The sequence below is a fragment of the Haemaphysalis longicornis genome, unplaced genomic scaffold (genome assembly GCF_048455015.1).
Source record: "Haemaphysalis longicornis isolate Haplotype H1 unplaced genomic scaffold, Haemaphysalis longicornis Haplotype H1 scaffold_1, whole genome shotgun sequence".
NCBI classification, from domain to species: Eukaryota; Metazoa; Arthropoda; class Arachnida; order Ixodida; family Ixodidae; genus Haemaphysalis; species Haemaphysalis longicornis.
In genome coordinates this window covers 212,916,259-212,987,811 of record NW_027526203.1, presented here as the reverse complement: position 1 = coordinate 212,987,811, position 71,553 = coordinate 212,916,259, and the positions used below count along the sequence as shown (strand labels likewise).

The 71,553-nt window shown below is 47.1% G+C and overlaps 1 protein-coding gene and 2 long non-coding RNA genes across 3 annotated transcripts; 2 read left to right on the top strand and 1 right to left on the bottom strand.

Moving 5' to 3' along the window:
• The first annotated feature begins 15,810 nt into the window (after nucleotides 1–15,810).
• Nucleotides 15,811–27,079, top strand: LOC144141488 (uncharacterized). The gene is made up of 3 exons (XR_013316617.1): nucleotides 15,811–16,120; nucleotides 16,820–16,939; nucleotides 23,833–27,079. It is a non-coding gene; the product is annotated as an uncharacterized LOC144141488 (long non-coding RNA).
• Nucleotides 27,080–27,165: 86 nt separating this feature from the next.
• LOC144141500 (uncharacterized) lies at nucleotides 27,166–30,622 on the bottom strand. The gene is made up of 2 exons (XR_013316622.1): nucleotides 30,418–30,622; nucleotides 27,166–29,739 (listed from the first exon to the last, which is right to left on the bottom strand). It is a non-coding gene; the product is annotated as an uncharacterized LOC144141500 (long non-coding RNA).
• Nucleotides 30,623–33,275: 2,653 nt separating this feature from the next.
• Nucleotides 33,276–62,536, top strand: LOC144141478 (casein kinase II subunit beta). Its single transcript, XM_077673037.1, has 7 exons — nucleotides 33,276–33,405; nucleotides 33,718–33,806; nucleotides 42,614–42,716; nucleotides 47,039–47,154; nucleotides 52,428–52,503; nucleotides 52,987–53,176; nucleotides 59,474–62,536. Exons 2-7 carry the CDS (start codon nucleotides 33,735–33,737, stop codon nucleotides 59,580–59,582), a joined length of 666 nt encoding a protein of 221 aa, XP_077529163.1. The 5' UTR covers nucleotides 33,276–33,405; nucleotides 33,718–33,734; the 3' UTR covers nucleotides 59,583–62,536.
• Nucleotides 62,537–71,553: the final 9,017 nt, after the last annotated feature.

Genomic DNA, 71,553 nt, shown 5'->3' with positions numbered 1-71,553 from the left:
CCTAAGAAACAGGCCGGAAAAGCAAAGGTTTAGTCTACTATACTGCATGCTAAAATATTACTCAAAAGAAGGCACGTGCTTGGATTCATGTTCACGTCTTCTGTAAATTTGCTTCTGAGAAGTTGGGCCGCCAGTTGAAATCTTGTGTTTGATCCAGAAATCTTGTTTCTTCAGCAGAGAGCGGCAGCAAACTTCGCAGCAGCGGCGGCAGAATATACATTTGAAGAAAGGGAAAAGGAACGAAATGCTAGGTACCCTTCTTGGAATGGCAGAATCTGGAGAAAACGCAGTTGTCCTGCAAGAAAATGTCGTATATCTTGGTTAGCTTCAGCTTATTGCTGACATTATGATAGTTTCTTATACTGCAGACGTTGATCAAGGGGCTGGGATGAAGTTTTTGTGATGTATTCACTGGCAGTCTCAGATGGAAAACTGGAAGAAAATACCAAGCAGTAATTTGGAGTCGCGAGTAGCATCACAATCGCAAAGAAGAAATCACAATCACAGAGATAGAAGTATACGGCCGGGTCCTTGAAGTGAAGCCGATCGGTGATCTGAGAACCGTGTGGTGCTTCGAGCAGTTCAGTACGAGACAATTGTGGTCACAACAGGCGAGCAAAGAGCGAGTGACTCGGAGTGAGCGACCGAAAAGCGCGGGAACCACGGGAACCCAGCTCCCCGTCGAAGAGGGCGAGGATGGTTTCCTCCGGTCCTCCTCCTCCTCCACCGCCGCCGCTTTTGTCAGACGATACGCCAAGCAAGTACGGAGATGCTGCGCTGGGGGGGGGGGGGGGGGGGGGAGAGTTGTGGCGAATGCACGGCACTTGCTTCGCGCCCTCTCCGGCACCCCAACATACAACCCCCCCCACCCCCCCCCCCCTCCTCGCCCACTCCATACAAGTGGAAAAAACGCGGCCGAGCTTTCTCGCGCAAACCCTGCCGTAGCCCAAAACGAAGAATCTGACGCCAAGCGCGCGCCCGCTCCCTCCTTCCCCCCGAGCACGGCTTTTGAAGCTCCTTTCATGGCGGCCGAGCTCGTGTGGGCCATTCAAAATGCAAAAAGAAAAAGTGCGCCCGGGGCTGACGGCATCACATACCAGGACATCGGAAACGTAGCCGAGAGGCAGCGCTCGCGCCATCTTGACTTTGCAACTTCCACTGGTCTTCCGGCACCCTCCCTGCTCAATTTGGCCTCCAACTTGTCTCTCCTGTCCTAAAAAAGAACAAATCTCCCAAACTTTTCTCCTCTTTTCGTCCTATTTCACTCACGAGCGCTGCCTCCAAAATTCTCGAATTAATGGCGCTCGCACGCCTCGAATTACCAGTATGTGCGAATCTGCAACTTGAACCCTGAGCAGCAGACGGGTTTTTGCCGCCAGCGCGCCATGGATTCAATTGCTGACCTTGTCTCTGCACTATATATATAACGCGAAAGCTACCAAAAACCATGGCCTTTGTCGTCCTTTTGGACATTCGCAAAGCCTTCGACTGCTTGCCCAACGAGGGTATTCACGATGCAGTAAAACGCTGCAAAATTACGCGGCCGTAACCCTTCTCCACCAATGTTAAAGACTGGACGAGGCCCGCCACTCCGTCGCGCAAGGACTAAACAAACAACACCCAGACGCGTGAGTTGCATCATGCAATGCACCTGCTCGCATCCAGAGCATCAAATTTGGGTGACAAGAGTCCTGCCTACTCAGCGGGCTCCATACTGATTCCGTACTCATGCAGGCTGCGTACCAGTGCTCGGAGAAAATGAGAAATGATAAAATCAACAGTCCCGCTTGTTGTTCATCTGCATAAATCAAGCAGCCTAAAATATAGAATGCAATCCCCGAATCAAACAGAAAGGCAACCAGATTTCGCTCAAATTCGAAATCAAAAAACTACCCGCTCTTCATTTAAAATATTAGTTAGAAACAGGCCAGAAAATTTTCGAAGCTTATGGAAAGACGGGGATGAGGGGTGATTTTAGACACACTTTGTGTAGCTGGGGCCCCATATGTACACCGCGTTATGAATGCGAATTCTCAGTGTAAGGAAAAATGTAACTTTGTGGACATCCTAGCAATATCGCGTAATGATGTTCATAGGCGTGCGCACAGGGGGGGCAGGGGGGGCGGCCGCCCCCCCTAATCATCTGAAGGGGGGCGCCAAATTGGCCCATATTTTGCCAATGTAGCACATTAAAGTACAAATTTCTGCTCAGAACTAGTTTGTATGTGTTGCCATTCCATCGCATTGAAATAAAAATTTTATAACCATCCCTCTTTGCACTGCGTTCGGACCGCTAGGCCTTCAGTGGGAAGAGGTCAGGAGTTGCTGTAAGAGGGGGGGGGGGCAGCGGTAAGACTTTGCCCCCCCTAATTGAGAACTCTGCGCACGCCTATGATGATGTTATACTAACACACCTGCAGTGATATCGCATGGATGTCCGCAAGCAGATGATCTTGGGTGAAACATTGTATGGACATCACATGAATGTCCTGAAATGACATTGGATATATTGTGACCATTTGTGGATATCCTATGGACTTTCGTGGTTTGCTGTGCAAGCAAATGATATTGTTGAATTACTGAAATACAAAATGATATGTTCAATGTATGAATCCAAAATTTTCTTACATTAAATCAATATTAAAGCATCTTTTAAATCATAAGGTAGTCAGCTACAGTGGCATAAAATGTCTTTACTATCCCATATTTTGGTACTTGACATATGTGGTCATGGGTGGCATGCATAGTACTTTGTGAGGGGAGGGTGGGGGTAGAGGGGGCAGTCATACTCCAAAAAAGGGTGAGAGTGAACGTGAAAGAAATAAAATAAAAGTACAATGCAACAAAAAAAGAGAAGCCAGAACAAGGAATCAATCAAAATATTAAAAAATAAATTTGGGATGCCATGGTGCATATTTTACACGACCTTCGCAGTCATTATGTTCATTTTTCTTTTTCGGGGGACTGCAAAATAATTGATTGCCATGGTTTTTGCAGACCTCGGATCTTTGTATACTTGGTGTGCACCATGAGACAGAATTAAAGTTATTGGTAGATATTATTTGATGACAGGCATGGTTAGCCTTGTTTTTTCATCTGGAAAATTTCAGGAAAACTTGCGAGCACCGTGAGCTGTCAAAAAAGTGGGGATAAAAATTCACAAGCCATTCTACTATGAGAAGGGGAATAATGGGTATGGACTATATGTGTGGCATCCCCATTATGATGACAGAAGAGACGTGAAATTCAAAAAGGGCAATAGCAGCTTGTCTTGACGACAGCACCACCACCCCAAGGAGCTGGATGAACCTATAGGCACGGAAGCGCTTGGAGCGTGGAGCGCCAGCAAAGGGAGTGCTGTGCGATTGTAGATTGCCGCTCCAAGGAGTGAGAGAAAGGTAGACATGCAAGTGTTTGGAACGCCGACAAAGAGAGGACAGTGGGATGGCCTACAGTAGGCCGGTGCGATTTTCACAGTGGCACCTAGGTCTTTGAGAAATCTTTTATTATCTATTTGAGAGCCTACTGACCTTGAAAATGGCACGTGTTTTTTAATTTATAACTAATCTACTCAAAACGCATATTGAAGTGATCATGAGATGCATAAGCATTTGCATAGAATCAAACGATCAATTTTGCATCGAATTCGGGATCTTAGTTATTGTACATGCAGAACGAAAATGCAAGAAACACTAAGCCATCAACAGCTCCGCTGTAAAACTGTCCATCGCTACATAGCAGTAACCACTAAGCTGAGAATGCACCCGTTTTTTAAAATTGCCCAGGCTTTGTATTTATCTGATTATTTGTCTTGCTATTAGTCTAATTTCATTTATTCTTTAGCCCACGTGGGCCATGAAGACAGAATACAACTTTGTTTAATTCGAAAGAACTATGCTTCCGCACTTCACTCACCTCTATTCCAGCAACGAAAGACATTTTTTTAACCGGAACAGGAAACGCAAGAAGTATTGCAAAATTTTGAAATTTAGTGCTCCAGCGACAAGTCATTGCTAGGAGTGATGTCAGATGAGGCATCACTAAAAACAATTTTCAGTGTGTTAACTGCACATTATCCTTCAAGTTATGGGAACAAATGGAACTAGAGACTGCAATCGCTGAGTCATGTGTCTTAGCAATTGTTTAGGTTGGCGGCCGCCAATTGCCCAAACAAGACTCTGTGACGTCATAAAAAACTTGCCAGAAAGTGGCTGGGAGTCACCACTGCTTCATCTGTTTTCCTTAATTCCTTAATGGGGCCCTGAAAGAGGTTTTGCCGATGCATGGGTGTTCGCATTTTCAGGTAAATCAATGTCCTAGTAATCACCTCCTTCAAAAATTTTATTAAAGTGATGAGCTATTACAAATCAAAACATCTCATTTTCGCCCGCACCATGATTCTCCGTTCTTTCGTCCACCTACTTCCACCGTGCGAGCGCGACTGCCCATGATGCCTTGCTTCTCAATGACGTCTGCAAGAACATCCAGGCGCGGGTGTCATCTGCTACTGCAATACTCTGCATCACAGCATCGCTCTGGTACGTGGCTGTCATGACGTTCTCCGTCCCGTTTGGGCCGTTTTTTTACATGCTTATGAATCCTGCACTCTGCTCACGGCTGGAAAAGCTGATGGAAGGAATGGGACGTCATTGCTGACATTGCGAAAACCCATGATTTGGCAGGAGAATAAAAATTTTAATCTAAATTGACTAATTTCTCGGTGAATACGGCATCATTTGCTGCCGCACAAGCGCTGGGGGCACTATAAAACGCGAAATCTTTCTAATAAAACTAACTTGTATTCTGTCTTCATGGCTCCCTTGAAGGAGCCATGAAGACAAAATACAAGTTGGGTTTATTAGAAAGAGTGCTTAGTCCCGATAACAATTATACCAATATCATCAGAATCTTCGAACAAATAACGGAGATATTAAAGAAAACGTGTGAAGCAGTCGCGACCCCCTAGCCAATTTCCCGCAACTTTTCTATGACGTCACGGAACCTTGTTTGTGCGATTGGCAGCCGCCTACCTGACCTGTCGTGACGACACATGACTATAGACGTCTGTAATGGCGCCTCTAGTTCCATTTGACCGCATCACTTGAATGCTAACGTGCAGTTAACTCACTGAAAATTTTTATTGTTGGCCCGTACGACGTCATTCTTGCTCATAACACGTCACTGTGGCGCAAAATTTGAGTTTTTAAATACTTCTTGCTTTTTTTTTTCGTTAAAAAAACATCTTTTGTGGCTGTAATGGAGCTGAGTGAGATACTGAATCCTAGTTCTTTCAAATTAAACGAAGGTGTATTTTCTCTCCATGGCTCCTTTAAGGTTTGTGCAAAGCTGCATATTTAACCCAGATTCGAAGTGTGACTTCAAGAGGCCCTAATGAGCCAGGAAAGCAGGAAAGCAGCAGGAAAGCCACCATAACGTTATGGATGACACCGCGACAGGTTTCCCTCGCGGTCGCCGCGTGTGTCTTGACGTCGTAGAGGCCCTTCTCCGTTGCTACCTTCTGGCATGCTTCTAATGTCTGGGTTGTGGTGAAGTCGTTACATGATATGAAGGCAAGGTTCTTCTTGACAGGATCGATGCTCACTGCAGCGTTAGCAGCCTTGTTGGGGGTGAGTTCAGCTGATAGGAGTGTACTTACTACACATAAAAAATAAATTTGGTCGAGATGAAATTTGAGTGCAGTTGGCCTTTAATGCAATATTCGCAGCAGCGGTGCGCTGAGGCAGCACCGCAGCACTCAAAACGTTGGCACTCACTCAACCACAAAACAGGGACTCAACTCACTCGTGAGCATCGTGAGTTCTCTACCTGACGTTCAGGAACGGTGGACGAGCACTACTGCGCATGCGCCAAATAGACATCAAAAAACAAAGAAAGCGACTTTTTTTTTTGCCGGATGTGACGTCATGGTTTAAAAAAAAAAATGGCAGCTGTTGCGCGGTCATTTGGCTGCGCTCTTCTCGTCGCGATTTTGCCTGCCGTTGCAGCGGTGCATAGGTGTTTGGCTTACGATTGTGATGAAGGCGCTCTCGAAGAACTTCTGGAGAGCACTTACGGTGGTGTGCAGCGTGTGATCGGGACGCTGAGTGTGTGCGACTGCCTAATTTTCGCGTAGAACGTTGCGACGGTGACCACGGGCGCTCTGCATCAGTTCTGCCGCCTCGATTTACGACAGTGATGAGTGCGTTCCCGTCGAACTTCTGCACTGTGTTTATTAGAGCGCCGTGTTGAGGCCGCTGGGCGTTTCACCGCCTACGTGCCGTGGCGAGAGGCAGCAACGCCGGTCAGACGAGGGCACTGGGATGGCGCATGACCACTCCCATCGTAACCAAGCTAGCCACTGCAAACGTAGACCACTTCTACGTAGACCACAGGGCTGTGTTTTTGTTCCAGTACAACGGAGTTAACCTGTGCGAAGGTATAATTGTGTGTTCGGAGTCGTGAGGCAGGCAGGTAATGTTCGCCTTTGCGAAGGTGTAGTAACTACCATAATCTGTCTGCTAATCATTTTATTGGTCTGAAACCTTAAGCCAGCTGATAATAGGACATGCAGCCCGGTGGGAGGTAGGGCTGCGCACAGGACAAAGGTTTTTTTTTTGTTGTTGTTACCAGCTGTAGGAACCAAGCCTTAATAATACACATCCAGGCTTCAAGTAGTGAATGAGAAAATATTAACTAGTTGCACTTAGCCCTGGTGCCAAGCATTTTTTTTTCGTGGGCCCTCTCAAGTTACCGTTTTTAAAATTATCCCTTCTAAGGCACGTTCAAGCTGGTATAATGCCATGCATTCAACAGATGCTGGACAGTTCACTCAATATGTCCTTGATGTGTGCTGTCACATGCCGAAGAACAATATTGTACTTCAGTTGGTACTTTTAGGAACAGATCTTATGATGTGCAATGCTTTCAAGTTCATTTCTTCTGTGTTTAGCGTGACTGAGGACTTGTCTGCAGCAATCTTACCGCAAATAAGTTATTGCTTGTCGAACAGCACAAAAGTACCACTACAACTTAAAACTGAAATTAGTCAGGGATGAGGTTTTGCTTGTCAGTTTTCTCTCTCCAGAAGTGTGGCAATGGCAGCTGAGCAGTGGCGTTGCTCGGTAAACTTGCACCCGGGGCCCAGAAAATTTGTCTCCCCCTCACATATACAAAACAATTATTAATAATAAAACTAGTGTTATTGTTATTATTGATAATATTAATGTCTTCTATTGTTAGCGTATGAAGGCTGGTTCACACTTGGGACTGGAGTTACCAAAAGCGATTACTGTCACTCTTGTCACTTGGCATTGCCCTCATCGCGCGACAAGAGCGATTGGTCTCGACAAATTTTGTGTCTTTCATTTAAATACCAATGTAAACAAAACTTTTTACAGCTACTGAATGCATGGGCTTCGAAACGTCAATGCAAGCATGCATAATATGCGACATGCGATGCGAAATGAAGCCACAGGATACTTGATCTGTAGTTATTTATAATGAACTGGCAATATATTAGAAAAGTAAGCAGCAAGATAAGAAGCCGTGTGTTAGTTAGGCAATAATAGCTACACGAGCTTGGTTTAGAGATCCCCAGACGACGGCTCTGGTGCAGATCTTGATACACAGCAGCGACCTTTTCAGTGAATTAGGCATCGATAAAAATCCTAACAGTAAGGAGCATCATGGTGTGTCATTCGTGAGCATGAAAACACCATTAGCAGCCGAGAAAGGAGTGGCCAAGAGCTACTTGCGGCAGCACAGGGTGTAATGCGCCAAACCAAAGTAGGGTAGGGGAAAAGTGAAGGCTGATATGCGGCAGTGTGAGAGTACCACATCTGCAGTCGATACCAAGCGAATGGATGCCTGCAAGAGCAATGGAGGTGTGAGAGAGTCTCTGGCCTTGTCAGAAAACGACACTATAAGGTGGTCGCCACAGGCGTTCGGAAAGCTTTGCAGCCCGCTGTGCCGACTAAATCATGCAGACGTCCCGCGGGCCTGGAGGAGGTTGGCCAGCAATGATAGGGCTGTTTAAAGGCAACACATGCAAGGCAAATAGTCGCTTCATTCGCATCAATTTTCCTGTGTCTAGGAACACACCTTGAACAAATTATGCTTGAAGGACCACAGGCGGAGCCTGGTGAAAGAAGGCTGGGGGAGAAATAGAAGTTGTCCCAGCAAATAAACAACAGCCGGACTTAAAAAAAAGCTATTTTCAAGTATTGTGCAGGAAAAGTGGTATAAAATGTGAAAGAAACGGCCACCCCATAAATTCGGGAAAACCGCCTGCGCCTGCCCGTTTGTCACTAAAGGCAGCCTCTGTGGCAGCATGCAACTGCTGGAAATTTCTCTAAGTGAGAATTTCAGTACGTTTGAAATAGATACATTGTCGGGTCTCTTTATTTCTATGGCTTGTGATTACTGAGAATGGAAGCAGATAGAAAGGGAACATTTAGCGTTGAAAGAGACGACTGGCCGTACACGAGTCGTCTAAGCGGCCAGTGCACGGCTATATACTGGCTATAAAAAGTCGTGTGGATGTTTGTCTGCGACAATGTTGTCGTTTCCTTTCGTGCGTTGTAAAAAGATTCCACCACACATTTGCAAATAAGTTAATTGACATTGGCGTCTTGGGAAAACGAACACAGTATAAAGTATAAAATGTGAGGTTCGGGCTTACCAGTGAAGCAGCCACCAGCCAATGGAGGAAATCTGAATCGAAGGAGGTTACAAAGCGATAAAGAAAGAACTCTTGAGTAAAATATCAGATTCGTACGGGCCCGAGTGTATCAGCGCCACACGCTGGCTCACAACCGTTCGGTCGCGCCTATCCCGATGTGTTGGTGACGACGATTTCATTGACGTCGTCGTACAGTCAACTAGTCCAAGACAGATCCTAGATGAAACAACCTTTTCCCAGTAGCTGAGGAAATATCGTCCTCTCCAACCAAAAGTAATAACCAAGAACAAGACGTTTGGGACCCATCTCGATTCCCTCTTCCTTCAGGGGTGACTGGGGTCGCGTTGTAGCGCCGGTCACTCACAAAGCGCCTCGCTGTGGAGCGCGGTGCCCGCATGTACACAAGTAAGAGGGTTCGGAGGGAAGGATTTATGTTCTTTGCATCTTTTCCTCCAGTTGGTCACGCTTCTGGAGCGTTTCACCGAAGTCTCTTTTGTGGTCTGATGTTTTGCAGCGGACGTCGTCGTTGTGCTGCCTGAGTCGTTCCAGTAGATTTTTCCTCCCCAATGCATGGGGAGGGGCACTCAGCTCAAAAATCTTGCATACGACACCGGGCGTCCTGTCCTTTGCCGCACAGTCTTCAACATTTTTTTTCTAGTAATGTACACAAAGCACTCGGCAGAATGCTTTCACTAACACAGAAACTGCCCCTCACTCCCACCTCAATTATCGTGGGGTCTCCCGACCATATTCCGGGATGGGAGCACTCAGCGGATCGAGTGCCTAATGATAGAAAGTGGGTGACGTAGCTGGTGTTTATCTTTTTGTTATGCACTTAATTTCGTTGTCCTGTCCTTTTTTTTCACACCCTCCACCTTGAAAGATGAACCTACCAGAGCAAAATATTTAGGTCATCCGCTTAAAAAAAAAACACGAAAGCCATGATAAAATGGAAAGAAGATGAACACACGGCTATCCGCTTTATTTATGTTCGCAACGCAGATACTCATTTATATTGCTCTTAACTTACAGGGGAATGAAATAAAAAAACGTAGATTGACCTGATTAAAAGTTAGGTAAATAAAATAAATGCCTACATAACTGTTCTATTTCTTGCATAATTTGTTCGACAAGCTACTCGTCCGTTGTTCTATTAGTTTAATTACACGGGGCCGCATGGGATACGCCCCTTTTATATAATGCCATCTTCGTACAATTGCCATGTGCTGGCTGTGTCGCTTGGCACGATGAAGGAAAGTCAACGACATAAAAAATATGAGCTATCAACACCCGATATCAGATCCTTCGCAATTGCTTAAATCGCGAATTGGTTGGTTAGTGCAAGCACTGAAGGAATCGGGTGCAACCAAGGGGAAATCGCGACAACCCATTTGTCTCACCTAATGTTGGACACCTGAGCTCCCACCTCCTCTTGAAAGCCCCCACCCCTTGAGCCCCCACCTCCTGACCTCCTCTTCCACTTGCGCCCCTCCTCCCAACACAGGCTTAATTTGTACAGTTAGCTCCCCCCATTGCATGTTTCACACTTACTTTCATTTCGTTTTAATTATCAGTCCCCGCTTCCTCAAGATTCAGTCTTCCCCATATTTATTCTTTCAGGTCATTTTCACCTTGGTTTCCTCCTGAAAATATGACAACCGGACCAGGGTACACGGTCTCCCATGCGTCACTGCGAAGACTACAGAAAATGCTAAACATTCACCATGACCCGTACACAACATCTCATGTGCATAAAAAAAGCCACATAAATAACCGCCGAGGACACATGACCAAAGTCTCGTAGGCTTGGATGCCTCCCCCTTCACTCCTCCCCCCTACTGATCTCGTCTGCCGCCCCAACAGTGGTCCTGAACGTAATGAAGGGGCTTTGTTAGGCCCCTGTCGTCCCATTGAAAAACAAGCTCGCTCGCTACACCCCTGCGAGCGTCACAGTCGTATACCGACGCACCCCCTCTCCAGGAATCGTTCCTTGTTCGCCTCCGCTCACCCTGCAGCCAATTAACTCCTCAAGCCGCACCCATCCTCGACTACCGCGACATTCCTGGATGCCAAAATTCTCCTCACTTTCTTCCATTGTACCAGGAAACAAATTTGAATAGACTGGTGGGCACGTAAATTGAACAGGCCAAAGCTGTGGTCTCGTTACAGTTGTCTTCCAGTTTTCGACGTCAGCATTACACATTGTAGGGGCCCAAGTGGCACCCCCCCCCCCCCCTTTATCGAGAGAGAGAGAGAGAGAGAAATAACTTTATTATGTTTGTTGGGTAGTTGGACGTGGTGGGTGCCCCTAGTCCAGGGCTCCAGTCTCCAGGGCGCCGGTGGCTGCTCTGGCGATCGTTCGGCACTGCTCGTCGTAGTCGGCGCTAGACAGTGCCTCACTCCACTGCTCCTCTGTTAGAACCCTTTATCGAGGGGCTGGTACCCGGGGCCCAGGGACCCCCGGCCCCCCCTTAGCGACGCCACTGCAGCTGAGTGTTTTTTGTCACTACAAATGACAACTTACCTTTTGTATATATATTAAAGGTGTGATTACTAACTTGGCATCTGTGAATTGAATACAAGTTAAACTTAGCTGTGAATTCAATAAAATATTTTTGAATAGGAATAGTAACAGCTGGCTGCGAATTGAATATTTTCAAACCACACTATCTTTGTTTTGGTGTTTCTAGAGTGTATAAAAACTACACCAAAAAAGACAGCTTAGGCAGTCAGAACTAGACACATCTCTGTTCAGGCACTTGCGCTTGACATACAAAAAATTTAATGTAGCAGAGAAAATAAAACATAGACATGCAAACCAGTGCAACAAGAATTCTGCATACATTGCCATAAAGAAATATGGGTTCCTCAAAATACTGTGAACACAGTAAGCATATTAGGTATATTTAATATGATAGGCAGCAGTCCCCCCACACTCCTCAATGATTGAAAGGAGGCTGGGCATGCTAGTTGCCGGTGGGACCTCACCAACAAACCAGCAATAATGTTTTATTTCTCACTTCTGCTATTATATTTATAGGAAACCTATTTAGATGATAAATTTTGCTTTCGTAGTGTTGCACTTAACCTAACATACACCACAGTTAGCGAACACTAGCTTGGTGCAAGGTTTCTGCATCAGGCTTTTGGCACGGCTTCGGTGTCATGCAGAAAAACCAACCCGCAAGGTCTTACCATGTAGTGAAGCTTGAAAGTTTGCACGTCTTCAGATAGAGCAAACATTCGTTCCTCTACTATTTGTAAATTTCAAATATTTGAAACAGAGCTGCAAATCGAATATCAAAAAGTACTCGCACAGTATTCTAAGTTGTGAATGTTCACACACCTTCAAATATACTGCCTGGCCACTTCAGTGTAAGTGTACAATAAGTTTATACAAATAATTTCATGAATGAAAGTTAAAAATGCCATAAGGTGTTCATTATGCAAGTTTGATGCATTTATTTGAAATCACTGATAAGCATTGGGTGCAGTTGATTGGATGGTTAACCTCTCTGTCTTCCCTGTACTATCTCCTACATCCCCTCAAACTCAACGGGCATGGCTTCATTTCTCCTACTCCCTTCTTTAGACACTGCTATGCTTTCCTTTCTTTCTCCACCGGATTTGACCTCCCTCGAAGAATACGCCATTGCTCTTGCAATAGAGCACGCTACTCTTAATGTTCCTACCACCACGCCAGTATATATCTTCTCCGACTGTCAGACAGCCCTTCGTAATTTCGCTAACCATGACACCCACCCACACACCACTGATTTCGTCACTCCGAGACTTGAATCGAATCCTCGGCCACGCTTCACACTGGTTTGGGTTCCTGGCATGTGCGGAAACGCCTTAGAAGACGCGCTCACCCGAGTACCTTTCCCAGGTTCGCCCATGTCCTGGCCAACCTTGTACCACCCGCCGACGGTTCGTACTCAACACCGCGCTTCCCGCCATTACCAATTACACGCCCAACGCCTATCACACACCCTGTACCCACCCCCCCAGTTCCCGTCTAACTCGTGAGGCTGCGTGCCTCATTCGACAGGCTCAAACCTCTTCACTCCCCTCCCATCACATTCTTCACCGCATCTATCGGTGCCCTGGCCATCCTTCCTGCCCCAGGTGTTCTTCCTACCCATCCATCCCTCATTCTAATCGGGACTTCACCCCACCATCTCTTACCCAATCCCTCACTTTCATCACTTCCTGGGAGCTCTGGCTGTCTTCCCCGCCGACAGTGAACATCCAGGCTGCCCAGGAAGCTCTCTACAAACACGTGCACCGGATCCGCACAGGCATTCAGGAGTACTGTGTGGATCCGGTGAATTGAACTTTCAAATTAGGACCAGGCATTCAGGAGTACTACGTGGATCCGGTAAATTGAACTTTCAAATTAGGACCTGGACTTAGAAATAAGTGTTTGTTCTCTCTCCTTCCTTCCTTTACAGGGTGGGCATTCATAGGGGCCTGTGTTGGGTAATATGTTGTGTTGTAGTATGTGTGGGTTTGTAGACATCTGTACAACGGCTTTGGACTTAGAGGTTGGTGAGGGAATCTGGCAGGTCTTTTCTGCTTTTCTACGAATCCGTGGCTAGTAAATTTGAGGGCAGCAGTGCGTGCCGCCTCATTCCCTTGTAGAAAGGCGTGACGTCCAGATGAGGTAGATGATCACTAGCTTTTGTATCCGTGGTAGTGTATTTGAGGTGTGATGCATCCTTTTTGATAAAGGGACATGCTTACTGGGAGTCACAGTCGAATCTGTCATGGCTGTGCTTGCATCTGTTTTTTGCAAAGTTGTGGAAGTGGTAGTGGTGAGTGTGGCGGGCATCAAGGGTTTCTTATGAGTGATTAACGGCAGACGTCCCAGGGTTTTGTGCTTAAATATGCATCAAAACAGTGAACTGAATAAAGGTGGCTACGCAAGCTAGTTGAGACTTCATCGTGGAAATTTTGGTCAAATGTCAGGCATGACTCAAGGAAAGGATAGAGACAGGAATGAGCTTCATCAACGAAGCTTCATTTCCCTCTGAGAGTGATTACAAAGTAAACAAAACCATCATGTGACACTGGTTTAACACCACATGTAAAAAGCAATCACAGCTGCTGCACACTTCACACTAATTATTCAGTATTCTGTAGTGCATCTGTCTCCCACATTTATCACATAGGCCTCAAAGATTTCTCGTTCCTGTTTTGTGCCATACAACTTCAGCACTCTCGTCGTATCAAATTCTGGCATGCAGCCACCTGGCGCGCATTGAGTCTTGGAGTGGAGCACCAAATTGGTTTCTGTTCCAGTCATCAGCGATGCGGCATGCTCCCACCACCGCCTTGTCTGCTCTATCCACCATTAAGACACATTGAAATAGGAACAACAAAGCACGTGACTTTTAGTACATTCTGTGCATCATGGTGACGGGCTGTGTAGCCACAGGAGGAACAAAGTTACAAGAATTCGTGTCCAACAGTGTTATGGAAATTGCATTTGAGAATGTTAATTTGGCCCACTGCCGCATGTCGTGCGGGGTCCCGCAACGGTTATCAAACTTTGTCACTGTGTAGGATCAAGCAGAACACGAGGAAGGCTGATAGCAGAAGCACAAACGGGCACCAAATATGGTGGTGGGCGAAATAAATATTTTCACAGACCGAACAGTGCCCTCTCGACACCCACATGCAAGTTGGTCGAACTGGAAGTACATAATACCTTAGATAAACTGCACGAAGCTTACCATCACTCCCAAACCTCCCGCCTCAACCACCTACCAGACGAGACACCCTTGAACTCCTCGTATATCCAGCGCCCCAAGAACAGCTACAAAGTGTGCCCCTCCACATCCGTCAACACATTTGTACAGCTCCCATACCGCGATATACGCATCAATACGCTCGTCAGGAAAGCAACCCTCCGGAGATCAACGAAGCTAACGTGGATAATTACAAACTTTTCATTTCTGCGCGCCAAGAGTCCTCTGCAATGATTTAACAAGAATATGCAGCAGGACCATGACCTCCTGAATATAATGTCCCGGAGAGATTACAAGACACGGGATTCGACGAACCAAAGCGACGCGCAGGAATCACCTTTGTAGGTCGCAATAGTCTTGTCTTGTTATTTCTTAGTCAACGACCGTGTGGTGAGCGACAAGAGTTTCGTGCGAACGATCGTTCGTGGCTGGCCGGTCGCAATAGTCTTGTCTTGATATTTCTTAGTCAATGACCGTGTGGTGAGCGACAAGAGTTTCGTGCGAGCGATCGTTCGCGGCTGGCCATGATAGCACCGCCGTTTGAAGTTGAAGGCATACGCGCACTCGCACGTCGGAGACGAAACGCCCAGCGGCCTCAACACGGTGCTGTAATGAAATGCAGCGCAGAAACGTGTCGCGAGCGCGCTCATCACTCTCGCAAATCGAGGCGGCACAACTGATGCAGAACGCTGCACGCCACCGCTGCACGCTGCACACGCTGCACGCCACCGTGAGTGCTCTCCAGAAGTTCTTCGAGAGCGCCCTTATCACAATCGCAAGCCGAACACCTATGCACCGCAGCAACAGCAGACAAAAATTACGGCGAGAAGATCGCAGCAAAGTAGCCGTATAACAGCCGCCATTTTTTTTAAAGTATGACGTCACGTCCGGCAAAAAAAAAGTCGCTTTCTTTGTTTTTTGATGTCTAGTTGGCGCATGCGCAGTAGGGCTCGTCCACCGTTCCTGAACGTCAGGTGAGTTCTCTTGGTTCTCTCGACGGTAGTGACGGCTCTTCGATTTACACTCTTGGACTCACCGCGGATAGTCCGCGGGTAGTCCGAGGATTCCCCGAAGCCATAGGGATACATGGGAAAATCGAATGCCGGACTGCTTCTCGGGGACTATGCTCGGGGAGTCCGCGGTGAGTCCGAGACTGTAAATCGAAGAGCCCCACTACTGCTTTCGAGCGGGTTTAGACTTGGCTATGTTTTTTTTATTTAAGACCTCTGCAACACGGGATTGGTCTGTTTACAATGAGACTGCGCCTTTTTCTAGCATCAAGTACGAGAACTCACGATTGCTCACAAAAGGCATGGTTGCGTACGAGGCGAAACAAAATCCTCCCTGTTCTGTGGCGAAACACGTCGTGACCTGCCCTTCAGGAGAGGAATTAACCAACCTTCTGGGCGGGTGAGGAGCATCGCTAGGCGGATGTGACGTCACGTTTGCTCGCAGCGTTCCCGCGCGGTATGTTTACATTTTTCCGAGTGCTGCCTACACGGCGTACGTGCCGTAGCGATTCAAGTAGTCGCGTTCGACTTATGCGGTCGACGCAAGAATTCATAAACTGGCGATGGTTGTCGCCCTGTCAGTCGTCGTTCAACAGCTCCAGCGTCTTCTGGCACTACAGCTTTGCAGTTATCTGTGGGCGTTCAACTGGTTCAACTGTCCACCATCGGCCGACCAGGTGAGTGTTTTTTGGCGGGTTTGCAATCAGTTCGCATATCTCATACTGCAAAGCTTGCTTTCTGCTCGCGGCAGTTATATTAGCGACGTTTACGAAATTCTTAACGGCGCGTTCTCCCCGTCTTGCATTATTGTCGCTGTTTATGCTGCTCGTTCGCGTCTGTCGGCGATCGCGAGCTGTTGACGGTTTGTTCGCGGAAACTCGCTCGCATTGCAAACCCGTCTCGCCCATGACGTTTCATTGTCTCTTTAATGTGGCGTCATTAACATCACTTGTTTTCCTCGTGCCTTGTGCTAACCGATCTTAATATTGTAACGAAAATGAACTTGCAGTACGATCTGTTGGTGAAGTTAGGAGCGTGACAGGTCCCTGTTGGCAAGGTTTTCGTGTGTGCGTGTGGTTCGTGAGGGCGTTAACACGCTACTTTAGCCTGTTGCACTCGTTGCTGCATTCAGCACTTTTGCTGTCAGGAGTGCCTGCCAAGGAATGCTTACGTCGTTATGTGTTTTCATCTCATCAATCGGCGTTCAATAACCGATGGAAATTCAGCGGGAACGACCCGGATAACGCAGGGCGGGCAAGAGCACTGCTTGTGTGGTCTTCGCTTTCGTTTGCCCTTCTTTTAGTCATCCTAGATTGTTTATTTACTGCTGCCTCAACGGTGCTTCATTCCTCATGTTCCATTTATTTCTCTTGCAGCATCTCCTGACTGCAGTCACGGTGCCCCTAGCCTGCCTGCAGCACTCATCCTGCCATTCTAGTTCAGGCCACTTGTCACAACCAAACGGGTTCCCGACTTTTCCTGGCTTCGATTTGATGGTATACTTTAGATCCACCAGTGCGTTCTCACTCCGTGTACATTTCAAGCGAGGGTTTACAGTAACACGGTAGTTGATAGCCATGAAGACAGCAGCGTGTGTACTAAAAATCAAGTTTAGTTATTTATGCCGATGTCAAAAAACCAACCTGGGGCGGTATTCTCGTAACTGTCCCTTTCGAAAACGTCCCTTTTGCGTCCCTTTCATCATGACGTACTTCCGGTTAAGCAGTGGGCCTTTTATTCAAATAGCGTAACTGTTCTTGCAAACACATTTTAAAGAAGTGAAACCGTATCAGAGTATCTTTTATGCGTTTATTGTTCCGTGAGCGAACTGCGACGAAAAATCGTCTGCTCCAAATCGTCTGCTCCGAGTAGCCACGGCTCATAGCTCCGCCGTGCTTGCATGGCGTCACATCCGGGTGTTCGCTTTTAGCCAATCAGGGCTCGCTCAAAAGGGACACTTTTGAAAGGGACACAAAAGGGACAAAACACGGGAATACCGCCCCTGGTCTATGCATCCATTCCAGCCTGACATTTTCAAATACAAGTCTTTCAGTAGCTAGTGAAACAATGAAGAGGTAGGGATAGCTCATGCACTGCTTAATTACTACCTTCATTTTTTTACTGTTGAAAATTTATGGATGATGCTATATGTACCACCTAGTGAAGTCCCACCAGAAATTGTTATATGCACTACCGATATAGCACAATCTATGAGGTGGGCTGGCGTGACCTTCGTGCAAACAGCACCGTACGTGGTTTCCGTCACGACAAAGTTTGCACTGTAGTCTTGGGCGTTTAATGGGTTATGGCTGACCGCAGGGCCGTTTACAGTGCTTTCCAGCTTCCAGTGGAGGCAGGAACATAAATTACGTCGTCGGCCAGGGCACAGTACATGGTGTTAGTCAACACCATAGATATACCGTGCCTCGGATGGCCGCGTCATATATATATATTTTTTTTTTAATTTTACTTTTGAGTTTTGTGTAAGCAAGGATGTATCTAGTGCCCCTATGCTGTCTATCCTTGGTTTTTGTAAACACTAATATCGCACGGTAGCTTTATTCATCGTACTGAGATTTCTCAGGTGCCAGATTGCTCAGATCTCACATGGTTTCCTATGGCTGCAGGGATGTACAATGTCTTGGGTTCGATTCTTGGCTGCCGGGGCTGCATTGAATTTATAAAGCCAAAAAAAATAACCTTCTGTACACAATGTCTTGGTTTACGCTAAAGATCCTTGAGTGAGAGGTCTACCACACTGCCCTGTGCCTCATAGTGCGAAGTGACCTCAGTTTACTCGATTATGATGCAATTACTTAATGCCTTCTCATGTAAACTCTTGAGTGCAAACGGGAGAAGATGCACCTACCTCGCCTTGAGCTGTTAGACTAAGTTGCCTTTTTCGCACGACATCTAAGCTGTGTGAGAAAGCCATACAGGGCTAAGAATGTTGTAAGAAATGCCTCTTACGTGAGGCAGCTCATACATAATGTTTAAAAAAAGCGTGTCACATTATTTTGCCGTAAGCTCTTTAAACGTTTTACACCCCTCCTACCGCCCTGCTTTTATTGTTAATAAAGGCACTTTGCATATGTAGACACAGGAAAATGAAGCAGAAAGACATATAGATATTTTTTTCAGCTGCACAGTGTCGCAGGCTATGCACCTGACGCATAGCTGTTTGTTCATCACGGTTTGCACTGTGCTTTGAAACAGTTTGTTATGAAGGTCCAAAGATTCACTTGGCTATTTCATGTCAGGAATGATACAAAGGGATCATCTGTGGAAGCAATGCCCATCTTATTCTTGTCCTTTTGTAATTTATGAGAGCTGCTGCAGCCAAGCATTCTATGGTATATTTATGAACTAGAAAATACATGGAAAAGGCAGTCTCTAAGCTGGAGGGAAACTATCGAGTAGCATATGCATTTAGTTTAAATAGTGGCGTGTTGCCCAACTGCTGGGCAACCGCATTAAGTTTATGCCGTGCTTGTGATTTGCTCAAGTATGTGAACTAGCCTTAGGCATTTACGTGTTGATAAAAGAATTCCGTGCTATCTTCATTCATTCACTGCAACTCGTTTGTGCTCATGGGGAGCATTCGGAATATGACCCTTAGCATGATAAAAATCAGAATACGCTTTACTCAGTTGGACTCAAGATATACCTGATCAGGACACGTCTACTCCTGAATGCTTAGATACCTGATCACATAAAAATTGGCCAACTTAACAAGCTGCAGGAAAAGAAGCAGCCCCATTCCTTCACCATAAAATAAAAAGAAGACAAGAAGAAACTATTTTACATTTGCAAAAGGTCCAGGCGAGGCTGTTGTTTCTTACGCTTTCAAGAATACATTAATACTGTTGTTGTTTTACAATATAAAGTGAATTTTCCTTACACTACTTAATCGACTTCAGTTGTTTTCCTTTCTGGGTGACCTATGAGACCAAAGGTGCAATGTAATTAACAGTATGGTCATGTTGGTTGTAAACATGATAGAAAAGGAGCACAAAAATATGCATGGCAAAACTCAGGACTTTTGTTGTGTTGTTTTTCATTTATAGTTAATTTTGTTTTGTCCTATGGCACAATGCAATTCTCGAAACCAGGTTTCCTCAGAAACCTATTGAGCACAATTTTTCATACTAGGCTACATTACATGCAATGGCTGCACAGCACTTTCTGCCTGAATATAAATGTGGCTAAAAAATGTCTTAGTTATTTTGAAGCAGGCAGTTTTCATTGCCAGTCAGACAAAATGGGGCCAGATGCCATCTGTGCAAAACCGCATGTGACCGCACCATGGGAGGAGGAGGACAAACATTTTATTGAGCCTTTAAAGGCCCCTTAGGGGACGTGGTGACCGGCGTACCGGTGTCCGCAGCAGCCCTCGCCGTCACCACCCGCTGGGTAGACAGGTCGAAGCTGCCCAGTGCCTCAGCCCAGTGCCCACCATCTGCTAAGAGAGGATAGGGGTTGTGGGGACAGTTCCAAAGAAGATGGTCCAGTGTTTCCACTGCTCCACAGGCCGTGCAGTTGGTGGAGGGGTAGACGGAAGGATAAATACGGTGCAGGTGGTAGCGACATGGGAGGGTATGGGTTTGCACCAGTCGCCGTAGCCGTTCTTCCCTGTTGGATAAATCCGGGTGTGCGGGGGGGAGCTGGCGGCGTGAGAGGCGGTAATGTGCCGTAATGTCTTGGAAGGTCAAGAGACTGTCAGGGCTCCGTGAAAGGGTTCGAGGCTAGGGCCTGCTTGAACGGTATGCTCTCGAGCGGCCCTATGTGCTGCCTCATTTCCCCCCATGCCCATGTGGGCCGGAGTCCAGATCAGCTTTATTTGTATGGTAGGAGGATTTTTGAGGAGAATTTTGAGCGCCAGGGGCGAGATCATGCCTCTGGCGTAATTTCGAATGGCCGTTTTCGAATCCGAGATGATAGTGATAGGGGGCAGCCTATGTGTAAGGGCTAGCGCGATAGGTGACCGGTAAAAAGTGCAAAGGCTCATGGGTACGTTGTCTGCTCCAGCCACTTTCGGTTCGAGATCTCGCCTGGCCTCCCGTACGCCGGCGGCTTTCACGCGCGTGTGTGCGTGTTGTTTATTTGTCACAGAGTGCTAACCTTTCAGAGAAGCCCCTAGTAGAATTCATTGTTGTTACGCATTGAATGTGCGATGCATGAGCGGTTTTTTTTTTCAGTGGAAACAGATAAACAACAAGCACAAGCGCGCGTGAAAGCCGTCAGCATATGGGAGGCCAGGAGAGCTCTCGAACCGGAAGTAACAGAACTCCGCGGGAGCTGACAATGCACCCATGAGCATTTGCACTTTTTACCGATCATCTATTGCCGCCTCTTCCGCCTCAGCGGTCAGTTGGTGCGGTCTGTTAGGGATTTAAGAGGAGGAGTGTTGGGATGGTTGATTACTACTGCGACAGCGTATGCATCCTGCCATCGATAGCAAGCTGCGTCCACGTAAACCGTAGTGGGGTGGACGGGGTATTTCTCTGTAAGTGCTTGTGCTCGTAGTTCCCTAGGCTGCTTGTTGAAAACAGGGTGATATTGCGCGGTAAAGGGTGGATAGTGAGGGAGCCATGAATGTCGGCTGGTACCGGGAGCCTGTCATCACAGAGGATAGGGGCTTTAAGGTTAAGAGTAACAAGGAGAGTGTGACCGGTGGGGGTGGATGAGAGCCTATTTAGCTGACCGATAAGGTGGGCTTCAATGAGTTCCTCCGCAGTATTGTAAATGCCGAGTTTCTCGAGTCTGGCAGTGGTAGTGCTCTGAGGGATTTGTAGCGCCGTTTTTTAGGTCTTTCGAATGAGGCAGTTGACTTTAGAGAGTTCGGTACGCGAGGGCAAGAGATACGGGAGGGAGTAAGTGAGAAGGCAGAGCCCAAATGCCTGTATCAGCCGGATACGCTCCGTTTCTTTGAGCCCCTTGTTGCGGGCAGCAATCCTGCGGATGAGGGCGATCGTCTGATTCACCTGAGAATTCAGCTGTGCTAGGTACTTAATGTTTGCGAAATTGCGCTGTATGCAGAGCCCAAGTATTTTCAGGACTTCCACTTGGCGAACATCCCTACCATCAATGCGGACCTCAATGGTGGGTGTCTGGGCCGGGTTGCCGGTTGATTTGGTGGGGTGGATTAAAAGCTCAGATTTTTCAGGTGAGCATCTAAGCCCAACTTGCGCGGCGGCGGTAACTAAGTCAGCTCCCTGTTAGAGAACCTCCTCGATTTGAAAGTCGCTGCCTCTGGTGGTCCACAGCGTAATATTATCGGCGTATATGCTGTGGAGTAAGTGAGGGATCGCGGCGAGCTTACTGGGAAGGTGGATTAGGGCAATGTTAAATAGGAGTGGGGATAATATTGCACCTTGAGGCGTGCCAATGGTTGGGAAATGGATAGTGTCGGATTGTAGGTCACCGAGCTGAATAACAGCCGTGCGGTTCGAAAGGAAGTTACGGATATAGTTGTATGTGCGGCGACACGGAGTGAAAGTGGCAACGTTACACAAAATAGCCTGGTGTGATACGCGATCAAAGCTTTCTAAAGATCAAGTGCCAAAATGGCTCAATTATCTACCTTTGAAGGGGCAGCGATAATTCCGTGTTTTAATTGCAGGAGTACATCTTCGGTTTCCGCACCATGGGAAGTGTTGTCCAGTTTTTTGCAAATCGCTTGTTAGCCCTACGGGAACCGCAGCACGTGTAGTGACTGCCATAATCTTTGTCTCAGCCTTATAAATTGACGTGAACCTTTTTCCTCCTTACTTAAAACAGATTTCCTTTTTTGTTGTTTGATCCTGTTTACAGCAAGCCCTTTTTTGTAGAGAAAAGGAACTGCCACCTGAAGAAAACCACCTCTGCTTCAAAAATGCACTGATCAAGATTAGTATCATACTACAATGAGAACATATAAATGTTAAAATGTAAAAAATTAGCCATATACACAAATAACTAATGAAGTGTGCCGCTGCACAAATTGGTTTTCAATACATAAACAAAGGAGTGCTTCAAAGAGAAAGGACAAGACAAAGGGCAGGGGTGTTTTCTGGTCTGCTTCACTACAACCTAAAATGATGCTTTGGCTCTCGGTAAGATTAAGTGCACTATTTATATGGTACTAGGAAGTGTCCAAGCAGCATTTCTGACTCGCCCCGTCTTTCTACGAGCATTACTGACAGTTTCTCTCTTGTGGATCGAAGAAAGGAGTGAAATGCGCTGAAAGCATCAAATCTGCATTCGCACCGTTCAGTTGCATGGCCTGGCTCATTAACAAGGAACCACACGACAAATAGACGTGCTCACACGTCAGCTCAGAGTTGCGTATCGAGAAATTCTGGGCGAGCTAGAGAAGCTTGCCAGGTCTTGCACTTAAACATCAGTAAAGCATGCATTATGCGACAAACCAACGGCGACAGAAATAGCTACCTTCATACTGGGCAAGTGTTCGAACCACTGTGGCGTGTTAACGCCGCGATCAGAAAGTTGCCACGCCAGTTTGACAGCCCTGGCGCGAATCGTGTGTGTCAGTCCGGCCCACAATTGAAGACTTCCGCGTTATTACTGTGATTTGTGGCAGCCAGATTGGTGGGATCGACCCATGGATGATCGGTCAGAAGCAGTGACAAGCAGCCATTTTGACCCTCTGAACGCTTGAAAGTACGTGTAAACATATAAAAAAGTGTTGCTGACTGCAGCTAGATAATGCTATATCGGTGGTGGGTATAGCACTTCATAGGTTGTATTCACTGGTGTGGCCCACAAGTGGGCGACCCTGTGTGTGCGCCGCCATGTATGTGCCGCAGCGTCTGTGATACGTCGGACTCCATGAGATTGCGGTAATGGACCTTTTTCTATGAGCAATCTGCACATGCGCGGGCTGGTAATCCGCCATTCTGGACAGTCGTCTCGGGCAAAACAAACAAAAGGGTGCCCCCTCCACTTGTTGCTGGGGTAGCAGCTATGCTTTCTAGTGATGCACGTTTTTATTTCTTCTTTTTCGACAGCATGTGGTGAGTTGTGCGTGCACACAAAGGATTTCAAAGGAAAGGGGTGAAGACTTGAGGTTGACCACGGTACGAGCACATGGCTACCAGCAAGGGGGTGAGCGGTGCAAGCATGGCACAACTCGGGAGATGGCATCACGTGCACTGGCTTCATTTAATATAAATATAGAATATAACTATAAATTGGCGTGTCACTGTTGGCGTATCAGCTGAATCACTGTTCCAGAGAAGGCTGGAACAACTGCGCTATTGGCTCCGCTTTTTCCCAGGCTTGGGTTGCGACATCAGTGTCCTGACAGCACCACACCTAGCTTGCTCTTTGCTCCGCCTCCTTTCCATCTTGAGGTTCGTGCTTAAATACTCTCATCATGTCTTTGCAGCACCTGCTGACTGTCTAGCCTGTGCCTGCTGGTGAAGAGAAGTTTGCTGTGAGACGAGGGTCTTGACGAGCACGTAACTCCTGTTGTTAAAGTGAAGCTTTCAGGACCTCACTGATTGCATTCAATGTGGCTACATAATGCACTGCAGGAAAGCTAACTTTACACAGTGATTTTCACAAAGCGATGAGGATGATAAGCAAAAGCACATGCACCTCAAGAAAAAACGCTTTCCATGGTCATAATGGAACCAGTGTCCCTTGCATTATGAAACCATTGTCTGTCAGACTGCGCCCTTCTGATACGGTCGAAGCAGTTTAGATTTTGGACTTTGACTCAAGTTGCAAGATGGAGAGAGAGAGAGAATAAACTTTAATTAAATGCGCAAAATGCTTCAGAGAGGTGTCCTCATTCCAGGGTGCCTTGAGCTCAAGCCGCGTTGACAGTCCTTTTGATCAGGCGCAGCTGACCTTCGAGGCCGGAGCTGGCCAGAAAACTTCGAGTTAGAAAGAAACATCAGTTTTTGATCAAAAACTTTATTTTTACAGTTATGATGATAAGAATCGGGGGATGCATGTGGTTTTTCATTGAAACTGTAGATATGAAATTTGTTTCTGTGTAATACGACTCTATTCACATTTATTTGGATTTTTATGTTTGATTTTACGACAGCCTTTATAAAAAAACTGCTGGAGGGCCGCAGCTGAATAAAGTACCAGTTAACTGTGCACAAGTCAAGGAGTGCAATAATACTAGCATTATCATTCTATCTGGTCTGTAGCAGAAGTTACAGCCATGTGAAGTTTGGGCCTAGAAAATGGGAACCAGGAAAACTGGTGTTGCCGTCCAGGCCCAAACTTCAAACAGCTGTCACTTCTGCTACAGACCATATATAATGATAATGTTAGTCTTATGGCAGTCAGTCCTTGATTTGTGCACAGTTCACCGGTACCTTGTTCAGCTGCATCCCTCGAGCAGTTTTTTTACAAAGGCTGTCAAAAAATCAAACATAAAAGCCAAATAAAGTTTAATGTAGTTGTTTTACACAGAAACCAACTTCATATCTACAATTTCAATGAAAAACCACATGCATCACCCAATTTTTATCGTCCTAACTGTAAAAACCATGTTTTCTTTTTTTTTAAGACCAGGTGCCTACTTAGAAAAAAAGAATTTGAGTTTTTTGGTAGACAGCCCGGTAAAAGACCTCCCAAAAGCAAAGATTGTGGTGTGTTTCCACCATACTACTCTAGGGTGCTGGTGGCAACTGCCCTGGATGAACTGCTTTTAAACTTTATTTCAGGAAATGAGTGAAGATCAATCCCCTTTTACGGTGGGGTGCTACATGAATGGTTCATTTTTAGCCACTAGATTCAAATGTCATGTCTTCATCCTCTCTCTAAGGGGTTTTGGCACCTCCCCTTAAGGGTGATTGACCTTGACTTGTGACAGCCACGCAGCAATTTTTTCATTTGTAACATCATGTCAATTCGCAGTCCCACTTCGTTTATTTCCTCCTACTGTGTACTGTGGAGTACAGACTACTGGGTGGTAGTAGTGTCGCCAGCAAGCAGTCCTCTAGCTCCCACGTTGCTGTTCATCTATACCATCCAGCCACACGCCTGGTTGATAAGAAAGTACAGTGGCTACTAAGACTCCCAACCCTTAATTTTGTCCATTTGCCGTATTCTTCGTCTCTGTTCAGCTGCGTGGGAAGGTTCAGCCGCAGCTGCTGTGCTCTTCTATTGCTCAGTCTCCTATCCAGAGAGTTCCTCTCCACAGTTATGTGCAAATCTGTGGTTGTCAGTTTCATCATTGCTCTTTGTTACTTGTTCTGTCATGTGTTCATTAGTTGCTGTAATTAATTGCAAGGAAAAAAAACGTGCACGCTTTTGTCTTACGACAATAATGGCTTTTTTTTTTAACGTTTCTTGAACTGTTAAAAAAAAACACCCGGGGGCCTCTTGCTAGTGCATCAGACCCCCTTAGAAGTAGCGATTAGTTAAAGTTCACGACGGGTATGGGTGGGAAATAGCAAGGGAAAAATAGTGGGTCGGTATATGAAATGCAGGAGTGTGTCCCACACTGCCTCCGCTAAATTAGGTGGGTAGGAGGGACGCAAGAGATCATTTAAGGAATTTGGTTGTAAGTTAGTGGGAAGGGTGTCTAGGAGAAATTGTCTTTCAGTTTAACTCAGTTTTCTCGCGAGGGATTTCTTGCTAGATTGTCATCTGAGCTTGGACGTTGCCTGTTTCAGCTATCACTTACTTGCATGCTGTTTGGACTTTTGATTGCAGTGGCTTTGAAACTTCGCCGCTTGATTTTGCTCGACGAAAGCTTCGCGTTCAAACTGTCGTCGTCATTAGAATGTGAGGTGCACCATTTTTGTCTAATTTTGCATCTCGATGCACCGCTATCCAGATTCAAACTACTTCGACCATGTTGCAATGGTGTCACGGAATAGATGTTGGTTTCACACCGCGAGGGTCCTGATTTGTTTCTGACTGCAGGAAGCGTTTTTTTTTTTTCTGCACTTCTTTACCCACGATCATTATCATTGTCAGAGAAAGTTGGCTTTTCTGTAATGCCTTTTTGGCATGGCATATTCCACTGGTGAGACATAGAAAGTTTTGCTTTAAAATCAGGGTCTTCAAGCACTTTTGGTCCAGTGAGTAGCAATCTGCACGTATTTGTAACCATACAATACTGCGTTAGCACCCTTCGATCCTTCCTGTCTTGTGCCAGCAGTCTCGTCATCCAACACATGAAAGTGCCCTCGACTTTTGCCCGCACTTTTCACTTATGCCTGACCCAATAACTTTTGTTGATTTCCAGTGTTGCGCATGTCAAATTTTCATTCAGGGTCACCTTGGGGCAGATAAGCGCCTGCTTGTATTTTTATCAAGTGGTTTTAGCCACGGCGCATACTTCGCACTCTTGTGTGAGCAGCATTATGGTGCCTTGTTGCTTGTCCAGCAAGTGATGTGATGCCATGTCAATAAACATTCTTCAGTGTTTGTGATGACTTTGGTGTTTTCTTGGCTTCACTTTCATATAGTGAGAGTTGCTATCCATCAAGAAGCATACACTTACAAATGCTAGGTATTCTTATTTTTTTTCTTAGGAAGACATTTACAAAGTTTCGTTGGCAACACAGCATAACATCAAAACAAATAAAACCAACTAAAATGGCAAATGTGGCATATTTTTAAAATTAATAAACTGGAAAAACAACACAGCACGAGAGAGAGAGCACGAAAAGTGACAGCACTGCCTGTTGGTACCATTCTGTTGTTTTTGTGCTAAATATTTTCAAATAAATAAATATGCAAGGAATGCAGTTGAAGTAGGGTAACTTTTTATTTGAGCTTGTCTCTTGGACATACAAGTACATTTCTTGAATCGATTGCTGGATGCAATTTTCGATATTAGGCAAGCACTGGATTCTCGAATGGACACAACAGACGTTTGTTCAATTCTTATTTGCAATTGCATTGTGCAGTTTAACCCGTACAAAACATTTCGCCAAAGTCCAAAGCATTGGTTTAGGTAGAACAAAAAAAATGCCTGTGTGCCAAGATTTCGAAGCATGTCAAAGATTTATAGGTGGCCTGACTTAATCTATAGCCCTACACTGCAGTTACCCTTCATAGCTGGCCCAAGTTATGCTGAGCTTTTCCTCGTGAAACCTAAAAAGTTGAATTTTGATGTTTACAGCTACGCTGTGCAATGTATAAGCCTAGCATAATTTACTCTTCAGTATTTTTACTCTATCCAGGTTTTATGTTTATTACACCACAATAAAAGTTTGCAGCCAGTGTTGAATTGACGAGCGTCAACCAATTCAGGTTGAAAGCACAAAATGCTCTAACAGAAATCGCAGTCTTCACATGTGATCAAATACGTAGTTCTTTAACACTAAACAAGGCTACTGCAGAATGCTAGGAGCGTAAAATATACTCGATGAGGTGCAGTTGGCCAGTGTGTTTCAAGAGCATTGTTTCAAGCAGCATTGTTTCAAGACAAACGGGAATAGGTGAAACAGCCATGAGCTTCTGACAGCAGCTATCATCGTGACTGGCCAATTCACCTGAGTGGGGATGTTACGGCTATGTGCTCGCCTAATGAATTGCCAAGAAATTTAAAACTCATTGTATGTGGGGTTGCTTGTACCTGTGGACTTTTTTTCAGTTTAAGGTCATAATGCGCTCCCTGGGTCCACCTTTAGTCAGCTAGACCCACTGAGCTATAGTGGTGTCAAGGATGTGGTGCTGGACTTGCACTAGGGATGTCCTGGGTTTGATTCCCATGTGGTTTGAACTCTTCCCAAAGTTTTGAACTCAATCCACTCTTTGCTCTCTTTGCACTGCCGGCCGGTTTAGGAGCTGTTGTGCTAGTACAGACAGCGGATAGTGGCTTCTTAGTCAATGGGCCACTTATTGCTTTCGCGTTGATAAGGTAGAGTTTTCAAGATTGTGTGTTACGGTCGGTTACACTTGCCACATTTAGGGTGCTTAAATCCGACCATGTGCAAATTGCAGGCCTGTGATAAATGGGTACAGGTGATTATCTAGATGCATAAAACTGCGCCTACTGTCAAGGCATGCCGTGAATTTGTTGGTGGAATGGACATTTACAAACATGTATTCGCATGATTTCCACTGCAGCATAAAAAATTGAGGTAAAAAAGGTGCATTGTAATAAAAGGTGCATTGTAATTTTGCAGCTCCAAAGTAGTACACTACATAAGACCAGCACTGCTTCCCCTTGTGGTGCTTTGGACGGCTCACAGCAAAGTCCACTAAGCATCAGAATCAGCTAGTGCTTGATGTAGTTGCTACATCTATTCCCTTTGAAACGCAAGCTGCTGGACACCACATTTCCCTACACTAATAACATTAGAATTGGGTTAGAAAAGTGAAATGAACTGGAAAGCTGTGGGTGAAAAGTATGATCAACATGACAATTCCAACAGGGACAAGACCACCCTGTTTTGGGAGCTTTACCCCAAAAGACCAAGGCACTTGGCAACGAAAGGAGCCCCAGCTGAAAACAGAGCAAGGCCTCATGGCTTATGGAGGGTGCTTCTCGTGGTAAATATAACTGCCTGTCATCATGCGATTTCGACTGCCCAGGAGTCTTCACCACCACTGTGGTGACATTGAAGGAAGGTGACAGGAAAGTGTCCGCAAAGTCGCACATCAAGGCTACTATTCCTGTTGACACTGGACAGATAAGAGCCAAAATTACAACTAAACTAGTTTTCTGCACAAGAAAGAGGTCACTTTCTTGTTTTGCCAAAGCTAATAACATGCCCTTAAATAATCCATGCATGACATATGTTCATCACAGATGGGTTTGGGTGCACCAAATTATTTGTTATACGGAACCTTTTTTCCCCGCACTGAGTAGTGCGAACTCGCAGGAAGCAGTTTTATTTCGTGTAAGGCATTTCTAAGAGCAACGCAATCACTTTGTTCTCTGTCTACTTTACTCATACTATCAATTCGTAAATTTATACCAGCAAATAGAAAACAAACAGAAAGAAGAACACAATTTAGCGCACGAGATATCCCCAGCTGTCCATTGCTTTGACACTCGCTGAAAGATTTGTAATGGTCAAGCTGGCATAGATCTGTAGATCGTTTGGTTTTGTTGTCACTGGCATTTCCAGTACACACGCTGCTGTCTTCATGGTTATCCACTGCTGTGTTAGTGTAAACACTCGCTTTAAATGTATGCAGAGAGAGAACGCAGCAGTGTATCTGAAGTATACCATCAATTATAAGCCAGGCAAGGGCGGGAACCCGTTAGGTCGTGACAAGTGGCCTGCGAACATCAGTTCCCACTAGAATGGCAGGATGAGTGCTGCACGCAGGCTAGGGGCACCGTGACTGCAGTCAGGAGATGCTGCAAGAGAAAAATGAAACGTGAAGAATCAAACAACGTTCACGCAACAGTAAATAATCTACGACGACTGAAAAGAAGGGCAAACGATAGAGAAGACCACACAAGCACTGCCCCTGCCCTGCGTTGTTATCGGGGTCGTTCCGCCTGCATTTGCATCAGTTATAGAACGCTGAGTGGTTCACTATTAAATATGAAAACACATAACGAAGTAACCATCCCTTGGCAGGCACTCCTGGCAAGCAAGAGTACTAGATGCAGGAAAGAGGTGCAAGAGGCCAAAGCAGCGTGTTACAACGCCCTCACGAACCACACGCGCACACGAAAACCTTGCCAACAGCGTTCTGTCACGCTCAGTTCGCACAGCAAGTTCATTTTCGTTACAACATTAAGATAGGTTAGCCCAAGGATAACAAGCGATGTTAATGACGCCACATTGAAGAAGAGACAAAGAAGCGCCACGGGCGAGACGGGTTCCCGCGCCGTGCAACAAACCGCCAACAGCTTGCGATCGCCGACAGACGCGAACAGAGCAGCATAAACAGCAACAATAATGCAAGACGGTGAGAACGCGCCGTTAACAATTTCGTAAACGTCGCTAATATAACTGCCGCAAGCAGAAAGCACGCTTTGCAGTATGAGATATGCGAACTGATTGCAAACCCGCCAAAAAACACTCACCTGGTCGGCCGATGGTGGACAGTTGAACCAGTTGAACGCCCACAGATAACTGCAAAGCTGTAGTGCCAGAAGACGCTGGAGCTGTTGAACGACGACTGACAGGGCGACAACCATCGCCAGTTTATGAATTCTTGCGTTGACCGCATAAGTCGAACGCGACTACTTGAATCGCTACGGCACGTACGCCGTGTAGGCAGCACTCGGAAAAATGTAAACACACCGCGCGGGAACGCTGCGAGCAAACGTGACGTCACATCCGCCTAGCGATGCTCCTCACCCACCCGCGCAAGAGGTTGGTTAATTCCTCTCCTGAAGGGCAGGTCACGTCGTGGGGTCACAGGTGGGGTAATAGAATAGCACAGAACAGGGAGGATTTTGTAATTGGCGGTGAGATGTTTGAGTGGCGCCCCCTGGCTCTGACGTCAGCTTAGGGATTCGCGCCTCTGTCGTCTGCTACACTGCGCTTGTGAGGGGCAGCAGTGCCTGTGCTCAGAATCGCCCGCTTTGATGCTTTAGTGCATTAAAAAGCGTATTTTTAGTAATTCAGTCATTTTTGCAAGCTTCTGACACATCTGAATAATTTCAAGCTGTATCCCCCCACAAGTTTGCAACACACGAGGAGAGAAAGAACAACTTTCTTCAGAGCATCGGTCAACTCCTGTTCAACCCGTCCTTTCTAGCTTATTCGCGAGGTTCAGCGCACAGATAAGTATTCAGGATGTATTGGCTTCCCTACAGTATTTTTGAGATGCTCTTATGACGATCAACAGTCTAGTGCTACGTACACGCGCATCGCACAGCAGGAAATAAAGCGGCTGTCTTCTATTTTTTGGTTATTGTTGACTTGTATCGAATAAATGTGTTTTTTTTTTGTGTGTGTGTGCCCAACGCATTAATTCTAATATTAAGTAACCGTCACAAGCGTCTTATTAGTAGGTTTGCGGATGCTTGGGAGGCTCACAAAGATCGTGAGGATACTTTCTTCAGGCTGTATGCATGGCATACATTCCCTTCACAAATTGGCTTCCGTTATGGCTACTTGCAAGAAAGTGCATATCCGCAGACGCGTTGTTTATTCCCATGCAAATACAATGAGAAGGTTTTTCTATAGGGAACGTTTTCCAGAGTACTCGAAGGCGGCTTTTATGCTCCGAATTTCTATCGTATAACCATTGTTATGATAACGAACTTACTCTCAATCCGAACGATTATGACATGGTTACGCTGTTTAAGGTTTGACATAGTCGCTAACGAACGCAATAAATAGTATACGTGCATATATACGAAGAATCGAAACCGATCAATATTTCCAAGGAGCTCTCTTGAACTCTTTTCAACTCTTCCAGGCGTAAAGAACAAACCCGGGATGGCGATGTATGAATTGAAAAATAAAATTACTCTTACTTATTTGTCCTGGAATGAGGACCCGGACCCACGGAGAAAGAAGTCCGGACCACTAATCAGCTCGATTTTACTGTTAGTTTTCTCCTCCTCCTGCTCCTCCCCCTTATCCTCCTCTTGAGTGCAGTTTTCCTATAACGCAAATCTGAATACTGGGAAGACATGGCTATACGGAATGTACAGAAATATCCCTCCAGGTCTGAACAAACATAGTGTTACTGTATCTTTACCGTAGACGTGACTCGTTTTGCTCAATAAACCTCCATACTGGTTAGAAGCCTGGTATAAAACCAGCACGCGCCGATACACAGTGGGTTATCCGGAACACAACCTACAGTTCTTGCATCCCCATAGTGCATGTCGGCATACTTTCATGCCATGACAACGTAAAGTATTGTGACACAATACTTTCGAGCGTTCGGCAAGGTTGCAAGAACTCTTGTACCTTACATACGATTAAATGCCTTCTGCCAAAGCCGATAGCCCTGAAGGCCTGGTATTTGTTTTGGTCTTGCAATTTCGCTGTAGTCGGTTATTAGCTGCTGGCTGTTCCCTTTGTTCGAAAGATTGCTTAATACAGAAGCTGACCCCTAGCTCCGACTCTTTGCGCTCCACAGAGGACCGGCTTCGCAAGGAATGGGGCGACGCCGGCAATGTTTCTTCCGTAGCGGTATCCAAAAATGCACTTTAACTCACGCCTTGAGCTAGTGTATGCGATTTTATATCTATTATTATGATAACAAATTGGGCCCATCTCCCCGTGAGGGGGACTCGAGTAAATGCGTCGCATAGGGGGTGGGTGTATTGCGTTAACGTTTAGTGTTTGGGGAGTTGGTGGTAGTGAATGCGTTGTATCAGCAGCTTCTTGACGTAGTTTGAATGAGTCAAGGATATAAGGCGCGTTCGTAGCCTCCCATTCTGTGTCGGCTTTGTGGCGCAGTGGGTAGAGCACCATGTACATTGCGTTCCACCCGCAGGGTCGAGGAATCGAAACCAGGCGCCGGATAGTATTTTTTTTATATAGTGTACAGGGGAGGGGTGCGGACAACGACGGACGTCAACGCGGGTGACATCGTGAGTTACTGAAATGCTCTGCATTTAAAAGTTACGCACAAGCCAAAGCTGGTGCGGAAAAGCATCAGTCGTTAACCGAGTGCACAGAAACAGCTGGGAGAGAGAGCCCGAGTGAAGCAGACGACAAATGCGAGAATCCCTAAGCCGACGTCACGGAGGCGCGCTTCGCAGCGCCGCCCGTGGTCTCGCTCACGGTGGTGACGGTAGCGTAATTGCCAGCCAATTTTTTCTTGATTTTCTCTTTACATACCACTGCCAGGGTTACAAAAATTTTCAATTGCTGACTATGTGCTCCACAAATGAAACTTTTGCGATAAAATATCAAATATGTCTGAATACTAATAAACTACTAACGCCATCTCTTAAAAAGAAAAAGTGTGTGCTTTAGGCTTACGCGCTCCTTCTCAATCGCATTTGTTGTTCCAGAGGCACTGGTTGTTCGGTGGCAAATTGAGAAGCTAGAAGCAGTTCTCACAAATCGCGGTTTTTTACCACTAGTTCGTGTAGAAGTCGGTAAGTCGGTGGTCCTTGGCCACTCTAAGCATGTTTTACACCGGTTTTTTTTTGTTTATCACGCTCTGTAACTGTATCGCTCCGTTGTATTATTTCTAGTTCGCACCCTAACGCCGACCTCTGGGATTGCACGTCTGTAAAAGCGAGAAAAGAGAATAGATTTCAGAGTGTGTGATAGGCTCAGGCTCCGCACTGTGGAAATGCCTGATGGTAGCATGCGAGCATGGACGTTCTGACGTCTGACAGCAGAGCCGAGTGTACTTGCTGCTGTGGTCGTAACGGGTGCGATTGCCTTATATCGATTCTGTTTAGGTAAACTGTCGGAGACAATGAGTTCTTCGGAGGAAGTATCGTGGATTTCTTGGTTTTGTGGACTACGCGGGAACGAGTTCTTCTGTGAGGTAAGTCTGCTGCGTGATTGGTCGTCGCCGACTTTGCCTCATCTCAGGCTCAAAATCCCGGGAAGATTGCTTTGCTAAGAAAACAGCTTTCCCTTTGTGAGACAAATGAACTAGTTGATGTTCATGTCTGAGCGCAAAGAACGTGACATACTATTGTCGCATGGTTTCTTTGAAAGCGCACTTCAAGAGCGTGGTTTAGATCCCGAGCCTGTGGCCAGTGGAATCGGCAGTGTGTCTCGTCGCGTTTGTTTTGTTTTTTCCCGTACTGGCCAGAAACGTGTTTGTTGCCCGATTCCAGATAGTTGCAGCACTCCTTGACGCGTTTCCTATTGTGCCGCTAGCGAAAATCGCCGGGAAAGGAGCAAAGCGTTGAGCAAGATGGCGAAAAGGCACCATAGGCGACATCGATGTTTGCTAGCAGACGACAAAAAAAGCAGCTCTATTGGCGACAAAGCCGATTTGACCCACGTGGAACATCGTCCGGTAGCCTTCCATGACTTAGCACACGCGCTCAAACGTTAAACCACGACCATACTGCGTGTTCGAATTCCTTGCAGGCGTGACGCAGTCGGTCAATGCTCATAGCATGCGGCGCATGCATCTGCGCAGAGGGGCTGTCGAAGGTTACATGGATGAGTGTAGGCATCGTCCATGTCGCCCGGTGGCCGGCATGCGCAAAAATCAACTGGCAGCTGTGCGGAGGCATGGACAATGTATAGCAGGGTTACTAGATTTGTTAACCTCCAGTACTCACTCATCAGGCTGCATTCACTTGGATTGAATTTCTAGCTATACCCTTTTTAGTGTGCACCTTACTTACCCCTCCTTTCTTTTCTGTGGCTGATTTTCTCAGTGGCATGGAGGGCTCGTTACATCAGGTGTCACACCATTTGAAAAAGTTGAAGGTTTTCTTTCTTTCTTACTCTATGCTGAAGGAGGGCTAGAGGTACTGTCATGATATTGAAATACGAACAACAGAGTGTGTGGCTTTCAGAACATGCCACGCATCCTGGCGACGAGCTGCGTATGTGCAGTAGGAACAAGTTATAAGAGTTTGTGTCCAACCTTGGTATGCAAACACGATTGTTCAGGCGTGAGCATTTTGGTTTGTCTTTCCGCCACATTTGGCGCCTTCTCACGCAAGTGTTATCTAACTTCGTCGCCATGATGAGTGAAAATGCCGCATACAGCTGTATTCCTGTATTTTTTTATTTCATCCCGAGCGCCGAACGGACGACGTAGATACAACGTTCTTTCCATATCAAGGTTGGTCATGAACTCTCGTAACATGTTCCTACTGCACATTCGTGGCCAGTCACCAGGGTGCGCGGCATGTACTGAAAGCCACGCGCTCCGTTGTTGTTCGTATTTCAGTGTGTCACGATAGTATATTTACCCAGCCAGAACATCACGTGCATCGCCATTTGTAGTAATTTGTGCACCCAACACGCCATGATTCTATTTGATATTGCAGATGATTATTAGGTGTGCAAAAGCTGCTGGGATTTAAGGGCAGAGTGCCTACTGTGTGGACCACACTGCAAAGTAGGGTTAGGTTAGGTTACAACAAGGCCCAAAGTGCAAATTTTAGTGGACAGGTATTCGGCACAATAATTTATGGTTTGGTCCTCCGTGTAAGGTGTACGCCTATTTTGTGATCTGGTCCACGGAATAAATTGGAAGTTAATGCTGTGGCTGGACGAGATTGCAAAATAGGGTCAGGTTAGGTTGGGTTAGGACGAAAATATTCAGCACAAAACATTTCCTGGTCGATAGAAGAGACAGCCAAATTTAAGCCATGAGCATTAGTGCTGACTGGCATTGGAACAACAACATTCATGGATTTGAAAGAGTTGGATTTTATTCCGCGAATTTGGCTGGTAAAGCATAGACTAGTGCAATTCCTTGCTTATGCCATGGTGGCTAAGTGTCTAGCTACTGGCCTTACGTAGTTAGTTCAATTATAGGTGGCTGCTTTTAGTTTTTATATACTGTTTTACTGATGACAATAGACAAAAACGTTTGTATTCAAACGTTTTCGTCGGCATATGTGTGCCAAAGGTGGTGGCTTGAAAGGTTTTGGTTTGCCTCATAGCTCTGGTATAGCCTCGGCATGTAGAAAGACCAATCTGAATACTTGCTTGAAGCAGCTTGCTTCCTATGTCCTGTTCTTCCTCAGTTCTGCAAAGGCAGGGAAAAGGAGGAGGTTCGCAAGGTTTGTTTATTTCAATAGCTGATACCCACATAACCTTTTGCTATTTGTTTTAGTGAATGCTATCGTAAAAAAAAAAAAAAAATTAGCTAGGTACGTTGTTGTACACCTGGTGAATCTGTTCAATTTTTGTGTGTATGCACAAAATTTTAACTTGCATGAGAAAAACAAAGGTCTTCCCTCAAGCTCTTTCACACCCAAGCTTCCCACATAGGTCACATTCTGTAGGTGGTTTTTATTTGGCACGAAGTGTGATATATGAACTTGCTTGGTTCAAGGGTCAAAACAAAGCTCCTCATTTCATTGAAAGTTGTCTTCACACTGGGGTAGGCAATTCCATGAGAGGAGTTTCTTTGGTGGTGTATTTGATATTGTTTTGTTTGTCCCCACCTTGAGGTTGGAGGGCCATAGACTAGTATATAGTCTGTGCTAAGTTTGTGCACAAATGATGGAGCATTTGCTTCAAGTTCTGCTGTAGCGAGGCCCAACACAAATCATGGTTTGCACACAGCATGAGTGATGCAGGATGATTTCTTTGTTCTTTGGGTTATATGTATTTTGTCATGCATCTGTAAAAACTAGGCTGCAGAAATGCTGTTTTACGCCTTTTTGCAATTCTTTACCACAAACTTGTCTTGAACAAGACGAACAGGTGTACTGAAACTGGAAAAACAAAAGTGCGGCCATTACGGACGGAAGTGACGTTACACTCGGGAATTGAGCCTGTGCAGCCAGCGGATTTTTCCACGGCTGCCTGTGAGAAGACGGCGCGCATTCAGTGCGTTTTGGGTTGTCCGTGTCTTCAAACATTTAAAACATGCGCGAAGAGGGGTTGGGAAGGTCGTGCAACCATTATTGCTTCGCTGTGAGCTGCTGAGACGCGCCTATAGTTGTCCGGTAAAGCGAAAACACCGGCATCGCGAGGCGTCCTGGAGAAGCTTGGAGCTAGGAAATGGGTACACAAAAAGCAGTGTGGAGCGCTAGATGGGCGCCGGCACAGTCAAAGTGGAGTTTATGATGATTCTAATATTTGGAGGCCCTAGCTGCGTACCCCGTATAAAGGAAGAGGTAGTTTTAAATCGTTCATGGGTATTTCCTGGCGGGCTTGCAGCGAAACTCGTGTACGTTGTGAATGTATAGGGTGTATTCACAGGGCCTTGGACCACGCGGTGGTGCTACCTGCGTGGCGGCGGCGACGCCATATTTGAGGTTGCACTCCGCCGTGCGGGCACCGCGTTTCCCGACGCAAAACGTTGTTTGCATACCTGCCAACTCTCCCGAATTTTCCGGGAGACTCACAAATGTTGACCTAATCTCCCGATTGTACGAAAGCTATCTCGAATCTCCCGAAAAGTGGCCGCCACAGTAGAGGCGTTTTTTTTTATCACGCTCGTACGTCAGTCTTCCCTGCTGCGACAGTTCTGGTGCTGCGGGAGAGCACTCGTCACTATACTTCTAGTTTACTGTAACCTTACCGTAGAGTACCGCTAAGTATATTCTAGGCACTATAGACTCCTATGAGTACCGCGCATCTGGGCGAAGGCCGGCCGCGAGATGCGCTCGCGACCATACCAAAAGAAGGCGAGGGAAATGGTACCACAACTTTCGCGTCTGTCTGTCGTAGCTGACGTTCCTTGCATAGTTTTGGCACGAAGCGGTGATGCGAGTACTTCGAGAGTGTCTGCCTTAATGCGGCGTGTTGTCAAATTGAAATTGGTAGCAACGCCGGCCACTTCGGATCGCCAACTGCCAATGGAGATCGGTTGGTTCGGTGGAAGGGGGGCATGCGCGCCACGGCGGCGGCGTCGATCGAGGCGGCCATGGCCGTGTGTGCGGAAATGTGTTGCGAGCGACCTCCGCAAGAATCGCTAGCTACCACCACTGAAAACAGGTCTTTCATGAACGCGGCAGGCAGGCATCTTGCTATAGGAGTCGTTGTTTAGAGCACGGCCGGGGTTGGAGGAAGCGCGAGCACATTTTGTACACTAGGCCTACGCCGCCTGCCTAGGCGTCGGTTGCATATGTTCCCGAGTTCAGTTGTAAGATCGATGGCGCTGTCAAAAGCCAAGAAGAAGTACTTGCAAGTATTTCTGGACTCATACACAGCTAAGTTTCCGTGCTTGGTGACGTCGCCAAAAGAACAAAGCAGCTCAAAATAAACATCCTTACCCCTTTCTGATGTCAACCTCTAGTCTCAGTAATTTGCAAAAAAAAAAAAAAATTCCCTCTCCCCCCTTCCTCCCCCTCACTGAGGTCTCCCGAATTTTCATGTTGCTAGGTTGGCAGGTATGTGTTTGCGGCGTGGTGCTGGCAAGAATGTTCGTGTGGACGGTGTTTTTCTCTGCGTGATTCGTGTGTTTGAGAATGCCTGGTCGTAACGAGTAGCCAGCATTGTTTTCGCTGCGAAATTCCGGGTGCGCTGTTCACGTCTACAACCGCAGACCCCAAGCACGGCGAACGACGAAAGCAAGCGCGCCATTTTTTGTTGTTGTTGTTGTTGTTTCAAAGCGAAGGCCAGGGCAGTGCTTGAAGACTGTTTGATTTTGCGCGACAAATGCAACTGTCCGATGGTTTGACAGGCGCGGCCAGCGGCGTGCATAACCCGGTCCGTTTTCGCGATTTCGCGCTATCTCGGTGTCATCCCCGTGCGCCGATTTCATTATTTCCTCTGTAAGCGACCGTGGCGCGAGTTGAGAAAACTTCTTCACACAAGGCAGCGATTGATGTGGTGGTGGCGTGTGAGAGTGGAGCTAGTTTTACCGTGCCACCCAGGCATGTTGCATGCTTCTTGAGGAGTATGAGAGACGGTGAGGTGCTCTGGCGACAGTGTTCTGTGCGTTGAACGCACGAAGGTCGTCCATGAGCTCCTAATGAAGCGGAACAATTACGCACAGGGTCGGGGTGGAAACCATCGCGAGGTAAGTACGTGATAAAATTAGGTACGGTGGTGACGACAAAGATCCCACCGATGACTTTCAAGTCTTTTCCTTTCGGTGAAGACGAAGCGGAAATTATGAGCAGAACAAGATTATGGAACACGTACGCTTTGGCTACTTCGAAAGAAGCGCAGAGACAAGTGACAAAGGCTGCTCTAGTTTGTCCCTGCATATGTTAATGTTTTAGTCTCTGCGCTGTTTTTGAAGTAGTCAAACTGTACCCAGCGTCAAGCTTTAGTGTCTGATCACGTAACACGCTTGGTCATTAGAGAACAGTCGAAGGCGACGAAAAAGAATTGGATCAATTTGGATGCCCGCAATTACCTGGGAAGCGATACTGCATGTACGCGTGCATTCACCTCAACACTCGACGTAGCCCATGTTGAGGCTGGGAGGCCAGTATGGTTCGTCTCATCCATAAAGTACGCCGGCTACCTTAATTTGTGATCATTTTAAGCATGCAAATGTTTCAAGCATGTGACGAGGTGCGATGTGAAAGCTCCAACGCCCATCGTCCCGGAGCCCACCTTGATGAAACGGGTTCCAACAGATTCGATACTGATTAGCCATATTATGGATAACTTCTTTGGGAATTCGTCGAATAAAGACAGACAGCCTTCAAGCACTGCCCTAGCCGTCGCTTCGAAACAGCGAAAGGGGAAAAAAATACACGGCGCGCTTTATTTTTATTTTGTCGTGCGGCCTGCTTCGGGTCTGCGGTTGTAGGAGACCAGCGCAGTCCGGATTTTCGAAGCGAGAACAATGCTAGCTACTCGGTAGGACGAGGCATTTGCAAACCCACAAATCACGCAGAAAAAACACCGTCCACACGAACGTTCTTGCCAGCAGCAGGCTGCAAACCACGTTTCGCGCCGGGAAACGCGATGCCCGCGCGGTGGAGTACAACCTCAAATATGGCGTCGCCGCCGCCGCGCGGTCCAAGGCCTTGTGAATACACCCTATTCACGGAAAAGGAGACAGAAGGCACAGAGGTTTAGTCTTCCTTTCGCTCATGAGGCGATACTGCTTGACCTCGTACGCAGACCAAGAAAACGTGCCCGCTCCGTGATCTCGGGATGGGACGAACTGGCACCAGCGGAAACGAACTGTCAGGGGCGAGGAGCAGGGCGCATTCTGGGAATGTTTGGCGATAATCTAAGCCGTGAAATTGAAAATCGTCGTCAGGTTCATTTCCCGACCGCAGCGACCGCTTTTCCGATAGAGGCGAAAAGCGAAAACGCCCGTGTGTTTGAGATTCCGGCCACGTGAAAGGTCCCCAGGTAGTCAAAATTAATCCTGATCCCTCCACTACCGCCGCGCCTCGATGGTATGATGCTCCTCGATGCTTCCCACTCGCCTGATGCACATTGGAGCCCGCGTATTTAAGGTAACTATACTTGCTTTGAAGTCAATGCTACTAGCATGTAGCGCAGCGCACAGACCGCATTACACCCAAACAATCGATCGTGTGAGACGAAGCACCGTACTCGCAAAACCACGGCGGTCCGATTTCAAGTATGCGAACAAAGCGGCTTCTCTCCAATGCTGTGAACAGCTAATTAATTTGTGGTTTCTAGCGGAAACACAAATTCACTGGAAAAAAAAACTATGTGGAAACGTGAAAACTTGCGCACGAAATGCTCCACCTGCGTTCTGGCTATGTGTGGCACTGGGAAGTCAATATCGCTTCCCCCCTCCTCCGTACGCGTAGTCAACAGTTCAGTCCTTCAGTAGATTCCCAGCCCGGTGCGGTAGAATTACTGCAGTATGTTTTAGTTAATATAAAAGTTAAAAATTGCGTATGCTACATTTCATCCCGTGCCGCCAATCAGGAGCGCAACCGAAACACAAGCACGCTGGCGAGCGGCGGCCGACCCAGTATTTTTCTTATTCCCCATGGCGGCGCTGGGTGCCGTGGCTCAGTGTCGCCCTCTGTTCACTGCACGGCGCCTATCGCCGCTAGCGCCTTTGCGCGCCACGCATGTGCAATAGCGCTCCCGCTAGCTATCGGAGCGGAGCGGACCGTCAGAAACGGTCAGCTAAAACTATCTATTGTCTCGCATCGGCCGTTCTGCGTATTGCGCACTCATAGAGACGCCCTACTGCGAGTTTACAGTGCGCCACACAGCTTCTGCACCCATTCGTGCCCCGACCAGCCGCGGCAACAGCGTATCGTCTCGCGTCGGCCGTTCGTGGAGCCGCCCGGCCGCGATCTTGCAGTGTGCCACACAACTGCCGTACTCGTTCGCCAGCCGGCGCGCCGACCAGCCGCGCCCACAGCGTATTGCCTCGCACAGGCTGTACCCGCGACTCGCGTGCTCATCAAGTTGACCGAGAGCCTGCTGCCACCGTCGCGAGCACGATATCGACCGTTGTGCAGCTGCTGTACTCGCTCGCCGACGGTGTATTGCCTCGCGTAGACCAGCCCCGGCACTCTTCGAATTTGCTCTTTACATCTCGGCAACCCAGAACTTCTTCAGCTTTTCGCATTATGGAAACGCATGAAAGCAATTATTCATGCAAGAGGCACGAATTACACTGCTCACTCGCGTGAAGCCGCGCGTAAGAGGGCTACTGAGGAGAGGCGGTGGCCTCGCGGGAGTCCTGACTGGCACGTCACATCCGGAAGTTCGCCGCAGTGGTGACAAGTTGTGGCAACACTCCGCTAGGTGCTGCGTCTGCTCAAGTGGCGTGTTTTCGAACGGTTTTAATAAAAAAACTGCGCGTTTGTGGAGTTCAAAATTCGGTCACAAGAGATTTTTGTGGTTCATACCACATGTTGAAGCAGAATTTGGGGCAGGTAAATTTTCATTGCAGTTGGCCTTTAATCAGTGAAATTCAGCAGAGTAAAATGAGCCATGGCAGCTTTTCTGTGTACTGAGAAAATCTGCAAAAATTTCACCTTGTCTGAAATTGGGGTGGGCGAAATGAGCTGCGTACAGTTTGTATGCGTGCAACATCTGGGAGTGGGATTTTATTCATATTTGCTTAACTGCAGGCTCTGAATCTAAGCGCTTGTGTGTTGCTGCTAAGTTGTGACTAATGACATTATCTTGGGTGCTGTTGGTGAAGAGGCAGCAATCTTGAGCATCACAGAAATATCTGCCTACTGTGTTGTACTTTCCAGTAGACACTGTTCAGATGCTGTTGAATTGAACGGCTCCTGCTTTGATTTGCCCAGTTCACACTACCGTTATCTAATTTCGCCACTGAGGCAAAACAGAAGAGCATCACTTGCACAGGGGAACTTGGATTCCGGGTGACCCTCTTTTTGTTGGTCTCTTGGCATGAAGAATATAGTGCATGTGCTGTTTTAACTCTATGCTACGACAAAGATAACAGCAGTGTGAACGGGCGCCAAATGTAAGAGTGGACCAAATCCAAATGCTCACATGCTGAACAATAAACTTTCCATTTCAAAGCTGGACACTAGCACTAATAATTGTTCCTGCTGCTCATATGCAGCCAGTTGCCGGGATGCACACCACGTACTGAAAGCCATGCGCTTTGTTGTTCACACTTGTACGTATCGTGAGTGTACCTCGCAGCTCGGACAGCTTATTTCGCCAACATTGAGCTGACATAACCTGAGCTGGTTTTTGTTATGAATGTATTTGTTGCAGTGAAGCTCATCGTTTGCAATGTGTACCATTTTGCAGGTGGATGAAGATTACATACAGGATAAGTTCAACTTAACTGGACTGAGCGAGCAAGTGCCGCACTACCGTCAAGCCCTGGACATGATTCTTGACCTGGAGCCAGGTACATTGCTGGCTTGTATTCTCTGATGTCTACTCCAGCACTGTAGTAAACCCTGTCGCACGAGAAGTTCAGTGGCGGTAGTCTCGACGGTTATTGAACTGCCTGTGTGACCGATACTTTTGATTATGATGCTTGGAGAAATTCCTATAAACAAACTTCAAAGTGTAATGTCACACTGATGTGGGGACTGCCATATCAGCAGTGACCTTGGTGGTGAGGGCAAAAGGCGTGATGGCATCCGGAGGTGTTTACTTCTATAGTAGGCATAGCTTTTACAGATGTCGTGTTTAAGTGGATAGGAGCGCAGGAAGCAAAATGGCGGAGGCACCAAGAGGAGCCATTGATCCGGCTCTCCTTGTTTTGTCTGCCACATACAAAGCAGCTGCTGCACCCAGCTCTCATTGTTTTGTGTTGTCATTGGGTATAGGCAGGCACACACATTTGTTGAGGATTGCCTTGCCTTGCCTTTTTAATAATTGCCTGCATTGAAAATGTGAACAAAAGGGTCAAGCAGACGTTCTTTTGAGTAATTTTCACTTGTGTTTATGCCCACCCTACATAAAAAGAAGAAAAAAGAAAAGTTCCCGCGTTTTTGCAGCCGCCCCTTTCCATAGGGGCGATTTCCCGTGCAAGCCGGGTGAACTTCCCAAGCGTTGTAGTCTCACACTAGGGCCGAGCGCCAGGCCGGGGAGTCGCTTGTACCTATTTTACCGGTAGGTGCCCGGCGCCACCTCCCACATTCTCGTACCCCACGGTACAAACCGACATGGTGGAACGGTTTACAGTACACTGGATCCCCCGTACGGGGGGCGCCTGTCCCCATTTTTATTCTGGTGGGTGACCAGCGGCTCCCGAGGAACCTACCACGTCTGCCGCAGTGGTAGTGCGTGTCCAAGCCCTTCATCCCCCGCCGAGACAGGGGGCGCTTGTACCCTTTGAACTGGTGGGTGCCCAGAGATCCCAGACCCTGCCCAAAGGGGTTCAAGGGACCTACCACATGGCCTCCCATGGCTGCTTGTGGTCAAGCTCCAAGCGTTTGTTCCACCGTCGAGACAAGCTACGGTACGGGGACGCTTGTACCCTTTAACGAAACCGGTGGGTATCCGGCGGCCCAGGATTCAAACCTGGTACCTCCCGCTTACGAGACGAGTGTTTTACCACTCGACCATCGCCGTCGGTCGAGTGGACATCTTCAGTACAAGTATGTCTTGATGCAGAGATCATGTGTGGCCAAATTCTCGAAAAGATGGGCCTGAACACGAGGATGCGGGTTCGATTCCCGGCCGCAGCAGCCTTTTTTCTGATGCGAAAACTCCCGTTTGTTGGAGATTTCTGCGCACGTTAAAGACCACCAGGTAGTCAAAATTAATCCGAAGCCCTCCACTACGGCGCGCCTCATCGCCTGCGTTTCGTCGGCACGTTAAACCCTACAATCAATCAAATCAAATCAATCGAAAAGATGGGCGTTGATTTAGCGGGATTCACACGACGGAGAAACCCTCTCTTTCTGGCCCGCAGGACTCGCTCACGTGACCAGTTTTAGGCTCCGCCCCTCGGTGGGGATCGCCCGCGGATGCTCTGAGAAAAAAAATGCCTCCGCATGTTTTCGCTTGGCGGCGGCGGCCCTCTGCAGGGAATGGAACCTGTTTTTCGCACATAGGCCGGCACTGAGTCTGGCAGCGCGTGGTCATTGCGGTCACATGGTTTTATGTAGAAGCGGGTGGAAGGGCGGCTTTTTCGACGTGGTGTGGTCGACACGTGGGGAAGTGACAGGTGCTGGCACCGCCTGGAATATCGCTATGACTGCAGATGCTGTTGTTGGGAAAACAGGGAGAGGAGCGCCTTGGCGTTCGGGGGCGCAATGGGCGAACAAAAGCAAGGCAAGAAAAAGAAGGGGAAAAAAAAAAAAAAAACGGTCTCGCAGGGTGCTTCACCAAGAATCCCCTCGCTTCCTCCGCGCTGTCGTCTGCTAGTCACTCCGCGTAGCTAGCTCCGCACGTGTGGATGCGCCGCCAAGCCGGAGAATTCGGTCACGTGCTGTTGACGTCACATATCCGTCCGCCTCCGCGCGCCTCCTCCTCTGTCGTGTGAATCCCGCTTTTGAAGCGATGCTATACTGGCATGCAAATGCATGTATTTTTGCACTGGAGTGTCGCTTGGGGAGGCGGGGAAATATGGATTAGCACGCGGGGTGTCCCATGAGAAGCAGCGGCACTCGAGGTGCAAAAAAACGAGGGCAGTGCACTTCTGCAGGTAGTGCCTCCTGTGAAATGTGAACACAAAATAATGAACCAGAACAGGCATAATGGGCAATTTCTGTTCGTGGAGGTCCAATAATGGCGCGCTATTGGTATGTTTGGAAAGCCACATTTTCCAAATTTGCTACTGTCATTAAGCCACGTGTCAGTTTCACCTGCATGGAAAGAAATCGCGCTATTTGTATGTTCTGATTCATATTTACGTGATAGCATTTCATTTGTCTGTGACTATACTCAAAGGGGTAAGTGTTTGTGAATGCGCATTTTGAAATTTAGGTATTGTCTTTACCTGGCACTCTTGCATCTCAATTGGGGTGGGGTCAAATCATCTGCCTGGGAAACAGGTGCCCATGAGCATGTACGAGCCTTGTGGTGCCACTGTGCGCCGTTTGCACATGCTTGGGCAGCACATCCCCAGTAATTGAAATAGAGGGGACAAACCATACTTATATAATGGATAGCAAAGTTTTTTGCTGCTGGTTGTCGGACTGTTTGTGATGCAGGGCTTTTCTTTTTTTTACTGCGACAGCAGGCAGTAGTTTATTATGGGGATGCTTTTCTTGGCGTGTGTTGGTCACTGGTTCTTCACTGTTGTGTGGGCATCTACTGTATCATGCCACGTGCACAGTCGAATGTGCATGTAGAAAACAGTTTGTCAATTTGAAAGTTGTGGGTGTCGAACCCAGGCTCCCTCTGTCACTGGGGCAGGAATTATAACCACTGGCTCTCATAGGTAGCATGTTGTAATTGCAGGTTTTCAGTCTTATGAACTGCTTTGAGGCCCAGCAGCAGCTGGTAAAAAAAAAATCGTCGTGGCTGTTACAGTAACTGGCAATGCCAATACTAAATATGCATGCCGCTACTGCTCCAGACTCACACTACATGGACACAGATTGGCCGAAGAGGGCCAGTGCCTTCCTATTTCCTGGCTCCATGCCCATCGTGTGTGCTTGCATATGTCCCGTTTGCCATGGTGCATCAGTCATCACCATGACCCGTACTCGCCAAGGCTGACCCACTCCTCGTAATGTTAGTCGATTCTCGGGATTTGAGAGACTGTGGCGGGTCATGCTGCTGAGAAGGGGAATGAGGAATGGTGGCTAATGGGTGGCCATAGACTAGAATGGCACATCACCATGGTCCCAGATGAAGAGCAGGGATCCCTTTCTGCATAAGGGGGACAGTGATGTCTCATTTGAGGAGTGCCATTGCGATCCCTCTCATCTCTAGAGGAGTTTCTTGCTGAGCCATGAAGAGTGGGCTATGATCACCTTTCATCATGTTCTTTACTGATCTTTTTGTAACTTTGACATTTTTCATACCAGTGTATTTGTTCACTTGTTACGATGCATGCCTTCAGTGCCCCATTGTGCGAAAAACTGGTGTTGCTGTCCAGTGCAGAAAATGGTCGTTGCTGTAAAGAGTAAATAAAGAAACACATTTGAGTTTGTATGGGAATTGGACCTGGGTCTGCAGAGTAGGAGCCAAGTGCTTTATCGCCGCACTACTTCAGCTCGTTGCTGTGGTGAAACAAAAGTTAGCCCAGTGCACGCATCACTGGCGTCATGCTGCGTGAAAAGTGAACATGACGGCATGTGAGTAGAGGAGGTAGGGTGTGAAGTGCTGCAGTCTGCCTGTCGAAGTAAGGAACTGAAGCAAAGAAAGACAAATGCTATGTACCACTGAAGAAGTCTGACAAGTATCACCATGCTTTTGCCTTTAATGTGGTTGTATTGTACTTTCACCCATGTGTGTTTAAGCTGTACTTTCACCCATGTGTGTTTAAACTTGCCATTCAGTAATGCCAAAGTAGGCGTTTATTGACCTAGGTGGCCATTTCACAGTGCTTTTGTAGGGTCATTTCTTGCATAGTCGCCTTTTTGGTACTTTTTAGCGGCAGCTGCAGCCAAGAAACGTAAGTATCAAAAGGCAGCGGCAGATTCCTTCATTACAAGGAACTATCGCTGCATCTCACTTTCACTTCTCTGCATGCCCATGTATAGTGTGTCAGAATGTCACATGGCTGCCGACTCCCCTTTCCCTGCTCTCCCTTGCCAACCACAGACGACGAGCTCGACGACAATCCCAACCAGAGTGACCTCATTGAGCAGGCAGCGGAGATGCTGTACGGCCTGATCCATGCCCGCTACATCCTGACGAACCGGGGAATCGCCCTCATGGTGAGTTTTGCCGCAATTCTTCATCCTATGGCAGCACCAGCTGTGTCCTAGGGGTGCTTCCCATTGAAGCCCTTATTAAGACCTTTTCAAAGTTCAGATATAGGTTGGGCTTGCAATGTTACGTTAACAGGGATTGCATGGAAGGTTGACTGCAGTGACAGCTCTTTTCATGGCTGCTGCATAGCTCTGGACGTGATAGGCTGGCGGGGATTTTTCAGTCTTGATGAGTGGGTGGGCATGAGGACAAGTCCTGCAGGAAAGCACAAGGTACCTCAACATGTGCTTGAGGCAATGTGGCCTGTTTGTGGTATATTGGTAAGCTTCAGATTGCCTTGAGAACGTGTTTCTTGGTATGCATTCATACCCTGGTATTCAGAATCCTGCCTTCACTACAGCCTCTGGAGGAGGAGGTCCTTGAAATCGATTTCCCCTTGCATAAGCATTGTGGAGGAGGGACTTAGAATACGGCCCCTAGCCTGTGTACTCAGTAACTTGCCTATGTTATGCGAGATAAGTACAGGGCAGGCCTTCCTTCCTTGTGCTAACTTATCTGAAAGTGGTTATTTATCTAATTTTTCATACTGGTGAACGTTGTTTTTTGTTGTCCACTGGACGGCGCATGAATTTTCTGCGTTATCTGCAAGCTTAGTCAGACTTTGCCTACTCTACAGTCTAAGCAAGGACCATGCTCATCCAGGTACAGTAGCCGACTGATTTTTCGGACCTGGAGGGGAACAAAAAATAGTCCGAAAAATCTGTGAGAAAAATCCGTCAGTTATTACTCCTATGGGACAACTGGAGGTTCCTCGGGAAAGTCCGAAATATCCAGCAAATCCGAATTTTCAGTCACAAAAAACTGTCGGCTACTGTATGCTTCAATTCGTGGATCCAGTATAAAAGAAGGGGGCAAGAAATGGGCCTTGTCCACAGTGTTTAAGCTTCAGAAGTTGGAACAAATACAATTCACTTGGAATGCTATTACAAAGATAGTTTCTTTTCTGATTTGAGCCCTCAAGTTTCAAACAGGAGTAGTCAGTGTTAGAGCAGCTGTTCCTTTGGTGGAATATTGCCGCGTTGGCTGACTTCTGTTGCTGAAACTGTGATGCTACTATCCATGAGAGTAAAAGGTGTAATTGTAACAAAGTGTGGATGTTATTTGTGTTAATCAGGCCAGTGGTGGTTGGTTTGTGCCACTCGTACTTGAAAATAATGACATGCAGCACTTGTGTTACAAGCCCTCGGTGGGCAGGGCTATCTGAAAGCAACTGTTTTAAATGTAGCACCTGTACTTGCCTCGTAGAAGCCCCACAGTTAACTTCTTCGTTACCATGACTATTCAAAATCATTCTATTTGAACAATAACTTCAGTACCCTTTTTTTTGTTGTGTTTGAGGCATTTCTGAAACAACTTAAGCTATTGGGGGGTAGGTCAGATTAAGTTTCAGAATAAGTTTAGTTTTCATTCGTGCTACAAAAACATGATTTTTCACACAATTGTTTCTCCCGAGTGTGGAAATTGTGTGTAGTTGTTGGTCGCCATTCCTTTCCAGAGAAAAAGATGTGGCGCTCGTAATTACTGGGCATCAGCCTTTAGTTTTTGTTATCAGGGCACTAATGGTGACTCCGAAGAAGATTTTCAATCGCCAGATTTGCACTCTGGCAGTAATAATGAAATTGGCTGAAAATAAGTAGTGTCTGTTTGTAAAGTCAGTTTTTGATTCTAGGCAGTATTATTGCCATTGCGCACTTTGAACATCGTATTGTAGTACTAAATATGACAGGACCATTTGCAAACAGTTTACAGCAATGCCAATTCCGTGTCTTTGTTAGGAAATTCTTATCTGGCACTGCAACACAATTGACCAACTTCGAGCCAATTTGCTGTGGCGCTTTCGTCGCTTGCTACTGTACCTTGAAAAAGGCGTGAACGCTCGTGATTTCACTGCACCCAAGCCCGATTTCTGCGATAATAACTTCAGCTGCAAAGTCGAAAAACAACGATCAGTGGTGGGACATCAGTTCAGATAAGGACAGCATTTCAAATCAGTCTTGCACATTCTCTGCAAGGATATTTCTAGAAGTCTAGTGTTGCTCCTAAGTGAAACTGTATATTCTGGCACACTTTGCGACAGTTTTGGTATTTTTCTTTGTGAAACTGTTAGGTGGCACTGCAAGACAGGCTGTTGGTATTGAACAATTTTTGTTGCACTACAACTCCTCACAGAAAGCTTGCTCGCCGCGATTCTGGCGCATCACTCCTCTTCTACAAGCAGGCATACAATAACAAATCAGAAGATTACAGTAAATAATAAGCATAAGCTTTGACAGCTAAATAAAATATACTAAGTGTGAATGAAAGTAATTATTGGACTCCGAAGAGATTTCTTAGGATTGCATGCTTATCTAGAATCTTGTGCTGGCCATTGATGCAAACTAAGTCATTAAAAAAAGTTTTGATGTCACAAGGGGAGGATTTGTTGCCTCCAGTAAGTAATCTCAAACTGCCAGATTCCTTCAAGAGGACCATACAAAATCTGCCCTTCTGAAATAGAGGATCGGCTTCACCAGATCGCATAGGCGCCACGAGCGCGAACTCTTTATCTGGCCAACTGTTGTGGGCAAATCAATTTTTCTTCTAAAACACATTTTTGAATTGCTTATTACACGATGTACAGTCGGTAAAACGCTTGTCTATAACAGCGATTTCAACTTCAACCAGCCACATCCGAAAACTGCCGAAACATACTCGTTCCAAACATGTCGGAGGCAAAAGCGAAGGGCTAAGACTTCAGAATTCCGCAGTAGTTTTATTCAAATCCCGCACCGGCGGGGCAGGATAAGGCTGAGAGTACGAAAGCTGTGTTATAGACAAGCCTTTTACAGGCTGTACATTGTGAAAGTTTTTACTGTAGCGAGTTTTTTCATGTGCAACTACTTTTTTATCATTCAGGGGTGAGACAGCTGCGCATATTGTGCAGTTTTGATACAAATTTGTTTTCCTGCGCCAGGCTGCTCCAAAAGCTTTAAAATTGCAAAAAGTGCGCCAAACTGCTCCAGAACAGTCTGAGAGCCAAGGAATTTAACGCTGCCATCAGTTTCAGTGCGGAAAAATGCTTAGTGACGGCATACTTTTTCAGCATCTCCAAGATGATGCTGTTAGTAAAGGTTTAATTGATTGATCATTTAATAAAAAAGCGGCATAAAATTGTCCCCGAGATATATTTCTTGAAAGTCACAACGTCGGGTCGCACATGTTATATTCTGTGAGTTTTTAAAGTTTTCTCATTGAAAACCATTGCAATGTCCTGTAGAAAAAATACTTATTTGTAATGAGGCGACAAAATACTTGTGCAAGGTGATGAAAAAACGGCAATGTTAGAAGCGCCGTATCTCCGGAACGACATTACTGGGCGCCGCCATCTTGGTGTGGTAGGGATCGGAAAACATGGCCTCCGGGCCAAGCAGTTGTTCGTGGTTCAGGCAGAGTGCTCTTCGCCGATTTCCACCATGGTTTGGGTTATGGGGGTGGCTGAGTTTACATTTAGTCATTTGATCTGTTGCGGGAAGTTGCCTGACTCGAAATACGGGAATTCATCAAAAGCAACGTGGTTCCCGTGATTTCGCCGTGTTTCGGCCATGAGGGTGAGGCACGGTGCGTGCTTCAAGTGAAATTTTGGACTCATTGCGGTGTTATAAAACGCCTAGTTATTGCTGAGTTTGACAGGCAGCTCAAGAGTGGCAGGAATGGCACGATCGACACTGCAGAAGTGGCGGTGCAGGCTGCATCACCGCAAAATGTTCAAGCAGTGCCCGAAAGCGGGATGGGCTATTATTGCACGCTGTTAGTAATGGTTCATCTATCTAAAGTGAAATTTAATGCCAAAGGAAAGGTGGCTAAACATACCAACGTTACTCAAATTACGATCGTACTGATCGTGCACCTTGGGTATTGAAATGGGAGTGCTGGTGGGGTGCGACGACTGTCACCTGGTTTTGCGCCACTTTTTCCGTGGCTCTAGACGTGTGCGTAAAGTCGATTCTGTTATTACAAAAATAATAATTTCGGCATTCACATGATGATAAAAATGCCTCACGGTGCGGCCTTTGCCCTGCAGTGGGCGTAGATAGGCTGGTGGTGATGATGATGATGATGATTTTCAACGCCACTCTACGCTATCAAGGCAAGCCTGAGAATTTAATAATGGTTTGTAAAAGGTACTGCAGTTCGTACCTTGTGGTACTCTGGTAGAAAAACTTTATTGGAAGTCTGTTTCAGTGTTGTGTACGTTCCAAACCGATTAAAAAGTGCACTCTCCTCCCCCCAGTTGCCAAAAATTTAATTTTTTAAGCTCCTAAGACGACATAATTAATGCCGTTCTTCTGCTCCAAATCGAGGTTGTTCTGCTCTAAAATAAAGATTTCGCTGCTCCAAAAACTGCTCCCAAATGTGATTCAGCTGTCTCACCCCTGATCATTGTCTACGATGTCTTGACAACGTTTATTTCTTCCAGTTTTTTTTTTTTTTTTTTTTTCACGGGCATTATTTATGAACACGACTAGTGTCGTTAGAAAGGGCAGTCACCTGCTGCATTATCTGCTTTTAGCAAAGAATATAAGTGTTTTCTTATACCCATAAAAAGCGGCTAATCTCTTGGCGGTGACAAAAAAGTTAAATAGCATGTTGCCGTTGCACACACCCTCCGTTTACTGCGCTTGCAACACAAGCTTAGAGATTTGCCTTCACGAAAATGTGTGCGTGTGCATTCTCCATGATGGTATTTTTTTCCCCATTTACGCTTGCTGTGCGTTTCATTTTGCATGTCATTTTGGGGCCTGGGACAGGCCCTGATCAGGGGGGCGTGACATGTGATTTCTACATTTCTTTGGCCCCCCACAGGACCCCCGAACCAAGGAATACATGGGTCGTTTCATAGCAGCAGCTATCATTTTAGAGAAATCGGCTCCATTTAACTCTTCCGCATGTCTGCACCTACAAAGCAAGAACGAGAGGCAAAAAATCATTCTCTTCATGCTAAACGAGTTATAATTGCTGAGCATGATGCCGCCACAGCTGCCACCACACTTGTGAATATCCTTAGCATTATGATATCAGATGCCCACAACTGGCACGAAATATTTTTGAAAATTGAGTAGCACTGCCCTTGTGGTCCCTTTGGAACCACTGGAGTACGTGTACTCTGACATGCAGGGCTGGTGTAGTTTATTTGTTTTTTGACTATGTTGTACACGTCTTTCCCGCTCCCTTTATGCAGATTGAAAAGTACCAGAATGGGGACTTTGGCTACTGCCCCCGAGTCTACTGTGAGAGTCAGCAGATGCTCCCAATCGGTGAGGTGCAGCTCCCTTTCATGAACGGAAGTGGTTCCAAGGCATGCAAGCATCCTTTTGTGGTTTCTTTATGATCACTTTTAGTGCTGGTGATGTTCATTGAGTGCATGTGTGCAGTCCAGACCAGTAGTTCTCGCACATGGTCTGCAGAGCCCAATGAGTGTGTAAAGCGTTTGTCACACAAGAAAAACACCCTACCACCACTTTTTTTCTTGAAAGCATGGGGACAAAGCGAAAAAGCTGTTGCCATGATAGATGTGCGTTTTCTTTTACAACGTGGTTGATACCTGGCTTCAAGCGAAAATGTCGCTACGTATGGGGTGGTTCACCGTCACAAAAAGCACAGGTGCACGTTGCTCTTTCAAGGTGTCGTCTTCATAAAATATTTCGCCTTGCTGCTTGCAGCATAGTGGAAGGTGCATTGTTCTCAACAGTCTGCCCACATCATCAGCGCTTTCTTTCGGTGGCCTCTCGGACGTGCAGGGCTGTCGGATGTGCCCGGGGAGGCCATGGTCAAGTCCTACTGCCCCAAGTGCATGGATGTGTACGGCCCCAAGTCCTCGCGCCACCACCACACGGATGGCGCCTACTTCGGCACGGGCTTCCCCCACATGCTGTTCATGGTGCACCCCGAGTACCGGCCCAAGAGGCCCACCAGCCAGTTTGTTCCCCGGTGAGTGGTGCAGCAGGGATGCGGGGCTGGGTTGGCACTACTCTTGCCTGGCCTGCAGAGAGCAGTGGGCGCCTGCACCAAATGTTGCTGCCCACGCAAGGCTTGTGTCGTCATGCAGTGTGCAGAGGAACCTACCGTGTGGCAAGAGAAAATTAGCACTGCTCTGTTCAATGTCGTGGAGGTTGTGGGTTTCTGTGGGCCTAAGCAGGCGGTGTGGGATACAGGGTGTTTCCGCACACCCGGAAATGACCCATCCAAAATGCCCCAGAGAGGTTCGCGGCGTCCACGAGGAAGACGCCGCGACGGGTTGGACTCACCGACAAAGGTGACGACAGGCTCCAAAGGGCCAGGACGAACCAGGAGAATTATTGGCAGAGTGGTAGAGCGCATAATGAACACCAAGACAGAGTTAAAAACTACACTGTGCCGACGCGCATCTCAAGGCCCCGCCCAAACAGGCGGCTATGGCCGAGGTTGCACGTGGGCCGCTTGCAAGGTAGGAATAGGCCTACCTTGCGTGTCCGGGCAGGGCCAAAAGCAGGCCCCAACCGAACGGCGCGGCGCGGAGGAGCCAACGTTAGGACGAGCAGCGTCCCGGTTATCCGGCTCCAATCTCAATCCCCCATCTCCCCTATCCGTGGGGCAAAAGAGCCAAGAGAGACCCGCGAAACGCACACGCTGCGCTTATAGCGCGCGGGGGAGAGGAGGCAGGTTCCCGGGTGAGGAGGGGCGACAGCGGCAGCAGGGCAGTTGGTGCCCGCCGGCGCGTCAGCCGCGAGGTGACGTCACATGCGGTGCGGGAAAGCGCGCTCATTTGAAGGTCGCGGGAGGAGGAAAGGGCCACAAAGTGTGCGAGTAGTTGTCTCTGCAGCCTGTATTATCGGCAGTGCCATGCCATGCTGGTGAATGCTTGCTCAGTGCACATGAAGTTATAAGCAAACAACAGCCGTGCACACCTCTTTATTGGGTGCTTGCTTGAGAGTCCCAGCTGCTCAGATTAACCCAATTAGTTCTCTGCGGCAACACACCTCTTAGCTTGAACATGGCTTCAGCACTAAAGAACAAAAACAAACTTAAGGGCAGCTGTGGGGACCAAGCTCAACTTTTTCTTTTTCTTTTCTTTTTTTTTTTTTTTTTTTTCTTTTTTGCATAGCGTAATGACACTTCACGGGCACACTACGAATCACTCCAAATGGTAAAATCGCTCTAATGAAGTTGTTTTTTTAATTTTAGTCAAAAACACTGTACAGGGTATGACAACCCATTATCTAAGAATATCATATTCTGCAGAAACAATTACAAGGTTGAGGTCGAAACGTGCCAGATGGTCACTGTGCTATCCTTTCCACGAGCAACGAACTCTTAAAACACACTTTTCAGAACGTGACTCCCAAAGTTCACGAAGACTTGATGGTTTTTCAAAATTCCCAGCAGCATAGTCCTTGATGTCCTTGCTTGTGGGTGGATACTCTGCCCTTTGATTTTGTGCAGATAGGGTGCCTTTCTGGCTCATTGCAGCTCCTTTTGTGGAGGCCTTTACACGGGAGAAGAAGCAGTTTTATGCCCAATGCACCACTAAGTTCACTATGGACTACAGGGGAATCTTGATAAATGGAAATCAGTTAAATGGAACTACCGTTTAAACGGAACAAACACTTCACATATTAAGGCAATGTAAAAAAAAAATTTAGTTAATCGGTACTCAAATTTTTGACCACCGCATAATTCGGAACCGAAAACAGACTCGAAACTGCAACTATTTAAAAAACGCAGCACAATTGCGCAGCACACCAGATGGCGATAGTTGTCTGTGGAGCGCGGGTTTCAAATTTTGCGGGAGATTTGAAATCATCAGATGCCGGCTTCCGATTGCCTATGGCACTGTCGTGAAAGAGTTAAAGGAAGCTGTTTTGAGAGCAGTGTCCCCCCTTCAGGGTTCAGATGGAGACTCTGTGCTTCTAGGGACTAGCTAGGCTTCATTTTAAGCTCAACAGCCGAGAAAGCATGGAAAACGTCTGTAGACATTTTGCGTGGTCTGCGCACAGCCCTACTTGGCAAACCAGCCATTACCAACCTTGGTTTGTTCCCGTCTGTGAACACTGTTTTGGATTTAAATGTCGAAAGGAACTTTCCTTGCATCTTCCAAGGGCTCAAAAAGCTGCAACGGGAGTATGGCATTGTGCTCCAACCTAACGCAACTCTGTTTGCTCTGACTTGCGGTGCTGAGCACGAGGTCGCAGGTTCGATTCCGGGCCGTGGCGGCCGCTTTTCTGATGGAGGCGAAAAGCAAAAATGCCCGTGTGTACGAGATTTCGGCGCACGTTAAAGATCCCCAGGTAGTCAAAATTAATCCGGAGCCCTCCACTACAGCGCGCCTCATCGCCTGCGTTGCGTTGCTGCGGTAAACCCTACAATCAATCAACCAATCTGTTTGCTCTGACGTCCCTATGACGGGTACCACTTCCCTTTACGAGAAAACCAGGGCAGAGCTTCAATGAATGCAGGAAGTGGGCGTTATCTCTATCACACAACCCACAGCATGGTGCGTGCCAGTGGTTGTACGCAAGCCATCAGGGGCACTCCGCATTTGTGTAGACTGCACAGAACTAAACAAGTCAGTGTTATGTGAGTGGCATTCGATCATGACTCGTTTTCGGCAGATCCCGCTGACTGAGAGAAACGAATTGACCACCACCTTTACAATGCCTTTTGGTCGTTGCTGCTTCAACCTTCTACCATTTGGCATCTGCTCTGCCCCTAAACACTCCTATGATGCATGAGTGACATTCTGCAAAGCCTCGATGGGGTTGCCTGTCACATGGACGACATCCTCATCTGAGTATCCACCAAGCAGGAAAAGGACGAGAGGCTCCGACGTACTCTTGAGCGAATTCGATGAGCCGGTGTAACACTCAACAAAGAAAAATGTCAGTGTGGCGTTGCGGAGATCGCATAGTTAGGGCACGTCATCGACAACCATGTTTGACCTGATGAGCACAAACTCGAAGCCATCCCAAAAATGCCTAGACCAACTTCTAAGACTGCACTTCGACAGCTACGGGGCATGGTGACGTACCTCTGTCGTTTCGTACCGAACATGGCCAAGCTTCTGCAGCCCCTGTCCAGCCTGCTGGCTTCAAAGCAAGAGTTCGTGCGGGAGGCCGCACAAGAGAATGCATTCGGCAAGTGGAAGAAACTGCTCTCATCAAGCCCAGTTCTAGCTGTGTATACAAAACCGCACAAGAGAATGCATTCGGCAAGAGGAAGAAACTGCTCTCATCAAGCCCAGTTCTAGCCGTGTAGAGCAATAATGGGACGATGAAGATCACAGCGGATGCGTCATCCTACGGGCTCGGTGCCGTCTTGCGCCAAAAGCAAGAGAACGACCACTTTGCTGTTATTGCATATGCCTCTCAAGAACTTACTGAAACGGTTGAGGTACACCCAGATTGAAAAGGAAGTACAGTCTACGCTCGTTACAGCGGATCCGGCAACAACGGACTTTCGGTTACAACAGACCATTTCTGTTGGTTTGTCTGGTCCCCATGCATTTTAAATGGAATCCGCTTCGCTCACAACGGACCCGGCTAGAGCAGACTATCGGCTACAACAGACTAAATTTTAGGCGAAAATTGTTTCGACTGAAAGTTTATAGTGGACTTCCGCGATGCCGGCACCCGGTGTGCTTTTTCTTTTTTTTTTTTTTTTTTGCAAGAAAACTGTTATGTCTGGCAACATTGCTGGCCACCGGGTCATTAGCGCAGCCAAGCCAGTGCCAGTTGCTTTTTTTTTTGTGCGACTAGCTGGCATGAGCGACAGGGTAGCTGATTTCACTGTCGGATAAATTAAGCGTAATAAACGCTGTTGAACATGGGGAAAACAGGCCGACATCGCCAGAAGTACAGGCCTGTCTAAGCAGACGGTCCACTCTACCGTCAAGAACAAGGCCGCTGCCGATAAACGCGACTCCGGTGAGATTGAAAACAGGGCTATCGAATACTCGGAAGTGGTGCACTCGGAGGAGAGTCTGCCCTCGTCAGTTTAATAAAAAACTCGGGTTCAGTGAAGTTCAGCTTTTATTATTCCCACGCATGCATCGTTCCCATTCCGTTCGGTGAAAAAGGTAAGAAATGGTTCAAGTAGGGGGGTTGTTCCCTATCCATTGTGTGCAATCTGCCGGTAACCGTGCGCAGTCCAACTGGTCTAACTTTCGATTTTACAGCTGACCGTCATTAGATTATTTCATTATAGATGTTTCGATGACCAGACTAAAATCGCTGAAAATGTGGAAGCTGCCTTGAGGGAATGTCAGGCAGCAATTCGATTTGTTTGACGAACAATATCGGGAAAACCTGCCTCGTCGTGAGGGGATTAGCTAATGTCGATGGCCACGACTGATGTTTTATAGCTGGTTAATAATTGCGCCTAGTTATGTTCTTGCTTTATTTGCTCAGCTTATCATGCGTCTTTACACGCTTGACCGCATGCGCTAGGCCTTCTCCAGGTGCCGGGGCTAAGCTTTGGAAACGGTGTTTTCGCGATTCTTTGCCCTAGCGCGAACACTGTGCAGAGGTGTTGCAGGCGTGTAGAAAGACTGAAGTGTATGTACTATGCATGCAGTGTCGGTCAAAGTACCCACTTTAGGGCTTATACCCCCCCCCTCCGCCCCCTTGTCGGATACTGCATACTTCAGCTACAGCGGACGTTTTTTTCCGGATTCAGAGGGTCCGTTGTAACGGGCGTAGACTGTACTTACTCTTATTTAGGCATGCAAAAATTCGTTACCTCATATAGGCTTTAACCATTGCTCGTCAGAATGAAGCAGTCCAACAGCAGCAGGCAGAACTCCTTTCGGGCACCACGGAATAGGTCTGCTAAAGACATCGTTGCAACGCCACCCCCCAACTGCACACCACACGAGAAGCTCCAAGAAAAACGTATAGTCGAGGTGGCTAAAGTCTAGTTTAGCCACCCCGACTTTAGCATTAAATTTCTCTTCACAGATATTAACACTTTTGTGACCGTGAAAAAATCTGTTGTTTTTGGGTAGTCCAGGAAATATTTTTTCCCTGCCACAGACGATGATTTATAGTAAATTGTGAAGTATGAAATGATAGAGGAATGATAGGTCTTTCCAACAATATTAATTTCATACAGAGATTTATTACGAATATGATGAAAACATCACTGCTACTTTGCACAGGGTTTACATACAAAAATTACAAGGCCCTTGTAAAATAATATGCAAAAATAAGCTGTGTAAGTAAAAAAGTTATTTACATACATACAAAAATATAAGTGCTAGTGCCTATCGTGCCTCCGTGTGAAGGAGTTCTTCGACGTGGTGAAACAAAGGTTGGCTCTCAAATGGTCCTGCCCAAACGAAGTCGACACCCTTCAGCGCCAAAATTTGAATTTGTATTTATCGATAACATCCTATCAATGGGTATAGGTGTGGTCACGAAAGTGTTAATTATTAATACTCGCGCTCAATCAAAATCGCTTCTGCCAGCGGGGGATGCCCGAACACATCCCAGCGATGCAGCATGTGCACCAGCTTTTGACATGCCAATCGTTCCATTCCCGAAGCTCACAAGCCTGCTGTCAAACAAGCAGTGGCTTGTTGTTACATCATAGAAATGAGTCCAAAAGTTCACATCATGAGCCTAAATTAAAGACTCGTGTGCCACATTTCACACTCTCCCACAAACCATGATGAAGTGGCCGGCACCACGTTTTTAATGAACTCTGTCTTTATGAGCCATGCATCTTCGTGTAATCCGACATATGATGTCAAGCATTTCCACTGCAATGGTGTCAGTGTTTAGTACCGCAGCAGATAAAACAACCAAAGGGGAACTCCGCCAACCGTGACAGCCAAAACATAGAATAGCTGGGCAAAACGCACCAAGTGCTCTGATTTATGCAGCAGCCGCTTTAGTGCTGGGGCCATGACACTTCATTGCAATAGCGACACCCATCTTTTCAGCATGCCCTGATTGGAGAGCCAGTCGTGTTGTAAAATAAATTAATGGTTTTTTTTTTTTTTTTTTTTTTTTTTCGGTCATTTATGCGCTTTGGATTGAGTGACAGTAACAGAAGGGGCCGGAAAATGGAAGACATCAGGTAGACCAACTTAGATACCAGGATAGCAGAGCCCAGTAATGCCGTTCCAGAAAATTGCCGCTTTTTAATCTGATGGTGCAACTATTTTATAATGTGCACTAAGATTGCAGGGGAGGGTGGGCGTTACGTTGCCCCTGTGTACATTGCCCTGTGCGCTCCCTGTTTGTGCAGGCTGTATGGCTTCAAGATCCACCCCCTGGCCTACCAGCTACAGCAGCAGGCGGCGGCCAACTTCAAGGCCCCCATCCGCGGCATGAACTACGGCAACGGCAAACGCTGAAGCAGGCCGGGGCCCTCCCTGCACTCATCTCGCTCCCGGCTACTTCGCTGCAGCTCCCCTGCGTGTCGTCATGTCCTACCCAACTTCATTCTCCATTGCACCTTCCCGCTCCCCCGACAAGGATTCCTGTATTTGTAGCTCTCTGCTCCAGACTCCTCTGGTTCACGGTGTACAAATTGGTTTTCGCCACTGTCGCACTTGTTTTTTTAACTGAAACTTCCCATATTCCTTTTTTTGTTTTTTGCAGCTATTTTTATGTATAGCACCGTGTATTGGTTTGTTCTGTCGCGTTCGCACAAGAGGATGATCAGCCTGGGAAATTTTAAGAACTTCTGCACATGGCAGTATCCTCTGCCTTTGATGGCAGTGTGCTGATCCCCGTTTCCTGTGCTAGTGAACTGTGGTGAGCATCAATTTTTTTAAGAGCTGAATATGTGGGGAAACGAGCTTCTGGAACGTCCGCACTTGGGGGGCATCATCGTTGCCTTTCCATCCACAGAGGCGCTGGGTAGTATGGAGCTTGCCGGGGCTGGGGCCGGGCAACTTTTCTGCTGTTCTGCATTAAAAGTGAAGGGAGTGTGTGTGGCAATCTGTACCAGCGTCGAGCTAGTATTGCATTTGCACGAGTGAGCATTTTGGGTTCAATGGTTGGCCTGCTGTGTGTTCACCGTACAGTTCATAAATTGGTGGCAGGGGTCGGTGACCAGTGTTTTCCAAACTTTCGCTCTTCCGCACATTTTTGTGCTAGGTTATGCCATGGATAATATCTTTTGCGGCCTTTGTATGTTCCAAATTGTGCATAGATTTTTTTCCGCCTGGTCATGTTGAGGCAAACTTAGTTTTAATCATGCAAGTATTTGTAATTGTTTGGCAGCACATTTGTGTTTGGTTTGTTCTAGCTCTTTTGAAACCATTTATAGGTCTTTTTTTCTCCTGGTTGTTTTGAAATAACCTTGGTTTTAATCATGCCTTTGCGATTTTTTTAGCAGCATTCTCACGTTGGGTAGATCTTTTCAATCCGTAGGTGTGTGTGTGTGTGTGTGTGTGTGTGTGTGTGTGTGTGTGTGTGTGTGTGTGTGTGTGTGTGTGTGTGTGTGTGTGTGTGTGTGTGTGTGTTTGTTTGTTTGTTTGTTTGTTTGTTTGTTTGTAGCCTTGTGGCCTGCCACCAGAGTTTAAAATCTTGTTAGTCAAATTTTTTATACATTTCTAGGTTGGCTTTAGTTAGAAATACTGCATATTTTTGTAATTTTCTGGCAACCTCTTTTGGGTTTGCTTAGGTTCACTTAGTGCAGTCTCTCCGTCTCTCCCTTTCGTTTTGAAGATGTGGCATGTTTCCAAATTGGGCAGGGCTTGGTGTATGCTTATTTATTTTTCTCTCTCTGTCTCTCTCTCTTTTCTGGGTGGGAACAAAGCCACTGGGGTTGAAAAGTGCCACCTCAGCCATAGCGTGACGGCTATCACACAGTTCAAAAGCTTTTTTTTACTTCTTGAATGTCTCACTGCTTAGGACTGGCTTTTATCGTTGTCGTACGTCTTGTGTTACGTTCTTAACCTTTTTTTGTATAGTTGACAAACCAGTGCAGCAGTGGTATTTATTCAAGCCATATTTTTGGCCAACAATGCATAATGATGCCCCACTTTCTAAGTGAATTGAATGCAGTTATGGAAGAAACTTCGTGGTGAATGCAAACTGTGTGGGTGCGGGATGATAGTGATTTGTGTTCACAGAGTTCATTTATGAGGTGCATTACTCCTTGTACACCAATGTATGTTGTACTACCAACACTGAATTCACAATGTTTATATAAACTGACATTTGTGATATTGCACAATGTGGCATTGTTATGGTGCCACAACTGTCACACAGAAGACCCGACTGTGCGGAGGGTGGCTGTTGAATTCCTTTTGTCTGGAATTGGCTCGTTAGTGTGGATTCATGAGTAATGTTAGAGAGGGTTTTGTTATGAAATAAAGATTCACAGGTGCACATGGATTCTTTTGCATTCTATGTGCACACTGCATTTGACAAACAGTGAAATCCTGCAGCATTAGGCTTGCAGTCGTAGAAAGCTGATTTCGCTGTTTGGTGTGGTGAAACAGTGGCATTCCCGAAAAGTCTGAAAAATAGGCATTCCCAATTGCTGAAAAGTCCGAAAAATTCATTGACAAAAATTTTTTTTCCTGATATTTTTAAAAAAATTGTGCCTTGCAATCCCCCCTTATCATGTATGAAGAGCACAGAGGCCTTAAGACATCCAAGTAAGCTTCATTTGACACCCTATTATTTCGGGTTTGCAGAATTTAGCCGACCTGTATGTAATGAGCAGTGTCAGGAGTTGTAAAATTCAAGGTACGCCGTGAGTTTACGATTTGTTATGGGCCTAGAGTGTTGCCACGACGGCGGAGATAGGTGACGTGGAACTGACAGCTCTTTTTGTTATGCGCGCGCCGAAACGGGGGAATTTCGTCAGCGTTTGGCATAATTTCGGCGCGCATCGTGGTGTGAACGATACTTTCAAGACTCAAGAGACCGATAGGGTCGATGGCCAGCGCTCGGAGTTGCTTTTATAATCTGTGTCGTACTTGTGTCTTTATATTTTATCATGAGTGAAAGTGGGGATCACGTGATAATTTGTGCAAAAACATTTGGTGAATGTTGTTGTGGCCAATTAGAGGCCTAGAGTGTGTTGGTAGGCCCTCCTCATTTGGTGTTGGGACATGCCTTTGGAGGCATAGTGTTTGTGTAATAAAACTGAAGTGTTTGGTGTTTTGGGGGGTCGGTCGAAGGAGGGCAGATGTCGGGAGACCCTTGTGAGTTAAATATGTTTAGCTAAGTGCATTTGTACTTCTCTGTTTTCTTGTAAATTATGTATGTTCGTTAATTCGTAAGTTTTGTATTGTGACCAATGTCGTCGTCCGTAGATTAAAAGTTAACCTCAGGGTCTCCACAGCCATTGTGCAATTCATTATTTATTTATTTATTTAATATTTATTTATCTATTTATTTATATGAAGTGCTCACCAAAAGCGCTGGGCTTTCTCGGGTGATGCACTGGGTATGTGAATATAAGGCATACAAAAAGACAACAAATATGAAGGGAAATAAATAAAAAAATGGGCAAAAATAAATGTATAGATACATACTAAAGAGGAGAGCAATCAAAGAAGGCAAAACATTTTCTGAACAAGAACTCGGAGATCACGTAGAGTGTGCACTAATGAACGCAAAGCCGAGAACAATAATCCCAGCCAGGGAAAGGTTACGAAGGTCTGGCGAGCCGCACTTTTGTAGTCTTTGGTCCAAGCGGCGCCGAGGGTACCTTGTGACGCAGTCGGAAGGTCTAAGTGCTGGGGGTAATTACTGCGTTAGAGTGTGCAAAGCGCAGATGCGTCCAGGTCGGTGGGGTTACGCTCGATTCGGCGTCATTCGTAGGGCCAGAAATGAATTGGGACAGGCGCGCCGCGGTACCTGGAGAAGTTGTACTGTCCAAGGTACGCAGTGCGGTTCAAACTCGTTACGGGTTTACAGTGTCAGCACGCAGGCGAATATATATGTGACGAGGGACTGACAGCTCCTTTTGTGATGCCAGAGACCCTCAATGCTTTTGAGGGACTCTGGTAATGCACAAGCCGTGTTGATAAAAGCGGGAATTTTGTCGGCGCTGAGTATAATTTCGGCGCGCGTCGTAGGAACAATCCTATAGAGAGGCCGCCTGAGGTTCGATGGCCAGCGCTCAGAGTTGTTATCAGTCGGTTATGTAAAAGTTGCGATCGACTAATTCCTTGAAACTGCGAAAACAACCTGCCGACGACGCAGGATTTCGTGGGAGCCCAGCTTCGTCGACGCAGCGCACAGGTCTCGTCTGCCCCCTCCGTGCTCCCAGCGCCGCCGCGTGGCGGCTTCGGCGACATAGCAACGTCCTCCCATAGCGTTACGGCGGAGGTTTGTGACCAGGATAGCATTGAGGGAGTCTGCTATTAGTATTACCCAGCGCTGTACAAGTTTCTCTCGCTGCTAGCTTCTTCGCAAACTTCGCCGCAGCATGAGTGCACTTGCTTTGGAGCACCCTTTAAAGGCACAATCGATTGTTGTTAACATTACCCGGCACCGTACAAGCTTCTCTCGCTAACTGCTTTGCAATCTTCACCGCAGGATCAGTGCGCTTGCTATGGAGGGTGCTCCACAGCAAACACACTGATCTTGCGGTGAAGAATGCAAAGCAGTTACCACCAAAAAACCTGTACTGCGCTGGGTACTATTAACAATCGATTCTGGCTTCACAAACCATATCTCGTAGGGGACCACACGTGACCGTGACGCGTGGTGCCGTTTGCGCATGTATGCACATGCTTTTTGTTCTGCTGAAGGTGGGATGAAGGGCAAAACTAAATAAAAATTGCATTTTTATTGTACTGCCAAAATATGCAACATTCTTCGAAAACGTCACCACGGAGTGGCATCCTCAGATACGCACCAGAAGTCATTTAAAATGTGGTTGATCCCTCTTCCTTAGGAACCGGCAACGTTTTTAGACCTAATCTAAAAACGTTGGGAACCGGTAAAACGCGAAAGTGAAATGTGACCTCACAGGAGCAAGGAGCAGTTGACTGCTTATTGTGCATCGATATGAACTTGCACAGTGCTATTTATATTTCGTCTATGGCACCGTTATACGCGTCAACGTTAGACACTGGATTGCACGCGCCGGAGCATTGCGTAAATTCGACTGCAACCACAGGCGCTTGCAAACCATCCGTGCGAACGAAACCAAACGGGTTTTCAGCGAATCGTTTGGTCCGCTGCAGCGAAAGGAGCAGCGGACCGTGTCACGAGCGCGTCCCCCGTACACGTAGGCGCTGGCATCGAGGCGCCAACTGTCGGCGCTCAACAGCGTCATGATGCACTACTTCGCTTCGCCTCTCCTAGACGGCAGCACCATCTGTAGGGAAGTATATAAGGCGCGTTTGTCGTTCGATTTACGCGTCTATTCATAGCCCAGTCGGGAGGTGAGTTTCGTATACCTCCCGTTGCGGCGCAAGAGTTCGTGGGTCGAATCCCGGCACAGCCGCGCCAATCGAAGTTTTCTAACGTTGTCATTTCCACGACCAGCTATATTTTGTACGACCTGCGCACGCCGCCGCTCCCCAGCGCGCGCAATTTGTTTTTGCTTGTCTTGTTCTTTTTAGTTCCCCGGAGCGCCACTGCAAGCCACGGCGCTGCGTTTGATCCTCGAGTCGCGGCACGGTCGCATTAGAGAGTTTTAGCATAGCGGCTAGCGGAGGCTCACGCTACGGTGGCGGGTTAGCGGGGCCTGACTGCGCATGCGCGCGCGGGGAGTGCGAGGAGGTGGCCCCTCAGCGGAGGGAAAGAGCTGGCATGGCGAAGGCAGGCCGTGCGGAACTAATCCACCCCACCGTAACGAATTTGCTCTCCCAAGTCGGGCCCCGCTACCCGCCGCCGTAGCGTTAGCGGACGGCACGCGCTATTCTAAAACTTTCTATTGACTTGCATAGGAATTGTGCTAGGAAACTGCGCGAGCCCGGGACTGCCGAAAGCCCGAGCCCGGCTCTGACCGCATGCCGGGTTCGGACGTTGTAGCACGCATTTTGTCGGGCTCGGGCCGGGCTCGAGCTTGAACAAATTTTTTTTCTGGTCGTGCCGGCGTGCGCCGGCCCGCAGTGCCTGAAGCCCGGCAGTCGCGTGCCACAAATTTTAAATTGTTGATAACAAAAAGTTTGCTCATTTACCATTTAGGTTAAGTGAACTTAAGTGAACACAAAGAAAAGCTAATGAAAACAAAAGCGAACGGAACTTCAGCGCGGCGGGCTACATAATGCAAGCAAGACAGACCTGTCTGAAGAATTAAAGAGCTTTTTTAACAACTTTTTTTTTCTCCACAAAAGCATTGAAGGAGAGTTTTTCTGTGAAACTAATGGATCAACGGAAGCAGAATATCTGTTCAATAAATGTGTAAATAAAGAAGATTATCCCCTTTTCTCAAAATCCTTTAAATGATCCCCGGTGTGCGTCGCAAGTGCAGTACATTCGCCCAGATTCTTGAAAATACATACTCTAAGTCAGGAAATTTCGGTTGCACAAAGCTCAGTCCAAGTTTAATATTAACTTCCAATATACTTTCAGTATGCTTATTTTTTTCGGGCTCATGTTTCCGACTAGGGCTTATATTTAAAAAATGACTGGTTGGCTCAGGCTTATTTTATTACAATCTGGCAAGCTCGGGCCAGACCAAGGTCATATTTTATAAATTTGTCGGGCTCGGGCCGTGTCTCCCGTGTCGCGCCGGGCCTAGAAATTGCAATTGCAACACGCGTGCACTGCTCGAAATGAATTGTGCGTGGTCGTGTTATTTCACCTTTTTTACAACACCTTTACACCACTTTTTTTACAATGCTTTTTTAAAAACCGCAGCACGTCATCGCGCTTGTTGTCGACAATGGTACACTGCTGCGTTCCGTAATTATGCCAGGGGTAGGCCACCCACGGCCCTCGGGCCACCTGCGGCCCTCGATCGGGCCGCATGCGGCTTGGTTGTCAAAACCGTACACCCCTCCCCCTGTTCTTAATTCTTATCTGAAGGCCGACGCGCCAGTTTTGACCTCAAATGGCCCGGGTGATATGCGGGAGACAGCAGCAGAGAATTGATCGCTCCCCATCACATTTAGCCAGATTATTGTCAAGTAGTATTGTCAATTCGCTTAATTTTTTCTCTTTGCCTGCAAAGCCACCTTCCTTCCCCCCCCCCCCCCCCTCCTCCCCGTTTTGCCGTGCGGCCCTCCACCGTGTCGGATTTATACAACTCGGCCCTCCACCTCAAAAGGTCGCGAGACCCCTGCGTTTTGCAAATCGAGCAGCCGTTACGCCAAAGGAATTTCCTTTCACGAGTTCCCGTTGACCAACAATTTTTCAACCAAATACCAAATAATGACCACTTTCCCAAATACTATTTTACTCTTTGTAATGTAAATGTTCCGAGTCGTTTTTTTACTACTTTCTCAAGAAGACAACATTTTACTGCACAATGCGCGACGTTTCGTAACGTAAACTTACGATGTAATTATGCTCACTGATATCTAAAACGTTTTTTACGTAAAGAGACCAGCCGAACGTAAACTTATAATTGAGCCGAGTATTCCTTCATTTGCTTGAAATAAAACAAAACGGAGTAGAAGTCTATCACAGCACGAGTGAGGCTGTACGTTGTCAGCGCACCACAGCAAAAATACATTTGCACGAATATATACAAATACATTTGCATGAGACTTAGATGCATATCTAACTAACTTCGAAAATCGTGCGCCACTTCCATTATGTGTACGTTATCTGTAAACGTGGAACTTCGCAGACCGTATGGAAACCACGACGGGCCGCGCGTAAACAAGCGAAGTTGAGGATCAATTACAGTGCCACCTGACGGGGGCGCCCGGCGCCAGAGCGAGCCCACGTGATATTTCTGGGGACGCTAGCTGCCTTTGGAGTTACAAGGCCCCGCAGTCTGCTGCAGACTGAACAGCGCATTTGAAGTTTGCTTAAGACCCGCCCATGTGACGTCATGGCGGACGTTACGAAACACGATTTGGCGGGAGAATCAAAATTTTAACTTAAATAAATAATTTCTCAGAGAATAAAGCACCATTTGTGGCTGGATAAGAGCTTGGGAAACTATAAAACCCCAAATCCTTCAAATAAAACAAACTTGTATTTTGTTTTCATGGCCCTTTTGAAAGGGTGCTCCACAGCAAGTGAACTTATAGTGCGGAGAAGGTCGCAAAACCGGTTCGAGAGCGTGTGCAAGAGTTACAGTAAACCTCGTTGATAAGTTTAAAAAATACTGGAAATAGAAACGTAGCATCCGGGAAAACGTATGATCTCTCGCAGTAAAAAAAGCAACCCAGAAACGAGCATGATCATTTAATAGCCTCTTTCACTTGTAAATGTCTGTCAACGTCTGCTGGCGCTTGCTGCGGCCCTCTGAGAGCAAGAACTCCTTTTCTAAACATTGCAGACATTAGTACGCACTGGGATCGTCCTTCATTTGGGACGATCCCAGTGCGTACTAATTTGGGACGATTCTGCCTTTAAAGGGTGCTCCACAGCAAGCAAACTTATAGTGCGGGAAAGGTTGCAAATCCGGCAAGTGAGCTTGTGCAAGAAAGACGTACTAACAATCGATTCTGCCTTTAAAGGGTGCTCCACAGCAAGCAGCAGAACTCCTTTTCTAAACATTGCAGACATTAGTACGCACTGGGATCGTCCTTCGCGCGAAGGTAACACCGCTCCGATTCCAAGCTGACTACGACCTGAGCATATGTGGCCGCCGGAGACGCCACCTCTTCCTTCCCGTCGTCACCACCATCTTTCTCAGAGGCTGCTTCATGGCGTGATTTCGCCACGATTTCTTCCGAAGTTAGCGTTCCGCACGTTCGGACGTGGTTATGCAGGCGACGTTGGCTAAAGGCAGCCGCGTTACCAAGTGACTCCGGCAAGCCCAGCACTGCGGGAAAGCCGCCTCAGTGACCCAGGTGGCCCGACCGCCGCGTGCGCTGAGGCAAGGTCCACACGCATGTAAGCACGTTTCTTTGTTCACTGCAAAAGGTATCATCCTGTCGTGGTTGGATAAAATTCTTAAAATTTTGAATGTACTTACTGGGTAATCGTGTTATCCAGGAACGTAATAATCAAAATAAAAAACACCGTTACACTATGGAGCATTTTTAGTGTTCACAGTTGAGAGCGTAGTAACCGGGAAACAGTATGAACCGAGAATGCATCAACGGGGTTGTACTGTAATACGCAAAAATCAATTCTACCGTTAAAGAGTGCTCCACAGCAAGCAAGCTTATAGTGCGGGGAAGGTTGCAAATCCGGCAAGAGGGAGAGAGAAGGAACTTTATTTGAGCCCAAACTGGTAGAAGGAAGGGGGTCACAGTGAGGAAGTCACCTAGCCTTCCCCGTTAGATGGCGGGGTGTTTGTTAGCTATGCGGGCTATAAGTCGGCTGATTTTCTCCGTACTAGATTTCAACGTCGATACAGTAGCTGTGTTGGCTCCATTTGCTTGAACACGAAGGCCGAGTACGCAAATGCACTCGACGCGTGGAATCAGGCTGCCCTGTATATACACTTGAATGTTTGGGACGTCTTTCTTTCTTCTTCCCTTTTTGGGAGGTTGGTAGAAAAGGATCTCCGATTTTTGAGGTGAGCAAGCAAGACCTCTCGGGGTGATGTAGGCGTGGACTGCATCGGCAGCTTGCTGCAGCCTTTCCTCCAGGTCCCCATCACTGCCTCCAGTCGCCCAGATTGTAATATCATCTGCGCAGAGGCTATGTTGGATTCCCGGGATAGCCTCTAGGAGTTGAGGCAGCTTGATCATGGCGACGTTGAAGATGAAGGGCGACAGTACGGATCCCTGTGGTGTGCCCTGACTCCCCATTTGAATGAGCTCCGATTCAAGTCCTCCCAGGGTGAGACGTGCCGTGCGATGAGACAGAAAGTCCTTGATGTATGCATAGGCACGGCGCCCGACTCCAAGCTCGGCCAGATTGTATAGAATGGCATCGTGTCTGACGTTGTCAAATTCCTTGGTGAGGTCCAGTCCAAGTATAACTCTAGTGTCAAGGTCCGAACCTTGAATGTCCAAGATCTGGTGTTTTAGTTGCAGCATAACGTCTTGCGTGGAAAGCTTGGGCCTGAAACCCACCATCGTGTGAGGAAACAAGTGGTTTGTCTCCATGTGCTTGGACAACCTATTCAGCACCACGTGCTCCAGAAGCTTGCCCAGGCAAGACGTAAGAGAAATAGGCCGTAAGTTCTCCAACTTGAGTTCCTTGCCCGGTTTCGGTATCATGGAGATCTTAGCTGTTTTCCAGGCGGGCGGGATTTGCCCTCGTTCCCAGCACTGGTTCATGTACCGTGTGAGGGCGGCTATGGAAGGATCGTCCAAGTTAGTCAGCAGTTTATTCGTGACTCCATCCGGGCCAGGCGCCGATTTGGTCCGGAGATTCGTTAGTGCAGCTCGAATTTCAGCCTCCGTTAGAGGCCTGTCGAGTTCGGAGTTTTCAGGACCAGTGTATTCTGGCAACGGCTCTGGGTCTCCCTCTTTAATGTAGAGGTCCTTAATAGTTTTCAAAAGTTGCTGCTCATCACCGCCATATGTATGTAGGAGAGCTAGCAGGTTATTTCGCTGTACCGTTTTACCTCCGTTTGGGTCTAGGAGGCTTCTTAACGTATTCCACGTGCTGATTTTCCCCATGCGGTCGCATACAGTATGCCATTGCTGATTCGTGAGATAGTTAGCGTGTGCTTCAATTTCCCGATTCAGTCTTGCTAATCTCCTGCGAAGGGGGCGATTCAGTTTTTGCTTGTGGAGCCGCGCCTGGATGCTGGCTTTAGCCTCCCACATGTGTAGAAGTCTGGAGTCAGCCTGCCATAAGTCTGCCTCTTCGGGTATAATGTGTGTGGCCAGGTCAACATGGCTTTGTAGCTCCGAAATCCACTCATCCAAGTCTTCGATCGCTGCCCCATCTGGTTCTACATTTGCTTCTCGTAATTTCCGGAATGTGTCCCACTTGGTAATCATATGCCGTCTGCCCACTGATTTAGCTGGTCCGGTCTGGATAATTGTTTCGACTATGTAATGATCACTTCCGAGGTTTCTACGCGTGTTGTTCCAGATGGCCTCCTTGATATTTTTTGTGCAAGTGAGGTCCGGGGTGGTGTCCCTTGTGACGCTGTTACCCACCCTTGTGGGGTATGTAGGGTCAGTGAGCAGGGTCAATCTAAATGACTGCGAATCTTCCCATAATATTCTTCCTTTCTTGACCTCTCTGGGGTATCCCCACGCCGGGTGTGGGGAATTAAAGTCACCAAGGACAACCACAGGTTGACGTCTGGCTAGGTCCATAGTTTTTCTGAGAAGCTTGGAGAAGGAGTGCGTCTTACTAGGGCTGCTATACACATTTAAAACAAAGAGACTACCTCCGCCTTGTTTCCGCCCAGAAATAATTTCAGTTAACACATTTTCTGGTTCCTCGATGTCCGTTGAATGCTGGATGACTGGGATATTTCTTCGAATGAGGGTTATAACTCCCATACGTTTTTTCCTGTGCGCCAACGAGGGGGAGGAACTGAATGGGCTGAAGCCCGGAAGCTTCGCCTGGCCATTAGTTTCTTGAAGGGCAGGATTGTTAGGTGTGAGCATGTTGATGTATTGTTGCAAATTTCCTCGTTTGTTTTTGAAACCTCGGCAGTTCCATTGCCAAATTCGATATGTTTTATTGCGGTTCTGCTCCATGACGGTCGCCAGTAGACTCAGATTTCTTGGGTCCTTCCGCTACAACATTAAGGGGACGCATGTACATTTTTGTTGTCCTTTGTGGGCCGGCGTTGGATGTAGTCTGTTGCATACGTGTGATGGTGTCTTCTATGGCGACAAATTTGGCGCTCCAGGCTTCTTGCTGCTTAGTGAAGGTGTCGGCTAAGGCCGTAACCATGCTGCCAATTTTGTTGATTTGGCCTACAAGGTTATTTTCCAGATTCAAGAGGTCTTGCTGTTGGGCGGTGCCCTGAGGATCATCCGCGGCTTTCCTTTTAATCGGAGGAGAGGTGTTTTCGGAGGCGCACACGATGTTGGCAGTTGGTGGAGTGGGGGTGAGGGAAGTTACGTTAGCTGCAGTTGTCTGGTTACGCTTCAGCATAGCTGTTGGACCTCTGGGTCCTCCAGCTGCGGCGCGATTCTCAGGAAGGGGAGCGACACGTCGTGATCCGATGAGGCTTTTAATGGAACTAGAAGAAGAAGAGCGCGAGCCGGCGCAGCCACGCGAGCATGCGACAGCTCGTGAAAAGCAGCATGAATGATGATGATCAGTGTCGTCTGCAAGCAGCGAGGAAGTCCCAACAGTCTCCCCCGCCGACAGATGACGCTAGGTTCATGGCTTCCGAAGGGTGGAGTACGG

Coding starts and splice junctions, on each gene's coding strand:
- LOC144141478 (XM_077673037.1), top strand. CDS start 33,735: ATGAGTTCTTCGGAGGAAGTATCGTGGATTTCTTGGTTTTGTGGACTA. Junction 47,155..52,427: donor ACCGGGGAATCGCCCTCATG/GTGAGTTTTGCC, acceptor CCCTTTATGCAG/ATTGAAAAGTACCAGAATGG. Junction 53,177..59,473: donor ACCAGCCAGTTTGTTCCCCG/GTGAGTGGTGCA, acceptor CTGTTTGTGCAG/GCTGTATGGCTTCAAGATCC.